Genomic DNA, 59,095 nt, shown 5'->3' with positions numbered 1-59,095 from the left:
GTGAGCCAGTGACACGGCCACGCGGAACGCAGACTGCGATTCCCGGCTTCCCAGGTAGCCGATCTTGGCCTCGCGGCTAAGTCTAGACAGCAGACGTGTGGTGACCTTCGCATCCTCCCGGAAGCCTTCTGAGAGAGGGGCACCTTCGCCCCTGTCCTTGGTGATGGTGGAGCCAGCAACTGGGGCAGAGGCCATGCACGGTGGTGACACTGGCAGGAGGGCCAGCGAGCCTCGAGGCCCCACGTGGGCTCCAGCCACCACCTCTGGGCTTTTACGTCAAAGAGAAACAAACTCCCGTCTCATCTAAGCCACAGTCACACCCGGCTTTTTTTGCCAAATCCCAGCAGAGGGGTGGTCTACGAGATCCCTGCCCAGGCCTCCAAACTGTCAAGGTCAGCAAAAGCCAGGAGCATTTGGGAAACTGTCACAGCCCAGAGAGCCTGAGAAGCCTTGACGACCGACTGTCGTGCTCTTCCCAGATGGGGTCCTGGGACAGGAAAGGATATTTGGGGGAAACTGAGGAAATGGGATAAAGCATGGGCTTCAGTTAATCACGTGTCAACACTGGTTCATTAACCGTGACAAATGTTCCACGCTAATGTGACAGGCTAACAACAGGGCAGCCGGGTGGGGGGTGTATGGGAACCTTCACAACTCTTCTGTAAATCTAAAACTAGTCTAAAATTTCCAGTTTATGTAAAGAAATCTTATCGTTCGAACACTTTGCACACGTGCAGGACACGGCAAGTCAGTGACCCCCAGGAAAACGGACCGCGTTGTGGTGCCGCGGTGGGAAGATCTGTCGACGGGTCCGGCTTCTGCTCAGACTTTTTCTTCCTGAATCCACTTTGCTGGGCTTGCTGGGAAATTCCCCATCTCTTCGTGGCGGTTTCCTCTCGTTATCCTTCGGATATCTGTAGACTTCTTTTTCATTCCTGCCGTGTTGATTTGTGCCTTGTCTCTGTGTCTCGATTAATCATCCCGGGTTTCTACCTCTGTTTTTAGTCTTTCCCGAACCTCGACGTTTCCTGATATTCTATTATTTTACTAATTCTTGGTCTGCTGATAGGACGGCCCTTCAGAGCATCCAGGCTGCCCCCTCCCCGAGGCCCACGACTCCGGGTAGCAGCCTCCTCTCTGCCCCGCCCCCACTTGAGCCCCCGAGCCCCAGGGGCTGAAATCAGCCACCCCTCGGGGTTGTCTACAAGCCCCTGTGTGCTCTCCGGAGAACCGGGACCGATAGGATATGTGTATAGATGCCTGTGAGGGAAATCTATTCTAGGAACGGGCTCACACGGTTATAAGGCTGTGAAGCCCCACGGTCCGCCGTCTGCAGGCTGGGGCCCCAGGAGACCGGGGGGTGCGATTCAGTCCAAGTCCGAAGACCTGAGGAGGTGTAGACCCTGGTCTGGGTCCAAAAGCGCAGGAGCCAGGAGCGCCGATGTCCGCAGGCAGGGGAAGAGGGTCACGGCTCAGCTCCAGCGGAGTGACTTTGCCCCCCACCTCTTTCTTCTATTTGGGCCTCCCAGGGGCTGGATGGGGCCCCCAGCCCCGCTTTCCTCTGGCCCCCAAATCACAGGCTAATCTCTCCCAGAGACACGCTCCCAGACACACCAGGAATGAGGTTCTACCAGCTCTCCGGGTGCCCTTAGCTCAGGCGACTGGCCTGCCTGGGGCACGGCCGAGCCCCTCAGCCACTAGCCGGGGGGCTGCAGCTCCGCACACAGCCAGGCTTCCCAGGGACCCATCTCCCGAGAGGATCCCAGGTGCCCGGAGAGCAGGCCTGGGAGTGGGTGTCGTGTAAGCAAAGACCCAGGATCCGTGAGAAGCTCTGCTTCTGCCAATGCAGGCTGAGCTCCGGGTGGGGGCCGGGGCACCCTTTGGACTGCTCAGCCCCGAGAGAGGAGAATACCCTCCCAAGGCCTTAGGGGGTCCAGAAGCCCCCCAGGCCCAGAGGGAGGTGCCCAGACCCTCCAGCCTGCACCCTCCCCACCTGCCTGCCACCTCTGTGGGCAGGTCCCATGCTGAGAGCCAGTTCTGCACATCACGGGCCGGGGCTCTGTGGGAGAGTGTGCTCCGCCCCCGCCCAGGGTCCAGGCACCAAGCCCTGAGCCCAGAAACTCCTGTATCCCCCCAGGCCCCCAAGAATTGCCCTGCCAAGGGTCAGTGGCCAGGCCGAGTTCTCTCTGGGGCACCCCCTGGCCGGGTCCACCTCACCCAGGGGCACCCGTTCAGGACTCGGGGAGTGGAAGGGTGGGGGCCACCGTGGCCAGGCGGCAGCCACCATGGGGCAGTGGACCTTGCCGTGTCCAGGAAAGAGGAGGTTTGCCTGCTCCCCTGGGTCTGGGGCTGCCGAACACGGCGGTGGCCTCAGGCGGCCCTGGCCCAGACTGGACCTGGGCGCAGAGCGGGGTCAGTGGCTGGCCAGCCTGGCACTGACACTCTCTGTCCCCCCCCGCCCCCCCTCTCCACCGCCCAGCCACCTGCCCGGGGACCAGAGCACAACTCAGCCATCTCCCAGACCGGGCAGGCGGGGACGGGTTCCACACTGTGGGCCCTCAGCTCAGGTGCCTGTGTGACCCCCCGGGCCTGGCTGGGCGCTCCCAGCAGGCGTCCTGGCCCAGGAGACCCTGATGTCCAGTGTGGGGTGGCGACTGCTCGGACAGTAGGCACAGGGGGCCGGGGGCACGTGAGTGTAAGGAGGCCAGGCTGGGGCACGTCCCCGTGGGCTGGCAGTCTCAGCAGGTGCCCCTGTCCCACCCACTTCTAGGGCCAGGGCCCAGAACGGGGCCAGATGGGTAAAAGGACCCACTGTCTGATCTTCGCTGGGCCACGTCCAAGGGGGGCCTCACAGCCTCCCCACCGCAAGCCCTCCTTGGACGCTCTCACTCTCACACCTCTCCCCCTGGCCCAGTTGCACCCAGGAGACAAAGGGGCAAAACCTCACCCTTCCTGGATTTGGAGGAAGGTGAGCTTGCCCTGGGGTGGCGGCTAGCAGGTGAACCCGTTAACAGGGGCTCCCAGGCCAGCCCCTCCGCCACGCCTCCACCATCTGCCAGGCCAGCGGCCGCCCAGGCCTCCCGCCTCCTCGCTCAGAATGGAGCCCCTGGGACCCTGCGGGTGGCCTCATCCTGCTGGGAGCGTGGCAGACCCAGGCCCAGGGCCCCGAACATCTCCGGGGGCTTCAGTCACCCCGGGGCCCGAACTGGCCTTGCCACAAGGTCTATCCCTGGCACAGTCTGGAGAAGGTGGGCCGAGCGGGCATCTGGGGCGGAAGGGCCGGGACTCACCTGGACAGGAGGAAAGAGGGCGAGTGCAGCCGGGCCCAGACCGACTCCAGCCCTGCCTTAGGCCACAGCCCTCAGGGCACCGGTGAGGCGGGAACATCTCGGTGCCTCTGCACAGACGGAGAACTGAGGCTCGGGAAGGTCAGGGTCATCCTGTCCCTGCCACGCCCAAGGGAGCCTCTGGTCCCTGCTCGTGCCTCGGGGCAGGTCCAGCGCGGGGACCTCTGCCCGGTGAGAGGGCCCCTGGCTCCTGGATGCCCGGGCGGTGTGGGACGGGCCTCCCGGGGCCTGTTCAGCCCCAGCTCGGCACAGTTTCTGGGGGCAGCGTTCCCTCGTGGCCCAGCAGGCAGCACCTTCGGGGAGGACCAGTCCCAATTCAGGACGGCCTCGGCGATCTTCAAGCTCAAGGACGACCATCGCTTTGCCATCACCTCTCTCTCCTCAGGATGAGGCTGGACACCCAGAGCCCCTGCCTGGAGGCGGGCAGGCCAACAGCCCGAGGGAGGGCGGCCAGCACGGGCCGCAATGGGGAGAGGAGCCAGGTAGGTGCAGCCAGAGCTCGGCTGGAAGGAGGAAGGTACCCAGGTCCAGGCTGGTGGCACAGAGACGGGCCCAGGGGACCTGGTGACCTCATCTAGGACACCCGACTTCTGCATCCGCCAGCCTTCCCGCCAGGCTGCCCTGAGGGATGGGCCGCCACGGGAGACGTGTGGCAACAGGACTGTTCCGGAAGGACCCAAGCCTCCCCGAGCCGGTTCACCCACCTGCCCCGCCCCCCGTTCCCAAAGCCCCTCCAACCGGGGGCCTCCTCCCTCCTCCCTCCACCCAAGCACTCCCCGCGGGGCCCCAGCCCGCGCACACGGGGTCCACAGCCCTGTCCCCAGGGGCGGCCAGACCAGGACCCCTCGGAGGCCTGGAAAGGGGCTCTCCCACCCAGGAAGGGCCCAGAGCTGCTCCTTAGGTCACAGGGCGACCGGGGGGGCCTGGGGGGCACCCAGAGGGAGACCGTGCTCAGCAGCCCCCCACCAGCAGGAGGAGACGCGCGGGGTGGAGATAGCTGTCAGCACTTCTCCCTGGCGCTCCACGCGGAGGTCGAGGGCCACGAGGACAGAAGGGTGCAGTCTGGAGGGAGGCTCCTCCCAGGACTCACCCCTTTCTCGGTCACGGGGCCGAGGAAGGAGCTGAATTCTGAGCTGAGGGAGAAACTTGTCGCGTTTGTCCAGACGCTGGGCATCTCCCGTGACCACACTGCCTTTTGCCCCAAAGCAGCGCTGGGAGGTCTGCGGCAGCTGGGGCGGGGCACCGGGGGCCGACACTGGGGAAGGGGCCCGGGAGCCTGAGGGGCTGAGGTGCAGGGGCCGGGCGGCAGTGTCCACTGAGGAGGGGCTGTGTGCCCAGCTGGGGTGGGCACCAGACCTCAGACACGCCTGTCCTGGCCCAGGCCCACCTGGTAAGCAGGTCATCAGGACCCAGGTAGCAAGGCTGGGGGCCGGGGCTCGGGAAGGGGGTCCCAGGCAGGACCCGTCGAGCAGCAGAAGGTCCCAAGGGCAGCGGCCACGCAAAGGCACAGCGAGGGCGGCCCTGGACGAGGGACACGGAGGAGGGGACTGAGGGGGGACAGCTTGTCAGATGGGGAGGCCAGGGCAGGGGAGGGTCACCCTGAGGGCAGAGAGGACGCACAGGGGCCCGTCTGTGTGACCAAGGGAAGGAGGGGACAGGCCCGTGGGACTTGTGCTGGGGGGCTGGGGAGGGGGCAGTCCTGAGATGAAAGGTTAACGCTGCAAGGACACAAGTAGGTTCAGGGCCTCAGAAGAGACCCAGCGGGTGAGAGAGGCCCCGACCCGGCCTTCCTTAACCACGTCAGGAGCACGGAGCGGAGGCAGCAGGCCGCCACCAGGACCCCGGCCCCAGGCACCTCTTTTGCCTCTGCCCAGACCTCCAGGTGCCCCTGCTCCGACCACCTTCCCCCCTCCACACGGTCCCCCCACCCCGGGCCACCCCCTCCCCACCTAGGTCCCCCCACCCCGGGCCACCCCCTCCCCACCTAGGCCCCCTGCCCTGGGCCACCCTGTCCCCTCGCTTCGGGAGCGTTTCCCAGCGTCCCTGGTGTTTCCCGTCTCTGGCCCTTTACACGTGACAACCTCACACACGCAGAGCTCACGTATGAGTGTACACCACTTACACACCCACACACGCACACGTGCGCACAGGGAGGATGCCCTCGGGTGCACGGACGCTCACAGGCACGTGCACGCCCTCTGTGCCCGGCGGCCCATTCTGCAGTGAGCCTGGGGCCCGCGGGCGTTGCCTGAGGAGCCTGGGCTGGGGGCAGGGGTTGTGCAAACAGGCCCTGCCCCTCCGACCAGCACTCAGGCCCCACAGAGCGAGTGTCCCCCGAGGCCTGAGGGGGCTGTGAGGAAGGCTGGGGCACTGGGGGCCTCCTGGGGCCCAGGCAGCGCCTACCGAGGTGAGGCAGCCAGAGGCCCTGCCCCTTTCCCTCCCTGCGCCCCAGGCCTCCCGCTCTCCAGCACCCGCCCCGTTTCTGCCTGGCCTCCCCGCTCTCAGATGGCCCAGGCCGGGCCCTCATGAAATGCTGGACCCACCCCCTCTGGAGCCCAGCCTGGCCCTTGGCTGACCCCATCCTCACAGCCAGTCAAGGCCTTGCCTGTGCCTCGTCTCCCGAGGCCACATCTGTCCCCCTCACCCCTCCCGCACCAGGAATAAACATTTGGTGCCCGGATGGGCCGGCAGGACTGCGCAACGACAGTGGCGTCCTGGGGCTGAGGGGCGGCACCCAGAGCCCCGGGTCGCAGGCCCAGGCCGGGCAGCCTGAGTGTCCTTTCTGACGTTTGTCCCCACTTAACTCCCCGGCAACCGCCCCCAAGGGCTGGGCACGCTCCTGGCCAAGGTGAGCCCTGCCCAGCACCACCCCTGCTAGGTGCCCCCCTGCTGAAGGCGTTGATCAGAGCCGTGGCTCCCACCCACCAGGGGTCACCTTGGGCCCTGAATGAAAGGCAGGAGCGCCCACTGCAGGAGAATACTTAGGCCCAGGTCCAAGGACCTCAGGCCCAGGCCCCAGGGGTGGCCTTGCTTCCCCTGGCGGGACCAGGAGATCCTGCAGCGCCTTGGGCCAGCCTGGCATGGTCAGTTCACAGGGGCGAGAAGACTTCCAGAATCAGGAGACTTCACTGAGGCCCTGGATGAGGAAGACCCCACAAGAAACAGTCCTGGCTTTGGGGTCCTTTCGGGGGGAGGGGGGCCCAGCCTGGCCGCAGTGGCTCAGGAGGGCCCATCCGTCAATGCTCCCAGGAGACCGGTGCCCGCAGGCCCCTCCTACCCAGAGACCGTGCACCCAGCCTTCCACAGGTGAGGGGACATGCTTTAGCTCCAACCACCCCCCACCGGGCTGGATGCTTCTGGAAGCCACCTGCTCTGGTCACCCAATCCAGAGTGTCACACCCGTGGGAGGCTGGGGGCTGCGGGCCGTGGTGGGGGCAGGCCGCTCTCCCCACAGCCCTGCCAGGCGCCTCTCTAAGGCAGAATGCTGCAGCCCCTCTACCTCCAGAGGCAGCCAGCCGGCCCTGGGCTCCTGCTGGCCAGGAGGAGCCTCGGGTTGGCTGTGACCATCCTTGGGCCCCTTGGGGTCTGGCAGCAATGCTTCATCCCACCCCCCTGGCCCTCCCCCCGCTTTGGCTCCTGGGGCAGCGCAACCTCCTGTGCTGGGAAAGAAGACGCCAGGTGGAGACATGGTCATCACCAGGTGTCGACAGTGGCCAACCCAAAGCAGAGAGGGGACGAGGAGACAGAGGCCGGGCCAGCACAGGGGGAAGAGTGGGCCCCCTGTGGTCTGGGTAGAAACTCAGAGAGGGCCTCATTCGGGGACACTCCGAGTCTGGGGTGCCTCCTTAAACTTCAGAGCAGCTATCCTCTGGGGAGCCCAGGCGGGGGCGTGGAGGGCTTCTTGCCCCCGGAGAAGCCCTGAGCTGGCTGTCCCGTCGGTACCCAGCCCTGGTGGTCTCACGCTGCAGCCCCAGTGCCCCACCCCCACTTCCAGCCCCAGTGCCCCACCAGGCAGCATGGCCACTCTCCGCTTTGGCCATCTCTCCACCGGGCTGCCTCGGGTCTTTCCCAGGGCAGCCCTGGAGGCTGGACCCGTCCAGGAGCTGGGAAAGGGGGCAGGGAAAGGGGACGAGGCCTTCGGTGATTTTCTGGAGTCTTCTGTCTAGAAGCTTCTAGGTGACCCCGGGCGCTGCCCCTCTTCTACTTAAAAATCTACTGGCTGGGGATCCCCCCATGGGAGGAGCATGCTGGATGGGGTGATCTCCGGGGCTGTGAGCCACCTCTGGAGGGCGGGAGACAGGCCTGAAGGGTGAGCTGGGGTCCAGTGGGGCCTCCCCTGCCCACCAGCTCAGTGCTCCCTCAGAGCCCCTTCCCGCAGGCTGGGGGCACTGATGGCCAAGCAGCAAGTAGGTGGGGTCCGTGAGGTCCCTGTGAATCCCCAATCCAAGACCAGCGGACACTCCATTAGCCACCGGTCAGCGAGAGGCCACCAGGTGTTGGGAGAGCCTCAGCTCTGAAGGGCCAACCATCTCTGGGGGATACTGCCTGGGGACTGGGACCCGTCACTGCCCCCCAAGGAGATCAAGCCTAGGCCTGGGCCCGGGCTTGCCTCTGACCTGCTGGGCCAGAAGCAGGGGGCTGGCAGCAGTGACCTCTCAAGGTCCAGGCCAACTCCCGGCATCCTTGTAGCCCAGCAGCTCCCCTCCCGGGCAGATGCCCATCCCCCCGCACGCCTGGGCCTCGGGCTCCAGGGATACTGCAGCCTCAGCTCCACTGATCGCTGAGCAGCCAGGTCTGCGGCTCACGTGCCCCCAGGCCCACGGAAGGCCTGAGCCCAGCCGCACCCAGAGCTGCCAGCTTCTGCGATGGGCCCAGAGACGGGGAGGAACCCAAGGCGGGGACCCCAGGCCAGCCTCCCGGGGGTCTCTCCTGGTGCCAGGGCTGGGAGTGGGCTCCTGAGAGGCCAGGGTCTGGCTCCCGCGCTCAGGGCAGGCACCCTGCCCTCTCAGACACCCCACCTGCCTGTCCCCCTGAGACCCAGGGAGCAGCCCCTGGTCTGCCAGGACCGGGCAACTTGGCGCTCAGTGGGTACCAGGAGGAGCCTCACCACCCCCGTGTCCAGCACGTACCCACCACCTGGAGGGCGGAGATGGCCCAGCCGGCGCTGCTGACCACACGCAGGGCCAAGCTCAGAGCAGAACGGAGGGGTGCAGAGGGCACAGAGGGGGTCCTGGTGCCTGTGGGATCCCCCTCTCGCTCCCACGCCCAGCCTCCGTCCTGCACAGCCCCAGGGGAAGGGAAGAAAGGGGCAGAAATCTTGCAGGAGTTGCTGGCAATGGCCCAACCCTACCTGGACCTGGCAGAAGGTGAATCATCGGCCCTTGGGGGGCCGATGCCAGGTGTCCCCATCAATAGGGCTCTCAGGGGGACCCCTCCTCCACCTGCCAGGCCCAGCAGTGCCCAGGAACCCCCTTCCTGGGCCCCGAAATCGTGCCCTGGGTCCTCTGCAGCTGGGCCAGGCCCAAGCCCCCAGTCAACCCCAGTTTGCTCAGGGTCCCCTGGAGCCCGAGTTCCAGGAGGACTGGGTAAGGGGCTGGAGGGGCACCTGAGGGAGAGCCCGGGGTGGGGGAGGAGTCCAGGGCCCCAGCCTCAGCCCAGCCCTGCCCACGAAAGGCCCCAGTGCTGCAAAGGGGTTCCCAGGGTAGCCCAGGGGCAGTGCAAGGTCCGGGCACCCATCCCCACTCCTGCCTGCTCTGACGGGCTGTCCCCACACGGCCTAGAGCATGAACAGTGCCTGAGGGGCGGGAGCTGATGGGAGGCCAGGCCAGAGGGGTGGGGGTCTCAGGCCTGCCTCTGCCCCCTCCCCTGCACCGTTGCCCTCCTTACCTCCACCCCCATCCCCCATCACACTCCCCCCCCACCGCAGGTGCCTCCTATCTCTCTCTGCCCACCACCCCCCGCTTCATGTTGGCCTCCGCCTCGTACACCAAAGGCTCCCACAGCCCCAGGACCCGTGAGAAAGTAGGAGACCCTCTGCACGGCACTGCCCACCCAGCGGCTCCCCCAGGCAGCCCCGCTGAGGGAGCTCCCTGGTGCCCCGCGCAGGAAACCCAGTCTGCGCTCCCAGACCCCTGGGCCACTGGGGAGGGGCGACAAAGGGCGGTACACGCCGGCCTCACAGCCCCAGCGAGGGGTCCAGCCAGGGCCAAGCTGCAGGCACCCTGACCTCACCAGGACCCCCGTGGGCCTGATGCCCACCCTCCTGCCCCCACTGGGTGGGTGGCAGGGCCCATGCTGGTCCCATTCAGGCAGTTGCCCTGACCCACACCTCCCCCTCGATCATTTCCGGCCGCCTTGGGGCCATTCCAAAGCCCGAGGCCAGGGCTGCCAAGAATCCAGCTCCCGGGCGGAGGGTGCCAGGCACTGGGACGGGAGCCCGCACCCTGCCGGGAGCCGGGCCTGCATCTAGGGTGACCAGCCCCTGTCCCCTCACCGGCCACAGCTGCGTCCCCTCTGTGTCTGCACCACACACGGGACCTCCTTCCCCAGCTTCATCCCTCCCAGCCCGTACCCCAGATACTCGCGCCCACCCCACTCACCCCACTCACCGTTGCTCAGAGCCGTTGAGCCCACTCAGTCCTGTGCTGAGGCCCTGGCTGGCCTGGGGTGGCCTTGGACAGGACCAGGGGGACAGGTGACGCTTGCCAGATGTGAACAGGGCCCGGGACCCCATCAACCCAGAGAGGCCTCTGCAGGGAGGCGGCCCTCTCTGTAATCCACTGCCACTGGGGGAGGTACCAGCCTCAGCACCCCAGGTAACAGGACAGGCTGAGCTCCACAGGGTGGGCGGGACTGGTGCAGGCGGGGATGCGTGGTGCGGGGGATGGGCCTACGCCCAAGGCCAGAGGGGCCCCGGGCTGAAAGAGGTGCCCAGGGGGCCCCAGCCAGAGCCCCGACAGCTGGCCGTCGGGGGAGGCTGTGCCCAGCACATCCGGCCCTCGGCCTCTGCTTCGGGGGCAGATTTGGCTTCTTTACCGTGGCCCAAGTTTCCCGTCACCCCGGGGCCTGCTGGGCCTTTCAGGATCAAACTCATACAGTGCAAACGGGGCCTCGCTTCCCCTCCCAGGGTCGCCAGGCTTGGAGACGGAACAGTGGTAGGGCTTGGGCTGGGGGCGGGGCGTTCCCAGTCCCCGGTGGGAAGTGACCAGAGGCCCCAGAGGCAGGGCAGCACCGAGGCTCTTGCCCCCCGCCCCATCCAGGCTGCTGCGGCGGGTCTTTCTGGGACTGGAGAAAGGACCAGCCGCGCAGGGGCCTCTGGCCGCCCGCCCCCGCTCACCCTGCTGTGGAAGCGCCCAGGCCTGTCCTAGTCAGTGCCTCTTACATAAGCAGCCCTGTGGGGGGCTCAGCAGCCGCTGGGCTCAGCTGCCCTGTCCTGCCCCCAGCATCACGAGCCTCCAGTGGGCTGTCCTTGTGCCCTGGGTGGAGGCCAAGCCAGGCCCATAAATAGGGGTCTCCCCGGTGGCCTCCGCGCCTCCTGCCTGCCTCTCTGCCTGCGCTGCCTGCTCGGCTCTGGGACAATGGCCGCTCTGAACATTCTGTGGACAGGGCTGGCCCTGCTGGGGATCCTGGGGGTCCTGCAGATTCCAACCCAGGCCCAGGCCGCCCTGCAGCCCAACTTCCAAGAGGACAAGGTGAGGGGCTCCTTGCCGGGTCCCCAAGGCGGGACAGGGCCGTGTAGGGAGCAGGGTGCTCCCTGGGGCCCAATTTTCTCCCTGGGAAGGGGGTGCTGAAGGGAAGGAGGGCTGGACCGGCAGGAGGAGGCTGACCACGAGAGGCCTTCCCGGGCAATTCGCCAACCAAGATCTGGGTACATTACCCCCGACTGGCAGGGAAGAACCTGTGTCCACGAGCGCCCACACGGCACATGCAGACACGCGGATCACCTGCGTGCCCGTCAGCCCTGACCCAACACGGTTAGCCCAACGAGCTCACGATGCCCAGGGAAAACAGGCACACCTTCCACACCTGGGTCCTAGGACACACCTCCGTGGGCGAGCGCGAAGATGGGGATGCTGCACAGGGCGGCGCCAGGGGATGGCCACAGCAACCGAGTGCGCGCGCGTTCGCGACCCTCCCCCACGCCCCGCGCGCCCGCGCGCGCGCGCGCACACACACACATACACACACACACACGCACACACACACACACAGCTGGCGGCGCGCTCCCCCTCGGGAGCTGTGGGAACAGTCGGAGTGGGTCTCGCAGCCCCGCGCCCTGCTCCGACCCCTCCAGGGACGGCCTCGGCGCCCTCTGGCGCCAGCTCCACGGCCAGGCAAGGCCGGACCCAGTGGAGGGGGAGGGGCCGGGCTGGAGAGGAGGGGGAGGGGGAGGGGAGGGAAGGGTGGGGGAGGGGCGGGGAGGGAGGGGAGGGGAGGGGGAGGAGCGGGGCGGCCACCATGGCGCGTCCGGGAGGGTCCCGGCTGACCAGGGTGGGGGCCATTCGCCGCAGTTCCTGGGGCTCTGGTTCACCTCGGGCCTCGCCTCCAACTCGAGCTGGTTCCTGGAGAAGAAGAAGGTGCTGTCCATGTGCAAGTCGGTGGTGGCCCCCGCGGCAGACGGTGGCCTCAATCTCACGTCTACCTTCCTCAGGTGGGCGGCGGGGCGGGCTTCTGGGGCCGAGAGCTCCCTGCCCATGGTCGCGGTCTAGGGACAGCCCCCACCCCTGCCTGACCCCTGACCCGAGGGTGACCTGCCCACAGGAAAGACCAGTGTGAGACCCGGACTCTGCTGCTGCGTCCTGCAGGCCCCCCAGGCTGCTACAGCTATACCAGCCCCCGTGAGTGGGGCCCCTCGCCAGACCCCAGGGTCAACTCAGGAGTGACACCTGCTGGTCGGGGACTCTGGGTGACACCCTGCCCTGCAGTACATGGAGGGGGGCGGTGATGGCTGCTCTGCCAGGGTCGGCCTGGATCTGCCCCGGGATGGAATCTCCCCAGCTGTCTGCTGCCCCGTTCCGCTGCCCCCAATGCTTCCCCCACACCTTCCGCAGTTCTCCGCCCCAGGACCTCGGGCCTCCTCGCTCCCTGCCCGGGAACGACCTCCCCACTGCGAATCTCTCCTCCTCCCAAGAGGAGTTTGGCTGCAGAGTTTGTGGCTGTCCCATGAACTCCCGATTTTCTGAGCCTGTGTGTTTGCTGGGCCCCCAGGACTTCTGGTTTGGGGCCGCTGGGCTGTGCTGGCAGGAAGCAGCGGGCTGGGGAGGAGCAGGGAAGGCAGCTGGACAGAGCGTGGGGCATCAGGGCCCCTCCCATGCCAGCCCACAGAGGCGCCCTCCCCAGGGTCCCCGACCCACCGCGGTTGTCTCCTGGGCCCCCAGACTGGAGCGGCAACCACGAGGTGTCGGTGGTGGAGACGGACTACGAGGCCTATGCCCTGCTCTACACCGAGAGCTTCCGAGGCCCCGGCCAGGACTTCCGCATGGCCACGCTCTACAGTACGTGCCCCACGCCAGCTCCCGCCGCCCGGCCTGAGGCCCGGCCCACGGGGCAGCCTGGGGACTCCCCAAGCCTGGGGGTGGGGGCCGAGCGAGGTCTCCCGGATGGAGGCCAGCGGCTTCTCCTTCTGCCCCAGGCCGCACCCAGGCCCCCAAAGCTGAGATCAAGGAGAAATTCGCCACCTTCGCCAAGGCCCAGGGCTTCACAGAGGATAGCATTGTCTTCCTGCCACAGACTGGTGAGGGGCCGCTAATCTGACGGGAGGGATTAAGGTCAGGTTACAGGCAGACACACGGTCTCCTGATTCGGGGGTGGCTGAGGCCTGGGGTTCATCCGGCCGACCGCCCGCTGACCAGTACACGGCCTCCAGAGTGTGGGCGGCCTGTCCTCCACACCGTGACCTTGGCCTGAAACACCCCCTCCCGGGATTCACCACGCACCCACTGTGTGCCAGGCCCCGGGTCGGCCCCCAGGATACCTAGGTCCCCAGCCCGGTGGGGGGCAAGCCGTAGGGGTGGGTGTGCCCGTGGGGACACAGGGACAAGCGCCCTGGGCTCAGCGGCTCCCCGAAGTCTCAGCGCCCGCGGCCTCCCTGGGGCAGGCAGCCTGCTCTGGGCCCCCGGAGGGACGGGACCCCTCCTTGTTTGGAGGAGCAGGGCCAGGGAGCGGGGTGGTGTGATGCAGTCAGCAGTTTGAGGGTCAACGGAGACGCTCTCCAGGGCCGCGGGGGTTAGCGACAGGTGGGGCGGGGCAGGTGGCCCGGCCTGGGGCGCTGACCGCTGTCCCGGGCTTCTCTTGGCAGACAAGTGCATGGAGGAGAACACGTAGGTGAGTGGGGTGCTGGGGGCTGCCTTCACCCAGCGGTGCCCACCCATGCGTTCCTTCACTCACTTGGTCACTCGGTGCGCGCGCTCCCCACAGCCCCACCCACCACGCAAGGCTGGTCCAGGCCCCTGGGGCTGCTCCGAGGAGGAGGGGGCTCCACCGGGTTCCGCGAGGTCGCTGGGGTAGGAGGGACTGGCGGCTGGAACAGGAACCGGGAGGGGAGGGGAGGGCAGGGCGGGGAAGCCCCCATCAGGGGGTGGGGCCCTGGGACGGCCATTCCCCCGTGGCCTGCAGCCAGCAGGGGCCTGGGGCCCGGGGCCCGGACTGCGGTGCTGCCCGCCACACCGACAGGTCCTGCTCTCTTGGCCAGGTGACCCCAGCCCTCAGGACCTGGCCATGCTGCCCTGCTCGGCCTTTTCCTTCAACACCCCCAAGACCCCAGCCCCGGCTCCTGCGCCACCGGCCCTGCCCCCTCGGGCTTTATCCCAGCTCTGAGAATAAACTCCGGAAGCAAGTCAGCAGCCTGGTCTCTGTCTGTCTGTCTGTCCTGCAGTCGTTGCCCCCCTGGGCCTGGCTTTGGCAGGCCCCCGGGACCTGACCGCCGCCCTCTTGGGTCTCCCTACCCCCTCTGTAAAATCTTGGAGGCTGGCTCTGCATGACACCCCCAAGGGGTGAGCAAGGGCCCGCTAGCCAGGCGCCTGGTGGAGTGGAAGACACGGCTGGGTCAGAAGCCAGGACAGCTTAGGGGAAGCGCCGACGGTCCCCCACCCACTCCACTCGGGGCCCTGATCTCACCACAGCCCCTCAAGGCCCAGCGGCAGCTGAGCCGGTTCTGGTCAGGTGCCCACAGCCTGCCCCCTGCCCCCCGTCCGGGAAAGGCCCGAGACCCAGGGCAGTTTTTGAAGGCGTGGGATTAGTGCACTCAGGCTGGGCAGAGATACGGGTTTGCGGGAACCAAGACGAAGGTGGCCGGAGTGTCCGTGCCCCCCTGGACTGGGACAGACTGACTGAGTGGGCTGGAGACAGGCCACCCTCCCATCTCCCATGGCTACCTGAAAGTCTCCAGTCCCCTGGCCTCTGGCCTGGGCCTCAAGGGCACGGCCCTGCCCGTTCGCCAGGCCTCTGGCACCAAAGCTGAGCCAGAGACCCGAAGCACGGTCTCCCCTCCCCGCAGTCCCTCGCCTGCTAGCCCCCGGACTCCTGGCCGGCGTGGCCATTCTCAGGCCCCTGTCCTGGGCCCTCCTGGCTCACATGTGCAGCCTGCCCACCAGACCCCACCCAGGCAGACGTCAGCCAGGCCCTGCCCAGGCACCGAGGGTGTGAGGCTCAGAGGTGAGGGTGGACTTCTGGGACGCTTCCTGGAGGAGGGGGCCTGAGGCTGGGCCTCGGCCAAGGGCTGGGGGCCACGTCCCAGAGCGCCTGCCGGGCCTTCGCCTCCCCTTGCTTCGGGCATACGGCCCCTCCCCAGGAGGAAACACCTGGGCTGGCCGGGGGTGGCTGGGGGCCACTGGGCCAAGGTGCTCCAGGGTGCACCTCGATCGTGAGCCCATCACAGTGGGCTCTGTCCCAGCATACCAGCGCCCCAGGGTGTCTTGAGGGCCTAAAGGCGCAGTGGGAGGGGCCACCTCAACTCTCCTACCCCGCCCCTGAGCCCGTGCAGTCGACGAGAGACACCCTCCACCACGCTGCAGGTGCTGCTCGTTGGCTGGACCCTCGCGCTGCTCGCGGCATCTGCAGGCCGGGCCCAGGTCCCCACCCAGGCCAACTCTGACACCAGCCAGGTGTGTCCAGACTTCCCTAGGCCAGACCTGCTCCTCACAGACAGCCTCCTTCTGGCTGCGTTCTACCCAGAGAGGCCGGAGGGCTGGGGTAGCCCAGCCCAGCCCCGCCCATACCCTCTCTGGCCCAAGCTTAGCTCATGTCTGGGGACAGGGGACAGAGCTCGCGTCCGTCTGCTCGTCCAGCTTGGGGTGGGTGTGCTGCGGAGGATGGCAGGCCCCTCAGCCCCGCCTCTGGGCTGTGCTCACTGCCACTCCCCAGGCCTCGGACCGGATGAGTGGCAGCTGCCCCGCCCCCCGATTCCAGGTCAGGGAGGCTGTGGCACAGGGGCTGCCCCCCAGCTCTCCCTGTCCCCTCCCTGCAGTTCCAGGGCATCTGGTGCACGGCTGGGGCGGTGTCAGATGACCAGGGCTTCCTGGACTCCAAGGACAGCATGAAGATGCCCGTGGTCTTGGTGACCCCCTTGGCCAACGGCGACCTGGGCCTCAAGTTTGGGTACCCCGCATAAGGGATCCCAGGAGCCCCACCTCGGACTGGCCGTAGGCCTGGCCGGCGTGAGGTCAGACGTGAGCCAGCAGGAGCCAGAGGTGTCCCTGACCCGTCAGGGAGCCAGAGCCAGGCCCGACCCTGACCCTGCGCCAGGCTGCGGGGGCCGTTAAAGCAGCAGCTGCAGCTCGCCTGCTCCCCGAGGGGCTCCCCTGAGGCCTGGGCGTGGAGGAGCAGCGTCCTTGTGCGTGCGTGCGCGTGTGCGTGCGTGCGCGTGGGTGTGTGCTGTGTGCGTGCGCGTGTGTGGGTGTGTGAGTGTGTGCGTGCGAGCGTGCGAGTGTGTGCTGTGTGTGCGTGTGGGGGTGTGCGTGTGGGTGTGCGCGTGCGTGCACTGCGTGTGTGCGCACGTGCACGCACGTGTGTGGGTGTGCGCGTGCGTGTGTGTCTGGAGGGGAAACCGGAAGGCCCCACAGACCCCGCGACCCCAGGCTGTGTCCCCCTGCCCCCCACGGTGTCTCCTGACCTGTAAGTGAATTATAAAGCACCTGTGTGATTAAGCATCGATGTGACGGCGGGGACAGGTGGGCCCTGGGACAGGCTGGACACCATCGCCCACGCGCGGCCGGCGGCAGCACCTAAGTGGCAGCCGTTTGTGTCATGGTCGGGCAGCGTCCTCAGGGGCTGGGGGCTGGCCCGGACCCTCCCCGCTCAGGGGGCCCAGTGGGGCCGCAGCGGCCTGGCCGGGGCTGCTGTGCAGGCTGCTGGGGTCCTCCTTCCCAGGCCCGATGGCGGGTGCCAGAGGACGGGCGCGACCCTCACCAAGGATGCCGTGGACGGGCGGCTCAGCAGCGCGGGTGAGGTGGGCAGTGCCGGGAGAGAGACAGAGGGTGGGCAGCAGCAGGGCTGGCCCGGCCAGGGCCGTGCGGAGGGGACGGGGCGTCGTGAGCCGGCGCCCAGCTCAGCAGGCCCTCGCTTCCCCAGCCATGGCCCAGACCAACATCCGGGTGGCTTTCACCGACTACAAGCACTTCACCGTGTTGCACTCCTAGACGCAGAAGGGGGACGTTAGGAACGTCTGGCTGCGGCTCTACAGTGGGTGATGGGTGGTGGGTGACCCAGCTAGAGGGGCAGCACTCCTGACGCGTCCCTCAGCCCATCACGGCCTTCTCTGGGGGCCACATGCAAGGTTTGGTCTGTCGTGCCCACGTGCCCTTCGCAGCAAGCTCTGACTCGGTGGCAGGTGGAACCACCATCTCCCAGTGTCTCCTTGGGGTCCCTCCCCACCCCCTGCTCCCCACTTCCCCCTCCCCCTCCCAGCCCTGCCTCTCTGCTCACCGGCCCTCCCTGCTCTCAGCCCGGGCCCCAGAGCCATTTCCTGAAGATGCCCAGAAGATGCAGCAGCTGGTACCCCAAGTGGGCTTGAACCCCAGCCAGGGCGCCCTGCTGCCCAAGTCAGGTGAGCGCTGTCCCCGTGCCGGCTCAGGGCTGCAGGAGCTGAAAGACCCTAGACCCTGATGGTGGGGGGGTGTCGGGGGGAGCCAGGGCCCAAGCCTCACTCCACTGGCCCCGGACCCAGAACAGGAGGACCCGGGGATGGTGGGCGGTGCCCTGGCCGGTGCCCCTCAGGAGGGGGTCACAGGCCAGGAGGCTTGGCTGCTCCGGGGAGGGTGCAGCGCCTCCAGCCCGGGGAGGGGGCACTGGGTGTTTCCTCGGGCCCTGCTCTCTTCCACAGACCAGTGTGCTGGTGCCCTCGCCTAGGTGAGTGCATGGGGCTGGCCCGGACCCAGTGCCCTGCTGACCCAGGGAGGCCCCTCCTGGCCAGAGGGCTGCACTCTGGGGGTCCTCCGTCCTGGGGCAGCGGCGGGGAGGGACAGAGTGGGGCCCCGGGGCGGGCCCAGGGAGGGCAGGAGGAGGTGAGAGGCTGCCGCCCCTCCCCATAGCTGCTGCCCGGTTGGTTTGCAGTCAGGGACCCAGCCCAGGGGTTGGAGCAGAGGCCCGTGATGCTGGGCTCAGGGTACCCAGCCCTCCTCAAAGAGCGGCGGCCTCCCTCCACCCCCAGGCCCCAGCACCATAAACTGTCTCGAAAAGCCAGCGCTGTGCTTTTCTTGGGTGGGGGCAGGAATAGGGCGTTGGGGCAGAGGAACCGTGTGGACCGGGGCAGGGGCACTCTGGGTCCCCCTGAGGCCTGGGACCCGCCCGGAGAGGGACAGTGTGGGGCTCAGCTCCAACCCTGCAGGGAGGCCCCTCCATGGCCAGTTCTGGGGACCCAGGGGGACTGGAGCGGGACCCCTCACCACCCAGGCAGGCGTTAGGCCTGGGAGGGGCCGAGGCTTGGCCCCACGGGTGGTAGGATCCTCCGTCGGTCAGACAGGGCATCACAGTGGCTTCCCTGGGTCCCCCGCTGACCCTGGGCGCCAGGCCAGGGGTGCTGCCCTCGCTCCGTGGTGCAGACCTGCGTGCAGTTGCCTGACAGAGCCATGCCCGACCCCCGCCCCCAGTGCGTGCCTGGGCTCCACAGGCCCTGGGGTCCTCCCAAACCGCAGCCCGAGGGGGTCTGCGCCGCTTCTCCCCCAGGCGGCCTTCCAGCACCCCTTCTCCCTCGACCCCCGCCCTCAAGGCAGAGCTCTGTCCTGCCGTGTGTTTCTGAGGGAAACAGCGTGGTCCTTCAAGGACTGGTCCTGAAGGATTTGAGGGTAAAATGGCACAGTACCTGTCACGTAACCAGTTCAGAAGAAAATCATACCAGCTGTAAATATGTCAAAATGTTGATGGTGGTTGCATCTGGGTGACGGTTTGTTATACTATCATTTCTGCTCTTCAGTCGGTTAGACAGTTTTCCTTAGAAACACAGCCCTGTCCTACCAGACGGCGAGGTCACTGGGATAAAGAGCCCCGCATCCCAGGGACCGCAGACAGCTGCACCCAACACCTGGAGGCCCCGCCGCCGCCCCTGCCGCCTGGCCGACCTGCCGGCCTCTGGCCCTCTGCAGGCACTACAAGGGCAGGGTCTCCCCCTTCCCCCCAGCCTCACACCAGTCCCACTATGTGGGAGCAGGTGGGAAGGCCCAGAGATCCAGCACCTCGCACCCAAGATGCCACCTGCCAACCAGCAGAGGTGCCCGCAGAGACACTGGTGATGAACTCGCAGTCAACTTGCTTTTCTTTTCTGCCCCTGGCAGCGCCGTGTGGCTGTGGGATCTCTCTTCCCCAACCAGGGATCAAAGCCGGGGCCCCCGGCAGAGCAAGTGCCGAGTCCTAAGCACTGGACCGCCAGGGAATTCCCAGCTGATCTATTGATCAACTGATCTATCCGTTGTCATTCAGCTTCCACGTGGAACAAGAGAAGACGTGGTGGAAATCGCCCAGGAGCAGGGATTTAAGGCGGGGCGGGGTGGGGGGAAGAGTCTCCAGCAGGCTCTCGGTCCCTTCCTTCCCCACTAACTCATCCCTCCCATGTCCCCTGGGAAGGATCTGGAGTGAGGAGATGCAGTTTTCCCTTCACGGCCCATTGGGGGGCAGCCCCCCAGGGCCCCTCTGGACCCAGGAAGGGTCATGCCCCTGGCAGCCGCGGATCAGCCCAGTCCTGCATTCCCAGCTCTGGCCACACGGGGGCAGACTTCAGCCAGTTCTCCACCCGGAAGCCCAGGGCTGCGTGTGTCAGATCTGTCGGCTGGCACCCTCCTCTGCTCGCAACTACTCCAGTGGGTCCCATCTCACTAAGAGTAAAGGCCAAAGTCCTTAGGTGGCCAACAAAGGCCCCCCGATCGGCCTTCTTCTGACCCCACCACTATGACTGCAAAGAGCCGGGTCACTGGAAAAAAGATGGTCCCAAACCTCGGTGCTTCGGGTGCCTTCAGCCCTCGGACCAGCCTTTCCAACGCCCTCCTGACCTCCAGAGACGGGGTCCGAGGAACCACGCGAGCTCTTCCCAAACCTCCCTCTTTTTTTTTTTTTCCTTAAACTGTGTCTTTTCTTTCTTTCCAACCCTCCCTCTCAATCAGCTGAGGTTGGTTACTGATTATTTACATGGATGGACAAGAGGAAGAGACAAGTTTTGTTTGAGCTAAACTGAGGACTGCAGAGCAGAGACCCAGATTCAAGAAGCACTTGACTTGTGTTCCCCAGGCTACACAATGGGGGAGGCCTATACAAGCAAAAACTGCAAAGTTATGTAAATTGTCAAGAATTAGAACAGGAGCTGGCAATAAGGAAGGTGCTTATAGAGCAAGAATTCGCTGGGCTCCAAAATGCATAGTTACCAGGAGAGATCTTGAGATTAGAAGGTTGCTGGTGGCAGCAACTAGCAGATGCTATTTTGAGAACAGTTGGTCATGACCTTGAGTCTGACACAGTTCAGAAAATTCAAGTCCCCAGTGATGCAGGAACTGTCTGAAACCACATCCGCGATGGCCACCTGGCTCCAATTCGGATGCCTGAACCACAGTTTAATATCTTGTCAGAACAACAAACATCAAACGTGACAAGGGTACATTTCTTCAAGTTTTCAAAACAGATTAGCAGGTACACAGCAAGTCAGCATGACCTTGGCATCTGGGAAGGGAATCTCATCTTCGAAGGAATACTGGCATTGGTGTTGCTGGGGAGGGGGCAGCACGCAGCATTTATCCCTGTATTCAAAGTGGACATTCTAAACAATCAGGTAATGCATTTTTCTCCTCCTCCTCCTTATTTTTTAATGGTTAAAGCAGATATACAGTTTACGTTTGACGGGCCATAAGACAGACTGTTCTAATTAGCATAAAGTTCAAGCCAAAGTATGTCTAATCCAGAATAACGTCCCCATACCTTAATATGTGCAAATTTCTTTCATCAGCTGTGTCTTCCCGAAGTGCTTGTTTAATTCTTTCTGTGTTGAGTGTGCTCTTGCTCTTTTCGCTGTTCTAAGACACAAACTTTAGATGGGAAATTCCTGAGAGATCTCCTTCCTACCCCTCCTTGTTACGTGAATGTGACCGCAGTAGGCTTCTCATATGTGCACTCTCCCTTCCACATGGGACAGGACACCCAGGACAGGTCCTCTCTGGCATCAAGGGACGAAAGTTGCTGAATCTGTAAAAAACCTGACCGTTGACCAGCAATGCTTTTAAAGAAAGCATGTAAAGATGAATAAACAGAAACCTTATTTAAAATAGTCAGGAGGCCACAAGGGGGAGACCTCACCCCATACTGTGCAGCCTCAATTGCCGACCAACAGGAAGGTTACTAGTTACTACCTAGCAGGAGGAAGGAAGATTTTTCTTCCCACCCAGCAACGGCCCGGCCAGTGAGAGACCAGCACAGTTCAGCCAATGAAAAGCCACCACACTTCCAACTCCCAGTTTCCTCCAATGGACTCTTCTGTTTAGAACACCCCACCCCATTCCCCCTTCTCCTCTATAAAAGAGTTTCTTGTCTTTTGTTCTTCAGATTTGCCTGTGGTTTCCCCTAGATTGCATGCACTCAGTTGTGATTCTTTGCTATTCCCAAATACACCCACTCTGCTGGCAAAATAACTGCTGTCTTATCGTTTTAGGTCAACACATACAAGATAACACAAGTCCAGGGATTAGGGACCTGATACCTTTAGAGGTCATTATTCAGCCTACCACGTTCTACCTAGAGACAACTTCCTAGAGCCTGAGCACTGTGCCTGGAGGGACTAATATTTAAGGCTGTCCCGGGGGCTGGTGACTCCACACTCACATCTCTGGGCCTGATCCTCTGGAGTCTTGTGTACACAGCAGCTTTCATTCATCTCCATCAGACATACAGCCATATCAAGAGCTCATAAGACGAAGGAGAGGCGCCCACGCCCTCTCCAGTCCTGCCTTAGCCCAGTCATCTTGGAAAGAACACTTGTTTTTTTTTTTTTTGGCCGCATCAGGTCTTAGTCGCAGCACGCGGATCTCTCTTTGCAGCGCATGGGCTTCTCTCTAGCTGTGGCGTGCAGGCTTTCTCTCTCTAGTTGTGGCGCATGGGCTTAGCTGACCCTCAGCATGTGGGATCTTAGTTCCCCAACCAGGGATCGAACCCGCGTCCCCTGCATTGGAAGGCGGATTCTTTACCACTGGACCACTGGGGAAGTGCTGGGAAGGGCATTTCTACTCTTCCTAAATGCAGGGGTCACCATGATCTCTCCCGTCCTCCCCTGCACCTCTCTCCAACTCCACTCAGCCCCTGGCCCAGCTCTGTCCTGAGGAACTCAGCAGCCCTCTAGCCTCCCTGGCCCCCTCACCTCCACTCCCACAGCCCTTCATCCCCTCACCTCATGGCATTCAACATGGGCTTTATACACATAAATCAGAAGTGCCACTCCCCAGCCCACCCCCGCTTAAACCCTCCAAAGACGCCCCACTCTGCATTCACTCACTTACATATTTATTGAATATCTCTATGTACCAGCCACTGTTTAGACACTGAGGATACAGTGGCAAACAAAACAGAATGTCCTGCCCTTGTGGACCTCATGGGGAAAATTGGCAATAAACAGGATAAATAGCTATATTAGTCACCTACTGCTGAAGACCAGATTACCCCGAAACCCAGTGGCTTTAGACAACAGCGTGTATTGTCTCCCAGTTTCTGAGGGTCAAGAATCCGGTCCTGGGTGCTCTGGACCCTCGGCGCAAAATCTCTCGTGAGGCTGCAGTCGAGCCACTGGCTGGGGCTGTGTTCTCATCAGAAGGCTCAGCTGGGAAGGGGTCTGTGTCTCAGCTCCCTCACTGGTTGTTGGCCAGGCCTTGGTCCTTTGCCACGGGACTCCTCATGTCATGGTGAGCAATTCCAGAGAAAGAAAGAAGTGACAGCCCATCACTTCTGCCACATTCTATTGGCTAGAAGCCAGTTACTCAATCCAGCCCACACTCGGGAGGGCTACACAAAGGTGCAAGCACAGGAGGCACGTGGTTGGGGGCCATCGTAGAGGCTGCTGTCACAACACGTTAATCAGAATGTACTCTATGTAGTGACAAGCTGGAAAACAGATGAAAGAGGAGAGAGGACATGAGATGTTGGGCCGGGTGCTGAAACTGGATATAAAACAATAGGGAAGGCCTCACCGAGAAGGTGACTTTTGAGTAAAGACCTGAAGGGAGTGAGTAACTCTGGGGAAAGGGGGTGCCGGGCAGAGACAACCGCCAATGCAGAGGTCCTGAGGCAGGAGCCTCATGGGAAGGGGCTTGTCGCGTGAGGGTTGTCGAATAGGAGGAAGTAGGCGACGAGGCAGGCCTGGCGGCAGCCATACTTGAAGGGCATCAGCACAGCCTACAAACCCACCTGCCGCCCTCGTACGCCTCGCTGCGGGCACCCTGGCCTCTAGCAAAGCCCTGAGCACAGCTGCTCTGTGTCCACTATGGGGCTTCCGCAGAGGCTGCCCCCTCTGCCTGGTACCCTCTTTCCTGGCACGCTCCATCCACCTCTCTCTTCTTCCAGGTCACAGGCACTTTGGCACGACCTGAGGATTGCATGTTTCGTTTGTTTATTTGTCCATCCCATGAGCTCTCACAAGCTCCAGGAGATCAGAGACCTTGTCTCTTGATCAAGGTGTGCCCAAGGCCCGGGACAACACGAGGCAAAGAACAGGTGCTGGGTAAACATTGTGGAATGCATGAACGAGTGGCGGAAGCCTGTTGCACCGGTTACCGTACTTTATTCACTTTCGTATTTTTACTTGTTTCAGTTGACAATAGGAAGCTGGGTGCGAGGGGGAGGCCGCAGCGATCAGCGAGGGGGTCAAAGCAGTCTGAGGCCAGAGCAGTGGCCGGCGCGGCCTGCGCCCAGTCAGGGTTTCCGCGAAGGGGGGAACCCCGCACTCAGCGGGGACAGAGCAGGGGGTAAGGCTCAAAGAGACCCCGAAGTGTGCGCGGGGTCCCGAGTCCCGGAGCGCGCTGCACAGCCCTTGTCCCGTAAAACAGCTCTCAGGACACGCCAGCCCAGCCCGGGAGCCCCGCCCTGCGCACGAAGCTCCGCCCCCACCGGTGCAAGCACCGTCCCGCGACTAAGCCCCGCCCAGCTAGCCCCGCCCCGCGCAGGCCCCTTGGGCACCGCTCGGCACTGCCCCCCCCACCCCCAGCCCCCCCCACTGGCACGGGCCCCGTCCCCGCTCCGGAAGCCTTTCGCCCGCGCAGGCGCCCTAGGTCCCGAGGCGGCCCTAGGTCCCGAGGCGGCCCTGGATCCGCCCGGTCCCTCCGCCTGCCGAGGTGCCATGGTTCCGCCGCCGCTGTCGCCGCCGCTCTGCACGCTGCCGCCCGGCCCCGGACCCCCGCGCTTCGTGTGTTACTGCGAGGGGGAGGGCAGTGGGACGTGGGAACGCGGCGGCTTCAACCTCTAGTGAGTAGCGGGGTCCGCAGGGCTGCGGGCAGCTCTGCGGGCGGTCCTGCCTGACAGCCCCTCCCCTGCAGTGTGACGGACGCCGCGGAGCTTTGGAGCACCTGCTTCACGCCGGACAGCCTGGCGGCCCTCGTGGGTAACAGGGCTCCTGGGCGGCCGGCAGCCTCCAGCACCCCACGCCCGCAGCGCGGACCACGTGTGGGATCGAAGGGGGCGGCCTGGGATTCCCCGGAAGGGTCAAGACACCCTTCCCACGGCTCTGTAGCTGTGGTCCTAAGATTGGTCCCGGGCGCCTCTGGGTCGGGCAGTTTTGGGGTGTCCCCAGTATTCCTAGGGTGTCAGGCACCTGGTGACCAGTCCCTGTGCCCTGTAGAAAGCCCGTTTTGGCCTGAGTGCGGCTGAAGACATCACCCCCCGCTTCAGGTGAGCCCCTGAGCGGGGGGGGGGTGGGGTGGGGGGGCAGGTGGGATGGGGAGCGAGCGGCGAGTGGGTCTGGTCACAGCGCTCAGCCCGCCTCCTTTCCCAGGGCAGCCTGCGAGCAGCAAGCTGTGACTCTCACCCTGCAGGAGGACAGAGCATCTCTGACCCTTTCAGGGGGGCCCTCTGCGCTGGAATTTGAGCTCTCCAAGGTGCCGGGCCCAGAGGCAGCCTCCAGGTTGCAGGCACTGACACTGGGCCTGGCAGAGCGCGTGTGCAGCTTGGAGCGGCGGCTGGCAGGTAGGGTGGGGGGTAGGCATCTCACACTCTCACTGGGGTCCCCCTGCTGGGGCCTCCATTCCTGCTTTCTCCCCAGCTGCTGCAGAGGAGACGGCCAGCAGCCCCAGGAAGAGCTCCCGGCAGGTGGGCCCTCCGCTCTTCTTACCAGGTAAGGCCTGTCACTGTGACTTGGGTTGGGTGACTCAGTTTCCCCAGAGAGAGGATCTGTCTGTGTGGAGAAGGGGTTGTGGCCCTGGCATCCTGCTAGATTCAAGAGCCCCCCTCCCTCATTCTCTTTTCCCCAGACCCGGATCCTCAGAGAGCTGGCCCTGGACCTGGGGTCAAGAGGCGGTGTCCGGGAGAGTCTCTCATCAACCCTGGCTTCAAGAGGTGCCCACCCACTCCCCCTCCCTCTTGTGCCCAGGGTCCATCCCTGGACCCTGCCCGCCCGTCCACACCCCCATGGTGTCATTCCCTCTTCTCTCCCAGCAAGAAACCAGCTGGTGGTGTAGACTTCGACGACCCCTGAAGGTGCAGCAAAAAGTGTGACCGTCGGGAGGCTGCTTGCCAGGGGAGGGGCAGCCCCTGGGACCCTCCCACTGGCACCTGCCCATCCCGCTGCCAGGCAGGAACAGGCCTGCTCCTCCAGCCCCTTCCCCATCAAATAAACATCTTCATCTGGCGGAGGTCACAGAGGTCAGGGCCAGGCTCTGGTTCCTGGGGGCTGGCTCCAGGAGAGGGTTCGGGGATTGCCAGGCCTGCGGTCTGGGCGTGGGGCCGCGTCAGGCTCTGCGCTCCATGGTGGAGCTGCCCGGCTCTCCCCACCTGCCCAGCTGTCCCTGCCTGGCCAGCCCAGGAGCCAAGAAGGTTGTGTGAGGTGGGGCTGGGGCTCTGAGAGGCTAGAACTCTGCTCTTGTCCCTCCGGGCACACGCCTCCCTGATGCAAACCCCACGTGATGACCAGGGAGATGGGGGTGGCCTGCCTGCCACCTGGGGCAGAGCTGAGGAATATGGGCCCGCCCTCCGGCCTGGAGACCCAAGTTGCCCAGACGGGGCTCTGTTCCCCACCCTCCCCAGCCATCCTGCCGCCCCACCCTGGCCTGACTGGTTTGGGAGCCCAATCCAGTCCCGCCATCCCTGAGGAGTGGGGGTATGGACCGCACGCCGCCCACTGGGTTCTTTGCCGGTCCTTCCTGGCTGTCATCTGGAGCTGAGCGTCTCACGGTGGGAGTTTGGGGGTGGCAGAAATTGCGGGGCTTCTGGTCCTCGTATGTCCGTACCCGCTCACTGAGGCAGAGGTGCCTTTCTGGGGCTGCAGAGGAGCGGGCGGGTGGCGGGGAAGGCGGGCGCGCTAGCGGGGGCGCACGGCGGGCCGGTAGGCCGCCAGGATCTCGGCGCTGTGTGGACACGTGTAGTTGAACTCTTTCTCCTGCAGGGCGTTGTCCGCGTAGCGGCGGACGCCGCGCAACTCAGAGGGGATGGGCGCCTGGCGGAAGTGCGCGCACACCGTCTGCGGGCGAGGGGCGCGGTCGGGGTCTCCTCGAGGGTCCGCCCCGCCCCGCTTTGCCCCCCCGGCCCGGCGCTCCCGTTCACGGTGTGCAGCTTGGGCAGCAGCCCGCAATCGACCAGCGTGAGCGGGTCGCCGTCCACAAACCGGTGGCGTGACTCGCGCAGCTGCGGCTCCCGCGCCAGCTCGTGCTCCAGGGGCGCGCGCAGGTAGCTGTCCAGCTTGGCGAGGGCGCACAGCAGATGCTGGTACAGGGCTGGGGGCGGGGAGCGCGGTGAGGAGCCGGCCGGGGGCGCCACTCCCCCCAGCCTCGCCGTGTCTCCGGACCCTCCTCATCATTGTCCAGCGCGGGCACCGGGTTCTTGATGAAGGCGGAGAATTTGTGAAAGACGTCATTGCCCGCCGCGGTGGACTCCCTGTATCTGGGCGCTAGGCTGGGGAATCTGAGGGTGGAGGGGTTTTGGGTCAGACCCTTGCTGCCCCTTGCGGGGCCCCGGGCTCTGTCCTGGGGGTGTCCTGCCTGAGGGCCCCATCTTGCCCCTCCCACCGCACCGGGCCCTCATTCTGGGGGGCCCAGCGTCTCCTCCAGAAACTCCTCAATCTGCAGCGTGTCCGTTTTGGCGTCGCCGTCATACGGCAGGACGGGCAGCTGCGAACCCGGGGCAAGGTCTTTCAGCACATCTGGGGACCTGTGGGCGCAAGGCAGGGCGCCAGCGGCTGGCCCAAGGAGGGCCAGAGCCAGCGAGGGGCTCCCAGGGCAGGGGCTCACCTGCGGGGTCCACGGTGGCGGGTGTGGAGGACACGCCTTGAGAAGCAGGGTCGTGGGGCCTCTGACAAGAAGGGCGGTGACCCACGCTCTCGCTGTCCTCACTCGCCTGGACGGGAAGTGTAGAGGGGCGTCGGAGCAGGGAGCACACCCAGGAGCCCCGCGGCCTCCCACTGCCAAGAGGTTGGAGCAAGGCTAGGGCTCCAACTCAGTTGGGCATGGCCTGGACAAGCGGCCGCGAGGGCCCTTCACTGGGTCCCTGGGAGGCGGGGAGGGCTGCAGCGCTGCTGAGAGCCTGGAGGCTGGGCCAGGGCACCAGGGTGAGGAGTGCAGAGGCGGGAGCCTGGCTCTGGAGCTTGGTCCCTCGGCCCTTATCTTCAGAGCCTGGGCTGAGGCCAGGCCCCTGGGCACCAGGGCCTGCAGGCTGGTCGCAAGGGTGGGGTGGGACAAGTGAGCTGTTTCCGGAGTGATTCACTTTGCTGCACCGGGTACCTCGCTGCCCCGGGCTTCAAGGGTGGGAGGAGGCCAGGCCCTGGCAGCCCCTCACTGGGGTCGGCAGATCTAGGCACGGAGGCTGCCTGGCACAGCCCCTCTTCTGCTGCATTGACCCCAGCCTCCACCGGGCCTCGGCACTGCTCCCTGCCTGCTACGTGCCCGCCCCCCAGGGGCTTTTCCTTCAGGAGGGCTGGGCTGTGCCCGGGAGTCAAGGCTGGGAGTCAGGGTGAGGCCACCCCAAGCCCTTTGGGAATGGTTCACCGGCGCTACCCCCCTCGCCGCCCCCACCTACGCAGCCTCCAAGGACAGCCGGAGCCTAGCGCAGGGCAAGGGGTGCGGACCGTGCCGCAGAGACCCACCCTTCAGCCCTCCCCAGACCTTCCTGCAGCCCGGCCAGCCCGGCACCTTGACAAACAGCCGGGCTTGGCGGTCTCAGCCATGGTGGGGAGCTTCGAGCGGCGGCAGGGCCTGGGCGAGGACGTGCGGAGCTCCCTTTAAGGGTCCCCGAGCGCCCCGCCCTCCCCGGCCCGGGAGCCCGCCCTGTGGAGTCACCTAGGTGGCGCACAGGCAGCCAGGGCTCAGTGCCGGCGTGAGGGTGTGACCGTGGAGAACTGAGTGCTGGGAGCTGGACCGGGGGCGCCACGGCTTGGGGGGCGGAGTGGTGGAGGAGGCCAGTGCACTGGCAGTCGGGGTGCCGACCTGGGAGGGGGCAGCTCTGGAGCAGGGCCGCCCCCACCGTGAGCCCAACACCCCCGCCGCCTGTGAGGGTTCCCAGCCCAGAAAGCCGAGGAGCGGGAGGGAGATGAACAGCCCGGCCACAGCCTGTTTCCGCATCTGCCGACCAGGGCACTACAGGAGTGATAAATCCTTGGGAGGGACGCCCCCCTCCCACGTACTGATCTCCGTTAGATACAGCCCCCCCCACCCCCACCCAGGGCAGGGCCCACATTCCAAACGTGCCCGAGGGGGACGGGCCGGGCTCAGGTGTCTTTACCCGGCCGACCCCACACCCCTGCCCCTCCGTTGTGGGCTCAGGGCGGGTTTCTCCCTGCTCTTAACCTTTAAAAGAAAGAACGCTTGGGGTTAGAAGCCACAATCTTCTGAGCCATGGGGACCTCGCCCCCCCACCCCCGCTCCACCTCCCCACCCTGGACTGGAAGGAGGCCAGAGGAGGCTGGGGAAGTGGGCAGCCTCACAGGTGTGCGCCTGCCGGCCCGCCCCGATAAGGGCCACTCACCGGACTCCCCACACTGGGGCCCAGCGCCTGGGGGGGAGGGGGGCTTAGGGAGGAGCCATCGTGGGGCAGCGCCACCTGGTGGCAGCAGTGGGATATGCACGGCGCCTTCCACTCCAAGCCCAGGGCCTCGTTCCCCCGTCAAGGCTCCCAGCCCGACAGACCCTCTCCGGAAGCAACAGTGGTCAGCGCTCCTGGCAGAGGCCCCCTGAGCCTGGGGGTGACCTCGACATACTGTGGAGTTGGGGCCTGGGCCTCCGGACCACCTGCCACCACCATGGGGCTGCTCCTCAACAACTGGGGGTCTCCCGGCTCCCTTCCTGCTTTCCTGCCACCCTGGAGAAGGGCCGAGGCCCCTCCACACCTGCGCCTGTTCGCCAGACGTCCTGTGTGTAAAGGCAGCCTTACGCGTCCGTTAGAAAAATGGTGGCATGGACAAATGAACACGCGGTGCAGAAAAAAGGAAATAAAACACCAACAGAACACATGACTGGGTTCCGTTGTACACGTATTCCAAGAACAAATGAGACCAACATGCATAAGGTTTGTGGTTACAACGGGCAGAAATGTGGCAACCATATTCTTGGCAAGCGTGGGGGAAACACACTCTGGGGGCGTCCCTGGTAAACAGCACCTGCCACCGAGTCGTCCCCATAAGTACACGAGGGACAAACGGGTGTGCAGTCCCCCGGGGTGTGGCAGAGTCCCGGTGCGTCCACAGGGGCGGACGGAGGAGGTGGGTCTCACTAGCCTGAGATTTACTAGCGTTACAGGCTGAACTGTGTCCCCTCCAAATTCATATGAAGTCCTCCTCCCCAAGCCCCCACCCCTCAGAATGTGACCATATCTGGAGAGGGGGTCTTTACAGAAGTAATCAAGTTAAGATGAGGTCATTACGATGGGCCCTAACCCAACATGGCTGTGTCCTTATAAAAAGGGGGAGGGACTTCCCTGGTGGTCCAGTGGTTAAGAATCTGCCTTCCAAAGGAGGGGACCTGGGTTCGATCCCTGGTCGGGGAACTAAGATCCCACATGCTATGGGACAACTAAGCCTGCGCGCCACAACTACTAAGCATGCAGGCCACAACTAGAGAGAAGCCCACGCACCGCAACGAAGATCCCGAATACCGCAACTAAGGCTCGACACAGCCAAAAATACATGTTTTTAAAATATATACATACATATAAAAAAGGGGGAGATGTGGACACACACACAGGGAGAGAGCCCTGTGTGAAGGTGGAGGCAGAGATGGGGGTGACGCTTCCAAAGCCAAAGGCCCCAAAGAAAACCACCAGCACCTGGGAGGGCAGGGAGCAGACCGTCCCTCACAGCCTCCGGAGGCTCCAACCTGCCGACACCTCGATCTTGGGCTTCTGGCCCCCAGACGGTGAGAGTAAACATCCGGTGTTTAAGGCGCCGCGGTTATGGTACTTTGTTATGGCAGCCCTAGCAAACCAGGCCAAGTGGGAGAGAGAAACCCAGCAAACTGAAAAACTACCCATTAGTGTATGTCACTCTGAGCCTATGCTTGTGTGTATCCTGCAGGCTGACCTCTGACGAGTACAAACACAGACATTCAATTTGTGTTTTCTATCCACTTGCATTGTATGAAATTTCTACCATGTTTCCAAGTTTTTAAAGAAGTGAGAACAAACCTGTGGTCACCAACATTAACCAGACCACAACCTACCCCAGCCACTTGCACTGTCCCTAAGCAACCCTCCCCGCCGTCCCTGCCACCCACAGAGCAGCCCCCCGAGGGCCCTTGGGGGCTGCCCGCCCTCCTCCTTTCACAGTCCCTGCGGGGCAGGCTCGGCCTGGCCCGAGGTCCCAGGGCTGCTGTCCTCGACCTCATCCCTGTGTCGGAAACTCCTCTCCTGAGCCCCGGCCTGCAGGGGGAGGAGCCCACCCCTCCTCCAGGCTGACCCAGTCACCCTCCCCCACCCTGAGCCTGGCCTACGGGGCAGGGGCTGTACCTTGGCATCCAGCGCGCCCACCTTCACCCCACACCCCACCCTACACACGCAAGCTGGCGTGAACTTTTTTATTTATTTAAAACAAACATCTGTGCGCTCCGTACGGGTCTGGCTCCCGGGTGGGCGGGCAGGGGGCCAAGCTGGGTGGGAGAGCAATGGCAGCTGGAGGGGGTGGGGAGGGGGTCCGGCCCCTCACCGGGCCGGTGGGGCCAGCTTCCCCATTTCTGCTACCCGGCCCACTGCCCCGTGGCAGCCCCCTCGCCGGCCCACGACAACGGCTCCCTGTGGGAAACCGGGGTGACGAGGCTCGTCCTGAAGCAAAATGAACAGGCGCCTTGGGTGGGACCTAGCCCCGCCCCCCAGTCCCAGGCTGGCAGCAGCCACCATCCAAACCGGGGGTAAGAGAACCGCCCGTTCAGGAGGGCAGGGGTCGCCAGGAGAAGTCGGGCGGTGCCTGGCAGCCCGGGTCACCCCGTGGCCCTGGGGGTGGTAGGCAGAGCTGGGCAGGGGCGAGGGGCTGGCCAGACCCCAAGGCTTTAAGGCAGAGCAGGGTGAGGGTGTGCGCAGCCCGGGGCCGGGCCAGCCTTTGGCACAATGAGGGGAGGGCGGCGCGATGGCCGAGGAGGGCGGGGCTGGAGGGGCCTGAAGCCCTCGGTCCTGGACCTCCCACTCCAGGGCCTTGGCGGGCGGGCACTGGGGACACAGGGTGGGACCTCAGCCACTGCCCGACTTCCGTTCCCACAGCGTGACCTTGACCCAGCTCCGGCGGTCAGCAGAGCGTGTCCGTGTTGAAGGAGAGCTGGGCCTGGGGGACAGGGACAGGCCTGGTCGGGCGTCTGGCCCCACGCCTGCCCCAGGCTGGCCCGCACGCAGGCTCTGCCACCTCTGTCCGCCCTGAGCTTCCTCTCAGGGGTCAGCTCCCCGCGTGGCCTGCCTCTGCCAGGCCGGTGGCTGCTGTCCCCAGGCTCTGCTCCCCCCACCTCCGCTCTGCCTGTCTCTGACATGCCCTCCGTTTCCAAGCGGTGCTGGGGTCTGTGTGGGTCTGTCTCCTCTGCCTGTGCCCAGGCCTCCTGTGTCCACTATAGCCCTGACCATCAGGCGGGTCCCTCTGTTCCCGTGAGCTCAGGACAGCAGGGGTCCGGGGCCACCCCCCGGCCCCACCCCCATCCCGAGCCTGGGCTCTCTGGCCGGCTTGGCTGCCCTGACTCTAGGACCCTGCTCACCCTCTCCTCCTCGAAGCTGATGAGGCCCTCGTCCTCCGTGTCCAGGTCCTCGGGCTCGTCGGCCACGAGCGCCCGCAGCTCAGTGGTGGGGGGCCGAGGCCGGAAAAGGCTGAGCAGGCGGCCCAGCGGGGACTGCAGCGCCGAGGGGGGCTCTGCCTCCTGCGGCTCCAGGTTGTCGCTCTGCTTCTTGGCGAAGTTCACAAACACCTGGTGGGCAGGGACAAGGGGGTGGGTGGGGGCCCGCCCAGGGGGGCCCGGCGGCCCCGGCCCAGGGCACTCACGTTGTCCAGGGTGGTCTGGCTGACTGAGTAGTCCTCGAGGCCCAGCACGCCCACCACCTGCTCCATCTTGCTGAACACCTGCGCCAGCGAGATGTGCTCCGACTTGAGCTGGTACTGCACCTTTGTGTGGTGCCGCTCCTGGCGGGGCACAGTGGTCAGAGGCCGCTCGGGCAGTGCCGCCCCGCCCCGCCCCTCGCCCTGGGGCCCCGCCCCTCGCCCCGGGGCCCCGCCCACCTTGAGCACGGCCTCCGGGAAGTTCCTGCTGAAGAACCGCACCACGTCCTTCACGTTCTGGCTGCCCTTGGTCCTCACCGTGATCATGTAGCCGTCCCCGAACCTGCGGGACAGGCCCTTGGCCCCAGCCCGGCCGCCAGGGGAGCCCAGCCTCCACCTGCCGCGGCCCACAGCCCACCGTCCCTGCCGCCCCCGCTGCTCGCCCCCGCTGCTCACCGGTTCTTCAGATGCTGGATGCTGCCCAGACAGCGCAGGCGCCCGTTCACCATGATGGCCAGCCGCGTGCACAGCGCCTCGCACTCCTCCATGCTGAGGGCGAGACGCACAGGCTGGCACGGGAGGTGGGGAGGGCCCGATGTGCGGGGGCGGGGGGGGCGGGGGCGAGCGGACCTGTGCGAAGTGAGCACCACCGAGCGCCCTGTCTTGATGAGGTCCAAAATGAGGTTCCAGAGGAAGCGCCGAGCCTTAGGGTCCATGCCTGTGGTGGGCTCGTCCTGGGGGTGGTGCCAGGCTCAGCTGCTGGACCCGTTCACCCCAGCTAGCCCCACCAGCTGCTTCCTGCCCGGCCCCCCAGGAAGACAAAGGCGGGGCACCCGACCCCCGTCCCACCCCCGGGCCCCCCACAAAGACAAAGCCGGGGCACCGGACCCCCATCCCACCCCCGGGCCCCCCACAAAGACAAAGCCGGGGCACTGGACCCCTATCCCACCCCCGGGCTCACCAGGAAGATGAATGCAGGGCACCCGACCCCCATCCCACCCCCGGGCCCCCCAGAAAGACAAAGCCGGGGCACTGGACCCCCATCCCACCCCCGGGCTCACCAGGAAGATGAATGCAGGGTACCCGATGAGGGCAATGGCTGTCGACAGCTTCCGCTTGTTGCCTCCGCTGTAGGTACCGGCAGGCTTGTCCGCGTACTTAGTCAGCTCCAGCTTCTCCAGGGCCCACTTCACCACCTGGGAGGGAGAATGACGTCAGGGGCCCACGCTACACACCAGCCCCCTCCCCCGCCGGGCGACCCTCACCCGGGCCTCATCCTTCCAGGGGATGCCGCGGAGCCGCGTGTACAGCTGCAGGTGCTCCCGGGCCGTGAGCTCATCGAACAGGGCGTCGAACTGTGGGCAGTAGCCCAGGCTCTGCTGCACCTGGAGCAGCTCCTTGAGCACGCTGAGGACACAGCGCCGTCAGCACGGGTCACTGCCGTCGCCCCGCCCACCCAGACACCGCCCGCCCACACCCGTGCCCCGCACCTGTGCCCGTTGACAAAGGCCTCGCCCCCCGTCGTGCTCTCGTCGCCCGTCAGCATCTTGAAGGTGCTGGTCTTGCCCGCGCCGTTGACGCCCAGGAGGCCAAAGCACTCGCCAGGACGCACGCCCAGGCACAGGCGGTCCACAGCCAGGATGCGCCCCAGCTTCCGCGACTTGTACACCTGTCAGAGGTGAGCGGGCGGCCCACTCAGCGGTGCAGGCGGGCCACCACCCGGCGGACTCCACCTGGGCCCCACCCTACCCCGAGCCCCGCCCCCACCCGCCCAGGGCCCACCTTGGTCAGGTTCTCGATTTTGACCATGTCGTTGTCAGCGTCGCCCCGCAGCACTCGCTGCCGCTCGCTGGCCACGTCCACGTCGTCCTCCACGGGCTTTGTCGACACGGGCATGCGCCTGGGAGGACACGAGGGCATGGCCGGGGCCCCCGCCGTCGCCCAGCGCTTGCCCCGCCGCGGCCACGGCGGGAAGGAAGGCGGCGCCCAGCCTGGCCCCCCGCCCCGTGGCGCCCCCACTCACTGCGGCTGCCGCAGGCAGTTGTACTGGCATGTGACGGTGAGAAGGAAGCCCACGAAGCCCTCGACCGCCATGGCCACCAGGCCCCTGGTGACAATGTCCCACTCAAACGGGGACTTCATCTTGTCAACCTGGCCTGTGGGGCAGCTGGTTCAGGGCTGGGCCTGGGGCCTCAGGAGCCCCCACTCGCCCCCAGGCCCGGAAGCCCCTCAGCCTCCCCGCCCCGGGGCGCACGCTGTCACCGCCTGCCGGCCTCACCGATCTTGGCGTAGTACTCGTTGATGTACTCGTTGTAGGCCATCTCCATGAGTCCGTGGCCCAGGTTGTAGTTGGGGAAGATGAGGAAGCAGCTTTTCAGGTAACTGTTGACAACCTTCAGGTCCTGGAGGGTCACGGGGGTCAGGGCACAGCCTCAGCCCCGCCGTGCCGCCACCCCATCACCCCAGCGCCCCGCCATCCCATCATCCTGCCGCCCCGCCCCACCTTGTCATGCTCAAAGAGCTGCAATAGGAAGGTGGCCACGGTGGCCGTGATGCCGATGAAAAGGTTGATAACGATAAGAAACACGTAGGCCGAGCTGGGGACCTCGAACCAGAAGGAGGCCGGGTACATGATGGGGGTGATGGACCACCTGCGGGTGGCAGGCGGGCGGAGGTCACTGGGCGGCCCGAGCCTGCCCTGCGCCCACTCCCCCCGCCCGCCCACTCCCCCTTACCCGTAGAGCAGGAAGAGGGAGAGCACGGCGGGGAAGTTGGTGGGTGACGTGTAGGCCGGCAAGTCAAACACAAATAGGATGATGACACAGCAGGTGGCCGGGACCAGGTAGTTGAGCTACCAGAGCAGGGGTGGCAGGTGAGGGGCCAGGGAGGGGGTGAGGCCCGGGGGCGGGGGTGGGGGGCCCGGGGGCAGAACCGGGGGCCCAGCAGGGGACGGGGGGGGACGGGACAGCCAGGGGTCTGGGGGCACACCATGTCCCACACGTAGTTAGCCAGCCAGTAGATGACAGGGTTACAGCCGCTGACAAACTGCAGGTGCTTGGCCTTGGTGGCCTTCTCAGCCACCAGAAAGACCACGAAGCTGGCCGGCACGAAGGACATGGCCACGATGATGAAGATGGCGATGACCACATCCGTGCCCTGCAGCCTGGGGGCGAGGCGGCCCTCAGCCCTGCGCGGCACGCAGTCCCACAGCGGCGCCCTCCGCCCCCGCCCGCCCCCGCACCTACAGGTAATCCAGGGAGAGGCTAGCGCTCGTCTTGTTCATGGGGTGGTTGGTGACGGTGATGCCTGCGGCACAGGGAGGGCAGCCTCAGGGGCCTGCTCTGCGCCCGGCCTGGCCCACCCCCCGCCCCAGCTCACCCACCATAGGCCGCAGGGCTGCCCTTGCTCTTGGGCAAGTTGGCACGCAGGATGGCATTGTTGAGGCTGTTGAGGTAGGTGGGCATGCTGTGGTAGCCCTTGTTGTTGTAGAAAACCTGCGGGGAGTACACAGAGACCCCGAGAGCCACGTCGGTCCCTGCAGACCTCGGGCGAGGGCCAGAAGGGCCGGGGCCCGGGGCCAAGCGGCGCTCACCTGGGCTGCCCGCCGCACCGCGATCCTCCGCACCATGGCCGGGGCCCGGGCGCCAAACGAGGCTGGGATGGACTTCTGGACGTTGCCGAAGGTGATGGCCCCGTACCTGGGCAGCAAGCCGAGGACTGGTGAGCCAGGCGGGAGATGGGCGTCCGCTCCTCGCCCACGGCCAGCGCGCCCCTCCCGCCTGGCTCACCGGTGCAGCCGGAAGCGGTCAGAGGTAAAGAGCAGGTACTCAGAGACATTGTGGCCGGTGATGTCGGTCAGGATGTCACCCGTGACCACCCGCATCTGGGGCGGGTGCCCGCCCACACTGCCGGGACAGGAGAAGCCGGTGCCCTGCCCAGAGCAGGTGCAGCGGACGGGCTCCCGCACCAGGCGTGGCAGGGAGGGTGCCGATGTCCAGTTCTCTGTGGGCACAGCGGGCAGAGTCAGCCCAGCCCGTGCTGCCCCGAGCCCCAGGCATCCCCACCAGCCGGTACCTGGCGAGGAGGTGGGCAGCAGGGAGGTGTTCCAGGCCTGCGGCGGGTCCTCATCCAGGGACACGGGGGAGTCAGACGGGGCAGGCGAGGGTGGGGGCGGCACAAAGTTAGACAGCGGCAGCCCCTGCGTGAAGGACTCGAGGCACATGCTGTCGAAGAACCGCGTGGCCAGCAGGCGCGACTCACCACTGCTCAGGTTCAGCGTGGGCCCCAGCGAGCCGTTAGCCGGAGACTTGAGCACACACGTGGCACCCACGCCTGACGGCAGCCGGAAGGTGCTCACCAGCTGCTGGGGTCCGGCGTCGGGGGACAGCCGCAATCTGAGAGAGCACAGAGCCAGTCTGGGTTCGGGGACAGGACCCCCCCTCCCAGCTCTCGCACCGGCCCCCACCCCGCAGGGCAGCCTGTCCCACGGCCTCACCGGTACTCCCGGCGCTCCTCGTTGGCATAGGGGATGAAGTTGCCGCGGGGCTGGGTGTAGTTGTGGTACTGGGAGGGAGACAGGACCAGCGGGGGCAGGTCGCCTGGTGGGGTGCATGGGGAAGCCTGAGCAGGTTTCTATGGCCTGCCAGCATCCCCTAGACCCAGGTCCCCTCTTCCCAATACCCACAGGGCCCAAGCTTGGGGTCTGGACCCCAAGGAGGCAGGAATCCCAGATGAGCCTAGGAGCATGCCCACCAGCCTCAGGCGCAGCGCCCAGGCCCAGAGCAAGTGCGGGTTCCCCACACGGCTCCGAGCAGGGCAGACGTCCTGATGCCTGGCCGGGCAGCCATACCGATCTCTGGGACGGAGAGTGCCACCGTCATAGCCACGCAGACAAAGAAGGCAGGTAGCAGGATCTGAGAGGACAGCGCCTTGGAGTTGCGTCGAGCACAGTGGAAGCGCTTCACCAGGAGCCCGTGGAACTGGCGCACCTTCAGCCACCAGCCCTCCAGCTTGCGGCTGCCCTGGCCGACCCGCAAGAGGGTCTCCGCCTCGGCCTCTGCACGGGAGGGGCTGCTGAGCAGGGGGCCCTAACCACCCTCCAGGGACCCTGCGGCCCCACCCAGACGCCGCCCACCTCGCAAGCTGACGTTGTCGGGGTCCTGCAAGTTGTCACAGAGGGGGCGGTAGTCGCCACAGACATCGGTGTCGCCGGCCCCCTCGTCACCACGGGCAGAGCCCACCGAGGACGCAGACTGCAGCGACACCTGTGACCGTGCCAGCCCTGCGCACCGGGCCAGGTTGCCAGCGTGACCCTCCCTCGGCAATGAGCCCACGGCCCCAGGCAGCACGTCTTTCCTGGACTCCTTCACGTCTGCAGCGGCAGAGAAGCCACGGAAGGGGATATGGGGCTCAAGGCTGCCTGCCACCTGCAGGCCCGTCCAGGACCCCAGCCTCCACACTCACCTACCCACGGAGGGGCCCAGACCCAGCCTGACCCTGGGGAGATCTGGATCCTTATTCCCACCTAAGACCCTCGGCCCCCACAGACAGAGGAAGAGTGAGGCCCAAGTCCGGACCTGGTGGAGTAGGGGGTGGGGGCAGGGGCAGAGCTGGTCAGCCGCCCTGGAGCCTCTCACCTGCCTCGCTGTTCTCCAGCGACTGGTCCTCCTCCGATACCTTAAGGAACACCTCCTCCAGTGTCGTGTCCATCAGCCCAAAGCTGCTCAGGTGCAGGGCATCCAGACTGCGCTCCAGGTGCTGTGAAAGAGCTAGGTGAGGCCCACCTCAGGGTGGGAGGGGGGACCGCACAGGGAGGGTTGGGCCCACCTCCCCTCCAGCCCCGCCTCCTCCACTGGCCCCGCCCCTGAGCCCAGCCCCGCCTCCTCCAACAGTCCCACCTCCCCTTCAGCCCCGCCTCCTCCACTGGCCACGCCCCTGAGCCCAGCCCCGCCTCCTCCAACAGTCCCACCTCCCCTTCAGCCCCGCCTCCTCCACTGGCCCCACCCCTGATCCCAGCCCCACCTCCTCCAGCAGTCCCACCTCACCCTGCAGCCCCACCTCTGCTGGCCCTGCCCCCGAGCCCTACCCCAGCTCCACCTCCTCTACCAGCCCCACCTCCTCTGCTGAACACACCTCCTGGGCAGCTCCACCTCCTACACTGACCTCTCCCCTGAGCCCCAACCCCTCCACCAGCCCAGCCCCACCCCCACACCTGAAAGAGGCGCTCAAAGGCTCCCTTCTTGGCGGCCTCGCTGGGCAGGATGTAAGAGAGCTCGGTGCTGGTGTCCGAGACCAGCAGGCAGGAGGCCACATGTTTGCGGATGAACTGGGAAACCTGGGGCTCGGAGCAGCTGCTCAGCTGGGCCCGACCTGGGGGGCTGGCTGTCAGCCCTGGCTCTGCGAGGGTAGGGAAGGCTTCACTCAGGGGCTGGCGGAGAGTGTGAGCCAGGCCCAACCAGCACCCTGGGCCCACTGGGGCAATGGTGAGGGCCCAGCCCCTCCACCTCACTGGTCTTGGGAAGGGGTCCGGGGTAGGCAGCCTCAGCACAGACCTTGGGGGTCCCCGGGCTCGGCAGGCCGCTTGACCAGCGTGAGGCGGTAGCCATCCCCGTAAGCACCCTTGAGAAACAGCGGGGAGCCACAGCACTTGAGCTTCCCGTGGGAGATGATGGCAATGCGATCCCCAAGCAGGTCGGCCTCGTCCATGTGGTGGGTGGACAGGAGGATGGTGCGGCCTGCGGGAGGTCAGGATTGGGGTCGGGGCGGGCGGCCGGGCAGGGCTGGGCAGGGGGCTGCTCACACCCACCCCGCGCCCCGCCCACCTGGCTTGTACTTCAGGATGAGGTCCCAGATGGCGCGGCGTGCGTAGGGGTCCACGCCGGCCGTGGGCTCATCCAGGATGATGGCACGGGAGCCGCCCACAAAGGCGATGGCCACGGAGAGCTTGCGTTTCATGCCGCCGGACAGCGTCTGCACCAGCGAGTGCCGCTTGTTGGAGAGCTCCAGGTCCTCGATCATCCTGAGAGCAGGACAGGAGGGTCGGACCAGCCCTCGGGAGCCGGTGCCTCTGCCCGCAGCCTCGCCTCCCACCCGAGCCCCACCCACTTGTCCATCTCCTTGCGGATCTCCCCCTGGGCCATGCTCTTGAGCCTCGAGTAGAACCAGAGGTGCTCCTCCACCGTGAGCCGGTCGAAGAGCACGTTGTGCTGGGGACACATGCCCAGGTTCTTGCGGATCTCGTCCATCTCCGTGCGAATGTCGTGCCCGTAGATGGTGGCCGAACCCGATGTCGGTGGGAACAGGCCGGTGAGGATAGACCTGGGCGGGGAGGCGGGGTCATGGCCCCCACCTCCTGCAGGGAGCCCTCCCTGCCGCCCGCTCCGTCAGGAACTCCGGGCCGACCCCCACACACTCACATGGTAGTGGTCTTGCCAGCCCCGTTGTGGCCCAGGAAGGACACCACCTGGTTCTCGTAGAGGTTTAGGCTCAGCCTGTTCAAGGCCAGCTTCTTGTCGTTCTTGTAGACCTTGGTGAGCTTGTCCACGCAGACCACCAGCGGCAGGTGGGTGGGCTCCTCCTCCATGCCCCGCGTCTCCTCTGCACCAGGGCCGAGGGTCAGCGCCAGGGCTGCCTCCAGCCGCTGAAGCTCAGCCACTGCCCGTCCCCGCCCTGGTGCCCGCTCACCCAAGCGCCGGCTCTCCATGGCACAGGCCTGGTCCTCCTCCATGACGCTGAGGCGCGGCGCGCGAGCCCACGGCCAGCTCCACTCCCACGCTTCCGTCCGCCCGCTGCCCAGCCAGTAGGACTTCTGCAGTGGGAAGTACCAGGGCCGGGGCAGCCCGTACATGCCTATGGGGTAGAGGGGAGGCTGACCCAGGGTCTGGGGTCACTGTCTACCCCAGGCCATGGGTCCCCCTAGAGACAGCCTCCTCCTCCCCTCCCCCACCCCTCCCAAGGGCTGGCACCTGGGTGCACGGCCTCGATGTACCACGTGAGCACACCGTAGACGACTGCGTCTGCCATCAGCATGGTGACAGCCAAGAGCAGGTTGAAGTCGTCCCCTTCCACGGGCGACTGGCTGAACGTGTGCCACTGGATGCCTACGCCCGCCACCTCGTACAGGGCGAAGTACTTGGAGCCCAGGCCGAAGGCTGTCGTGGACATCAGGGACTGAGGAGACGGCGGTGTCAGTGGGGGAGAGGAGGCTGGACACCCCCACCCCGGCCCACCCCCCACGACCCTCACCGCGATGCACTTCTCGAAGGCGGTGATCTTGTCGTGGGCCACCTCCTCGCGGATCGCCACGTACATGTAGGGCACGTAGCTCAGGAAGTAGATGATGCCGCCGCAGGCCGAGGCCAGCTTGGCCTTGGAGTACAGCACGGACACCAGGAAACTGGGGGCACGCAGGGCCACGGCTGTCAGCCACACCTGAATGCTCGGAGCCACCCTTGAGGCCCACCCTGCAGCCCGCTGCCAGCCACAAGCGCTCACCAGAACATGATGGTGGCCACGGCGTAGACGGCCAGGAAGAGCCAGATGATGACCACGTGGCTGTGCATGAGGACCTGGCCGTACTTGAGGATGGCGGTCAGCGCCGTCACCGAGATGGAGAGCTGCACAAAGCCCGTGATGAACCAGGCCACCCAGTGCACGGCATTGTTCAGGCCCATGGTCTTCATCACCTGTGGGCAGGCGGGCGGGCATGAGACCTTGGGACGGGGGCACCAGGAAGGAACACCCTGCCCCTGCCTTGCCAGCCCAGGTCCGGGGAGGGAGGGCTGCCCACAGCTACCCCCCTCACCTGTAGTCCTCCCCCTTCTCTAACTTCTATCTTTTTTTTTTTTTTTTTCTGCGGTACGCGGGCCTCTCACTGTTGTGGCCTCTCCCATTGCGGAGCACAGGCTCCGGACACGCAGGCCCAGCGGCCATGGCTCACGGGCCCAGCCGCTCCACGGCATGTGGGATCTTCCCGGACCAGGGCACGAACCCGCGTCCCCTGCATCGGCAGGCAGACTCTCAACCACTGCACCACCAGGGAAGCCCTAATCTCTATCTTTACCGCCCCCATTCCCCACCTCCATCACTCCCCTCTTCTCCCCTCCCCCATCTCCCCCTCCATCCCTCTCCTCTTCTCCCCTCCCCCATCTCCCCCCTCCATCCCTCCCCTCTTCTCCCTCTCCTTCATCTCTTCTGCTCCAACCCCGCACCTCCTTCAGCCGATGCTCCTTCTCCGCCACAATGTGCTGGATGGTCATGGCCACAGAGTAGACCCAGGAAATCACCATGCAGAGCGGCATCATGTGCTCGATGACAAACAGAAAGCTGGGGAGGGGGAGGGGAGGGGCGTGAAGGTGGGGCTCCACGCCAGCCCCAGGCACCCAGCACTCGGTCCACACTCACTCGTCCCGTGTGTAGCAGGGGTAGGGGAACATCTGCACGTAGTTGCCTGGCTCCACCACGTCGTGGCCCACGAAGGTGTCAATGATGGCGCGCTCCATCATGTCTGCGGTGGGGGGCAGCGGTCAGCGGAGGCCGCGCCCCGCCCCCCGCGGCCCCAGGGCCGGCCCTCACCCTGGATCCAGACGAAGCCATACAGGAAGTAGAAGCGGCCGCCGGTGTTGGGCCCCGGCCGCCAGTAGGCCCTGCGGATCTCGTTGGTTTTCTCAGTGAAGCTGGAGTTCTGGCGGATCTTGTAGTGCACGTGGGGTGGCAGGGAGCCGTCCTTGCGGGTCTGGAAGATCACGCCTGGGACGGGACGAGGGGCGGGGCCGAGGAAGGGGATGGGTGAGGGGCAGGGCCGAGGACCGGGTGTCAAGGGGTGTGGGGCGGGGAGGGACTAGGGGAGGGGGGAGGCAGAGAAGCAGGGGCCGGGACCTGCCCAGGGGACTGGCTCACTGGCAAACACGGTGACGTTGTCCTGGTAAGCCTGGTTGAGGGTGTAGTTGACGATGCTCTCCTCGTCGGGAAAACCCTTGAAAATGTCCACACTCACCTGCGGGGAGGGAAGGGGCATCCTCAGAGCCGACCCCAGGCACCAGCAGACCGCAGGGCTCGCCCACTCACCTTGGACATGAACTGGATCCAGCCGCAGGCCGCATTGTCGATGGTGTCCAGCTGCTGCAGGAGGACCGAGCCATTGGGCAGGGAGAAGTTGTCCTGGCGCAGGGCAGGCGGCAGCTCCTCTGGCGACAGGCTCAGTGCCTCCGGGTGCAGCCGCAGCTCTGCCACATACTGGGGGGTGAGGGAGGCCAGCTCAGAGGGTGGCCTGAGGACAGAGTGGGCTCCGTGCCACCCCCACCCCAGCCCAGCACCCCCAGCACCTGCTGCAGCCAGCGCAGGTGTTGCTGCAGCCGGCCCTGCTCCAGGTAGCTGCGGATCTCAGCTGAGATGTTGAGCCAGACCTGGGCGTAGTGAGTCACGTTGCCTACGAGGGCGAAGGTCTCGTTGGCCTGCAGAGGGTGAGGGCAGAGCATGAGCTCATTCAAGGACCCCGGCCAGCAAGGGGATTCTCACTCCTTGCCTCCCCCCATGGCTGGGGGCCAGCCACTGGCCAGTCCCCACCAAGCACTAATCTTGGTCTGGCCAGATTCTACCTGGAAGCTCCAAGCCCTCCCCCTCCAGGCCTCTCTTCAGCGCCTCCGCTGAAAGCCCCTCTGCCCAGCTACCAGAGAAGCACGGCCTCCGGTCCCCGCCCCACAAATACCTTCCCTGCTCCTTTGGGGGACCGCTCCACGCATCTCTTGGGCAGCCCTGACACTTGGTCCTCGTCCTCCCCCGTGGTCATCCTAGGGACCCCCTCCACAGCCTCTCCCTTTCCTGGGCCATTTCCAGCCCTGGTTTCTACTATTTCCAGACAGGAGCTCTACCCCGGGATGGCCACAGACACCGTGCCCTCAGCTGGCCCCAAACCACCCAGCTGCCCCGCCCAAATCTCACCCACTGGATGCTGCTCTGGACGGTTTCTGCATGCGGCCCCTCCTCTATCCTCACCAGCACTGCCCGGCCCTGGCCATGTCCAGCCAGGCCAGGACCCTGCACCACACCAGCCATCCAGTGCCTCCCCAAGGCAGCCTCCAAAACGTCCTGCCTACAGGTCCCCTCACCCACAGAGCCGAGCCAGAGCTGGAGAGCCAGGGCCGCACCCCTCCCGTGCCCATTCTACGAACCACACCACCTGCCCCCTTCTGCTCAGGGGACCCCAGCCTGCAGAACCCTCTGCTCAGCTCCTCCAGTTCCTGTCCCAGACGACACACGCAGGCCAAGTGCATCACACGGCGGGCGCGCGCACCTTGAGGATGACGCGGTCTGCCTCGGAGCCCGCTGGCGCGTACAGGACCTTGGGGTTGCTGGTCATGAGGTGCACGAGGAGGCCCAGGTTGCGCTGCTCCTTGCTCGTGAAGCCCAGGGAGCTCATGTTGCCCCTCCGCAGCGCCTCGGGCTCGATGGTGCTGGGGCGGGTGGCGGGTGAGACCTCAGGGGGGAGTGGGGCGTTGGCAGGGAGGGGCGTGGGGCGGGGCTTCAGGGGGGAGTGGGGCGTTGGCAGGGAGGGGCGAGGGGCGGGGCTTCAGAGCAGGTCCAAGTGTCAATTGACGGAGGTGGAGTGGGGGCAGTGGACCGAGCCCAGGGAGGGGGCGTCAGAAGCAGGCCTGGGGTTGGGCCCGCCCCCACCTGTCTTCCCCCCACCCTCACCTTCTCCTGCCACCCACCTACCGGTTGTTGCCACACAGGATGGGCTGCAGGCCCGCCCAGAGCTGCACAAAGGCTGAGCACTGGCCCTGCAGCACGTCCGAGGAGGAGGCCGGGGCTGCAGCGGACGGGGCGCCCTCCTCGGACGTGGTGTTGGAGCCCACGCCTGCCCCAGCCCCGGTGCCGTTGGCCGCCCCGCCAGGGCCGTTGGCTGGGGGCCCAGGAGGCCGGCCCATGCAGGCACCCTGAGGCAGCAGCAGGGCCAGGGCCGAGAGGACATCCACATCCTGCAGAACCTTTTGGGCGTCCAACAGGTCTTGCAGCAGCGCCCGCAGCCGCCGGGGAGGGGCTGGCTGCGGCTGCGGGGCGGAGCCGTTGGGGGCATCCAGGCCCAGCTGAGGGGAAACGGGGCAAGTGGGGAAACACAGGCCCAGGGAAGGGAACAGCGTCTGGGGGCTGGTCTGCAGATGGGTGATGAGGTCAGGGTAGAATGAGGAGGACACCCTCCGGGGACACGAGATGGGAGGAGGGGAGCAGGCTGGGGGGCAGGGGGCACAAGGCACAGCATTTACAGGGCCACAGGCACACCCGTGCACAGCCTCAGGCCCAGGAGTGCCGTGACGCCGTGGAGCCCTGGCAGCAGACCTGTGGGCCAGCTGGCAGGCAGGGCCTCACCTGCTGGGCAATCTTGGCCACATCCAGTTGGTTCCGGAGCTCAGCGGCCAGCCCAGAAAAGCGCTGGGCACGCACTGCAGCCTGACCCCTGCAGATGGCGTCCCGGTAGCCCTGCAGCGCTGTCTCCTGACCCTGGGGCACCGTGAGGATCCGGCCCAACTCCCCGGAGCCTGGAGTGCAGGTGAGCTGCTCCAGGAGGGCAGGGGTCAACAGCAGCTCCTGGGGCAGGGTGCGGGGGAACAGCTGAGAAGGAGCCCCCACCAAGAGGAAACCAAGGGCCTGGCCCAAGATGGGGACCCTGCCCCACCCACTGTGCCAGGTCTGAGACCACCCAGGTTCTGCAACAATAGGTTGGGGGGGGGCGGGCGGGTAGGGACGGAGACACATCACCATCCCCTCCCCGTGCCAACCACAAACTCCTGGGGACTCTCCCTCACCCCTAAGGGGGCCCCTATCTTACCCACCCAAGCAGAGACACCCACCCAGAAGCAGGCAACATGTCTCCCATCCCACTAAAAGTCCCCCTCACCTCCATCCGGAATAGGGGATTGCTGCCCCGGCGGCTCCAGGGCTCCGGATCCCTGGGGATGCCTGACCCCGCATCCAGGGCAGGTGAAGAACCAAAAAGCAGGCGATACACCTAGAGCGCGCGGGGGTCACGGCTCAGGCTGGGGGCGCAGGCTGGCGGCCCTGCATTTCCCACCCGAAACCAGGGGAGGGCAGAGCGGAGAGGCCAGGGCCGGGAGCGTCCCCGGAAGCAGACACCTCACCTCAGGCAGGTCCACCTGGGCGGCCAGGAGAGCCTGGGCCGTACCATCAGGCAGCGACAGGTTCTGCGTCAGGAAACGCCAGAGCTCCCGTGGGTCCCTGACCGCCGAGTCCAGAGAGAAGGAGGACACTGGACAGGTAGAAGGATGGGGCTGAAGGCCAGCCCTGCCTGGGGCCGACGTGCCCCGGACAGCCTCAGAGCTGAGCTCCCGGCATCACAGCTCGGTCACAGTGGCGGGTGGCGCGCCAGGCCCCAAGCACGTGCACCCTGAGAACTCAGAGCCAGCGTGTAGGTAGCAGGGCCCAAGGCACACGCAGGCCCAGGGCAGGAAGCGAACGAGCTGGGCCTCAAACCCAGCTGACACTAGAGCTCGGGGCTTGGCCGCCTGCAGCAGACGCACTGCCCCACCCACCCAGGGCGCACCTGCAGGTCGGTCACGGTGGCTCTCCCAGGTGTCCAGGCCAGATCTGAGGGCCTCCAGGTGCTGGCGCAGCGCCTCGAGCTCCGAGCCCAGGCTGGGCCTCGCGGGGTCAAACAGGTTGCCCTCCTCCACCACGCGGTTGAGACGCTCCAACAGCTGCGTGACCCTGCACCACCACCACTGGATGTCATCCGCAGGTCGCCTAGGCCTGGGATGGGGGGCAGCCGAGGTCCGAGGGGGCACTCACGTGGAGTTGGCGTACTGAAGGAAGCCAAACTCGTCCCGCTGGCCATCCGGGCACAGCGACTGCATGACGGGCAGGATGCCGGCAGAGGTGAGGGGGGCTGCCGTGTAGAAGGCTGGGGGGCGGGCAGGTGAGAGGGCCCAGGGCGGGGCCGGGGGGAGAGAGGGAGGAATCAAGAAGGGGGAGGGAGACAGGCCGAGAAAAGAGATTTAGAGAAAGTCAGGAAGGAAAAGCAGCTTCAGGCAGCAGACAAGAAACAGAGGACCAAGAGTTCTAGTGCAAATGACCCAGCAGGTCAGAGGTCAAAGGGCATCTCACCATCCCTTCCCGACAACTCCCGGAGCGCCCCCCTTCCCTCGGCCAGTCAAGGCCAAAATGCTCTGACACCTTTCCCGAGGATTCCGATGCGGCACTGCCCACAGGGCCCAGGGGAGCACGGGGGCCCCTCCTGGGCAGCGACCTCTGACCTCTCTGGCCAGCTGGTTAGCAGAGTGAATGCAGGAGCCCACAAGGGTCTGAGTGGAGAGTGGCCAGGCACCCCAGCCCAGCAAGGCGGGGCCAGGCAACCCCACAGACAGAGGGTTGACCCCGAGGAGCTTGACCTGGGAGCCACTGTGGTCCAGGGGCCTCCACCCTTGACCTCCCCCCACCCCCACCCACCGAGAGCCAGCCGCTCCTGACAGCGGGCAGGGGGCCCTGCAGGACCCAGCTGGCCAGGAGGGGCTGTTAATGCAAGCGAGCGGGCGGGGGAGGGCTCAAGCCGCACCAGGAGGCCCCGCAGGGCTCCCGTGGCTGCCGCCCGGGCCAGCCAGGAGGCGGCGGCCGCGCACTTACAGACTGCATGCAGGCCCGGGAGGAGGACAGAGACCGTGCGGGGGAGGGGCAGAACAGAACAGAGGAGAACAGTGAGAAACGGGCGCCTCGGTCACCTCGCAGCCGCGTGGCCAGCCACGTCCTCCGGCCCAGCCAGCAGGCATGGCCAGGGCCCGCGCCGGGGGACGGGCACTCAGACTGCACCGGGACGTGCGTGTGTGCTGCAGTGAGGGCCTGCCCTCCCCGCCCACCCGGCTGTGCCCGGGCCCCTCCCCTCCCCCCAGGCCCCTCACCTTCCTTCACAGAGATGGTCGGCTTCTTCTGCCGAAGCCCCAGCAGGATGAAGAAGAGGACGAGAGGGATGAAAATCTCGAAGGCCAGGACCCACTGGGAAGGGCAGGCTGAGTGAGCCACTGTGCGGGGCGGCCCGGCCCCCCACGCCACCTGCCCAGCGCTGGGCAGGACAAAGCCAAACCCTCCTCTCCCTACCAGACACACGCCACCCTCCCCGCAGGGCCAGCCCAGCCCAGCCCGGACCCTCCATGCTCCCCCAGGGCCACAGAAGGTCACGCCAGGCCCCCCCAGGGCCACAGAGATCACGGCCCCTTCTTTCCAGGACCTCTTTGAAGAGTGAGAGGGTCAGCGTCATCCGGCTCAAGCAAATCAGGTCTCCCACCCCCAGCCCAGATTCTGCTTGTCACACTGAAGGCCAGCAGAGACAAATCAGCCAGCTTGTGGTCCACTCTGACCCTTGTGTCTGCCCAGCTCATCTTCTCTCCCATCCGCAGGGGCGCCTGGGCAAGATCTCGGAGGCAGTCTCTGGACTGGCCTGCAGCTCCCGCACGCCCCCAGGGTCAGCCCTCCTTCCCGCCACTGTGGCGCCATCACACCCCCACACAAGGGCCTAGGCGGGGAGGCCTGGCTGTAGCCCAGGGCCCTGAGCCTCCCGGAGGACCTGCTCAGGGGTCTGACAGCCCCCAGTCCCTGAGGCACAGGTCCCTCCTTCTGCCCCGGCCCCACTCCGTCACCCCAGGTGACTCAGGCGGGCGCGGTGGCCCTGCCTGCCTGGGGCATCAGCTCAGGGCTCCCAGGGCAGCTCCTGCCACTCCAGGCTGGGTACCAAGGTGAGCCCTGCTGGGACCTGCTCGGAGTGGCAAAGAAGTACCAGGGGCCTAGGAGCCCAGACTTCTCTCTGTCTCACCTGGAAAACGGAAGGACTTTGCCATTCTTACCTCCACCTCTCCTGGCTCGGGCAGGGAGGAATGCAAGGGGGAGGAGGACCTCGGGCCGGCTGCTCTTTGGGGGACCACCCCCAACCCTTCCCAGAGGCACCAGGGTTGCTTCACCCTCACCCCCCACCCCAAACAGACTTCAGAGCCCCCAGTGAGTGGCGCTCCCTCTGGCCCAGGGCCCGAGCCCGGTGCCCCGGGGCGGGGGCAGCTGCTGCCCTGTTTACTGGGCTTTGACAATAGAGCTCTGTGGTCTGGAACACCCCGCCGTGTGTCTGCGCCCCACGCCCGCGCCAGCCCGCGCCAGCCTCCACCCCCACCCGGAGCCAGGATCCAGCCCAGGGCCAGCCAAGGAGGCATCGTGGACTGGGAGAGGCGCCTGCCACACGCACACAGTGCGAGGGTGGCCGTGTGCAAGCGGCATGCGGGAGGCCAGGGTCATGGCCGCGGGGCCAGCCCCAGCCGCACCCGCCCTGCCACCAGGCACCTCCACCAGTAACTGCAGCAACAGGCCTCGCTGCCTCCTCATCGCTATAGCAACGGCCGCGCACGTGCTGCTGGGAGGAGGGAGGCCTGCTTGGCGGGCGGGCGGCCAGAAGGGCATCTGGTTACGGCAGGCAGTACAGGTTCAGCCCCACCTGGGCGCCCCACCCAGCGGCCTGCAAGGTGGTCAAACCCCTGTTCCTGGAGACCAGCCTGCCACCCCATGCTGTCCCACTCCGGGCCCCCTCCTCCTGCGTCAAGGGGAGAATAGGTGAGGCCTGAGGATGGAGGTGCTGCCCCCCACTCCAGGGACTTGGTGACAGTGACCTGGTCCCCCCACCAGGAGTAGCCTATGGCCCCAGGGTAGAACGATGTCCAGCTAAGAGGGCACAGGCCACACTGACAGATGGAGAAACCGAGGCACAGAGCTTGGGAAGAGGGAGCAAGCAGGGCACAGAGATCCTTGGTTTCTACTCCCCAGACCAAGCTTTCCACAGGACACACGCCCCCCTCAGCAAGGCACACAGCACGCAGGGTACAACCTCTGCCAGCCAAGCCCAGGGGTCCAAGTGTGAAGCCCAAGACCCTCCCAGAAAAGTGGGGGACTGTGCCCGACATCTAGCCAGCCCCAGCCCATGGCGTGGGCCCAGCAAGGCCTCAGCCACCCCGGAGGAGGAATCTCTGGTTTGCTGTGGCCACACACCGAGAACCCCCAGATGCCTAACCGCGCCCTGGAGCGCCGCGGGGCAGGGGCAAGGAAGGCTCCGGGGGAGGCCCAACCTGGCACGCGGGAGCCACTCCTGGGTGTAGGTCAGTGGGCACCTCCCACCTGCTTGTCAGGTACCCAACAAGCCACTGCTCCCTTCCCCGAGCCTCGGGGTCCCCCGTGGATGCTGGGGCCGTCACTGGAGCCTCTGCTCCCAGCCCCTGGGGGGTCCCTCCTGCCAAGAACTCTGGGGCTGATACTACTGCATGCCCATGTCCCAGTCTCCCTTCATCCCCGATCCCTGCCCTGCTGTCACCAGTGACCCAAAACTTGAGGTGGAGGAAGGTGCGCCAGAGGCTGCCCGAGGCTGCAGGCCTGATCCGGGAGCCCAGTGCCAGCCAGCCCCGGGCGCCCCGGGCAGGGAGTGTACACAGCCCTGGCTCCCTGCCAGGGCCAGGTGCCCAAGGGAATCCTGCCAGGCCCCGGCGACGATGGCCACCCTGCCCAGCTGCAGGCCTGGGTTTCCCACTGTGCACTTCAAAACCCCTCTCAAGGAGGGACCCAGGCAGGAGCTGGTCAGCCCAAGGGGTCCCGGGGCCAGGGGGAACAGGAGCCTCCCAGACCCCAGACGGGCAAGAGGATGCCTCCGCCTCAGGCTCCATCTCCAGACCCTGACCTGCTCTGGGCCCCATCCTGGAAAATCCCCAGGGCCCAGTCAGGAACCCGAGCTGCCCAGGCCTCTCTGGTGTGTGTGGCTGCCGCCGGTTGGGCAGGCCAGCAGGAGATGCCCCTGTCCTTCCCAGGGCCGGAGCAGTGACGGTCGGCATGATGACATCCGTCCCACCCCGGCACCGCCCCTCACCGGGGCTTCTGCCCCTGGCAGCTGCTGTGCCCTGCAACCTCAGGCACAGGGCAGAGAGCTGGGGTGGTCACAGCTCCAAACAGCACGACCCAGTCCCCAGAGGAGGTTGGGTGGGGGAGATCAGAGAGTGGATCAGCTTCAGGGAGGATGGCCCCAAAGGACAAAAGGGTGCAGGGACTCAGGCTGGCTGAGGCTGGCACAGCAAGGACACTGCCGGCGGTGAGAAAGCAGGAGCAAGGGCCAGTGGGTGTGGGCGGGGGAGGGGGAGGAGCGGTGCCGCCCAAGGACAGAGGGCTGCTGCACGGAGGGGAGGGGCAGGGTCCCTGCAGGGGCGCCAGGGGGCTGGGCCCAGAGACCACAGAGCCTCTGAGCTGGACCCATACACCCAGCCAGCCCTCTGCCCGGGAAGCAGAGCCTCTCAAGACCCCAGGGTCCCAGGGCCACCTCCCACCCTCGAAGCTGGCCCCGGAGAGCGCGTTGTGGAGGACGCCCGCTCCGTGACTCATCCGAGCACCACGAATGTCAGCGGACGCGGGCGGCGGGCCGGGCACTGGCGAGCCCCTCCCCGGAGGCCGGAGCGCGGGCAGGGGCGGGGGCGGGTGAGGGGTCTCCGGCCCTCCGCCCCGCCTGCCCGGGGTCCGCGCGTGCCCGGCCGGGCCGCCGCACGTGCTCGCGGGGAGCGCGCCGCTGGCCCCGGTGCGCGCAGCCTCCCGCTCCCGCAGGCCCGCGGTGCGCGGGGTCGCTCACCGGGCTCCGGCGCTTCAGCGTCACGTTCTTCCAGAGCAGCAGCTGCAGCTGGTGCAGGAAGCCCATGGCGGGGCCGCGCTCCGGCCGCCTCCGCGCCGCGGCCCGCTCCTCTGCGCGCCCCGCCGCCCGCCGCCCGCCGCGCCGCTCGGCATCGCCCGCGCGGGGCGGCGTCTCGGGCGTCCGGGACCGGTTCGGCGCTGGCTCCGCCCCGGCGGCCGCGGCGACAGCCGCTCGCTCCCGCCCCCTGCCTGCACCGCCCCCGCTTAAAGGGGCCGCCCGGTGCCCGCCGCTCGGGGCCCCCGCCCGCCCCCGTCCGGGCCGTTCCTGGAGCTCTGACCCGCCAAGAATGGCTTTCTGGTCGCCCCCCACCTCGCTAGGCGTTGAAGTGACGCGCCCAAGAGCCCACATCTAAACCAAGACCCCCGACTCACTCCCTTCCAGGGCGCTCTTCTCTCAGGGGCGCCAGGCCTGTGCGCAGCGCCCCACCTCCTTGAAACCCTCCTCCCACAGAGGCACCCCAAGGTCGTCACTGGCCCTGGCCGAGGGCGCCCTGAGGGGATGCTGGGAGCGGTCGTCCCCCACCAGGTCCCCACCTCCGCCTTGCCCTCCCCGCAGAAGGGCTGATGGCAGGAATTTCATCTGGACCTAAGAGACAGGTCCCAGTGCCCAGGGCACTTGGGGCCTGGAGGGAGGCAGCCGCCCACACCTGGGGAGGGGAGCTCCGCCTTGCATGCAGATCCCACCTGTGCACAGGGCGGGCCCTGCTCTCACCTGCTTCAAGGCTCAGCTTTCCTGCCCCACTGGGTGCAGCCCCGACCTGTACCCCTTACGAGGGGGTGGGGCTGGTGAGAGGGGCTGCAGGTGGGCTGCCCTACCCCTGTAAAAGTTTCCTGCGTTCCTTGTGAATGAGCCGCTTGGTGACCAAGTAGCAGGACTGGCCTGGCTGGGCTCGGCCGGGGCTGCAGCTCCCTGGGCCCAGCGAGGAAGGGAAGGGACCCAGAGAGAGAACTGCTCCCTGCAGGCGGGGTAGGCCGGAGTTCGGGGAGACTGAGGCTGCTCCCTCTGTGAGTGGCTCATTTTTCTCCCTATATGCGAGGGTGAGTCTCGCCTCTGCACAGGGAGTCTGGGGTCCAGTGAATTCCGCAGAGGTGGTTTGGTGCCTGCCGGAGCCAAGCGGCGGGACAGCCGGAGGCCGGGTCTGAGCCGGGTGGGGCGGTCCATTCCCAGGGAGGCCAGCAGAGGTCAGGCCGGCCCCTGCGGGGAACAGAGGCCTGGCGGTGGGTTCTGATGGCTCCTCCCAGCCTCAGTTTCCCAACCTGTGAACGGGACGGGCAAACCGAGTGGTGTCCAGCGTCTGGGCTGCACAAAGAAGACGCATCCTAAACTGAGTGGCAGATCTGGGGGCCGCACCTCCCCACCCCGTCCCAGCTCCTTCCTCACCGGGCGAGGAGAAGCAGTCCCGGGAAGAGGGGCAGAGCACAATCCCCAACCGCTCCACCCAGCAGCCTGAGGACACTTCCTTCTCCTCGGCCAGTACCGGGGCTGGGGCAGGGCCGGAAGTCACCGGTGGGCCTTTCCCACAAGCCACGCCAAGGGGGCGGGCGGCTTCCTGCCTCCACCTGCTGCCCACCCCACCTGGGGCCGGGGCGAACGCGCTCCTGGGGCCCTGTCAGTACCACCCGGAGGCTCACCATCGGCCTCCCCTCCCCCCGCACAGCCTGCCACGAGGGCTCCCTCGGCTGCAGCAGTAACCCTGGTGCCTCCTCGATGCCCGTGCTGCCGCCAGCCACCAGTCAGAGGGAACCCCCCGTCAAAAACCAGACCTCGTCACACCTCGGACACCCTGCAGCCCGAGAATGAAATCCCAAGGCCTTCGAGATGGGGCACCTTCCCCCGCCCCAGCCGCATTTCTGTCCTTGGCCTCTGCTCTCCGCCCCCAGGCCTTTGGGGAGTCAGGGAAGGCTCTCTGCTGCGGTGCCTTTCAGTGCGGCTGAAGCAAGCTGGGAGGACAGAGGTCTGGGGTGGAGAGGGCGGGATCCGGCCGGGACAAAGGCCCGTGTGGCCAGGGTGGCGGCGGGAAGCAGACTCGACGCGCGCCATGCCATCCGTGTCCTTTGTTTCTTTATTGATTGGTGTCCCCTCCCCCGAGGGGACTGACTGCAGGCTGCCAAAAGCCCAAGAAGCTGGTTGGCGGTCTCGGGTCCGGGCCACACAGGTCTGTACGCGGGGCTCCAGCCTGCACGTCCCGGACGAGGGGACCGTGGCTACAGGGTTTGCCCCCACAGACCTCAGGAGGACAGCCTTGACCGGCCCAAGGTATGATCAAGGTGGGGAGGGAGGGCCTCCGTAGCCTCTCATCTCTGATGGGCCCCAGCGACGTGCACCCCCATTGCTCCCTCCCTGCTCACACCTCTGCCCCCAAATAGTGGCTCCGGTGCCCACCCGCCTCCACCTCCGGGCAGCCTGCCAAGGCTACTCCTGCTTCCTGGCCTCCATCCCCAGACCCCAAGTCAGCCTGTGGGTTGCCCATGGGGGTTGGTCGGATGCCGGGGGGGTGGATTTCAACACCCAGGCCTCCGCCCACACCTCCAGCTCCCAGCCACCTTCCCCTGCCTCCTCCAGCCGGCAGAGTTCAGGCCTGGAACCAGCCCTCGAGGTCCTGGTAGGCCTGGCCACGGGGCAGGTGGGGGTAGCGGGCGCAGATGGCGCAGAAGCGTTCCCGCCAGTCGCTGAACAGCCGCACTCGGAGCCGGTCTCGCCAGGCGAAGTAGCGCCGATAGCGGCTCTCGTTCATGCCAGCGAGGAAGGCGGCCAGCTCGTGGGCCGAGCCGAAGTCGTCCACGTGCACAAAGGCGTCAGGTGGGGCGAAGGCCTCGTAGGTGACCCTCGAGGGGCCCAGGACCACGGGCACCGTGCCGGCCAGCAGCGCGTTGCGCCAGAACTTCTCGGTGATGTAGTCTCGGTGCTGGGAGTTCTCGAAGGACAGGTAGAAGAGGTACCGGGCCACGGTGGGCAGCAGGCAGTCGGCGCACAGGGGCTGCTTGCTGGCATGGCCGAACACGTCCACCTGCAGGTGGGGCGCCAGCTGCCGGTACAGCTGCACGCGCCGCTGCCGCTCCTGGAAGTTGCTGACCACCCAGGCGGCCACCCTGCTCTTGGCCGGCAGCGGCGGCGCAGGCCCCTCACGGGGCTCCAGGCGGCCGTAGGGCACGAAGATGTCTGAGTCACGCCGGTAGCTCAGCACCCAGTTGAAGACCCCACGGAGGCGGCCGAGGCCGCGGGTGTGGCTGGGCGACTCCATGGAGGCCCACACCCAGGGCTGCCCTTGCGGCCGCTCGGCCAGGGGCAGGCGGGCCTGCCGGGTCTGCAGCTCTCGGTGGTGGAAGACCACGGCGTGGGCGCTGGCCAACAGGCTGCGGTTGGTGGTCAGGCGGCAGTGGGCCACACCGTAGCTGCTGCAGGTATTGCTGGGCAGCTCTGGGGGCTGGCTGGCGAAGGGCCAGTGCCAGATGAGGATGGTGATTGTGGGCTGGGGCGCCGGAGCTCCCCCAGGGGCCGAGCTGAGCAGCCACAGGAGCCAGAGGGCCGAGAGAAGAGCCGCTACCGCCAGGCCCCCCAAAGCCCGAGGCCTTGGAGCGGGGCTTACCTCTGCACAAGACACAGGAAGAGAGGCTGTCTCCTCGGGCTCACCCCAGGCCCCATCCTCCCAGCCCAAGCTTCCCCGAAGACCAGACACTCACCGGCATTACGCATTGGCAGCTCCCAGATTAATTACTCGAGAAGCCGGAGGTTCTCAAATCACAGCCGTGGCTGCACGGGGATGCCCCGAAATCACGGCTGCACCCCTGCACCCAGCCCCACCTGGAAACGCCGTCCTTTCATCTGCTCAGGAGGAGGGCAACCAGGGTACCTTCCCGCCCCCGCCCCGAGGTGACCTATGGCATCGCTGCCATCCTCACCCCGCCTCCCCCTCTAGCCCTCTGGCTGCTGAGGGGAGGCGGCTACAGGAAGGGCGCCCAGCCAGGGTCCAGGACCGTGTCCCCCACCCGGCTGGCCTCTGGAAAGGCCTGGAGGTGACGCACGGGGCAGGCACGGGAGGCAGGAGGAGGAGAGGGTCCGTGGGACCTCAGGGAAAGGGAGGCCATCCTGAGCGGAGGTGGCCCCCGCCCCAGAAGGGTGGCCCAGCCACTGAGCACCCAGCTATTGCCTGCTGCCCAGGCCTGGGGTGCCCGGGGACAGCAGGCACGCTTCCCTCGGAGGCCAGCCGAGCCCCGGCCAGCACCACCTCCCCCAGTGCTGTGTCATCACCCACTTCCCCTGCTCACCGCCCGTTCAGCTCCGCTGTGGGCTCCCAGACCCTCTTGCCGCAGATGTGCTGCACTCAGCTGTTTGCCAGGAGGCTGAGGTCTGTCCTATTCTTTGCTTCTAATTGGGCCACTCCACCCCACCCCACCCCTGCTGCCTCTAGGACACCTTTGTCCCAGAACCCAGGTTCCCAGAGAGGGGTTCCGTCCAGGGGTCCTAGGAGTGTCTGCCCACACAAGGCCCCAGCACGTGCCCATGGTGGGCAGGTGCCGGGCTGGGCCTGGCCCCGGCGTGGGCTGTGGGGCTGCCACACCTTCTTTCCCCTCCCAAGGAACCGTGTCTGTGGAAGCCCCGGCGGCGGGGCCCAGGTTCTGGCCGGGCCGGGAAGAGCTGCAGGAACCTGGGGTGGGAGGCCTGCCCTTGGGGTCTCCAGGTCTCTTCTTCCAGGTCCCACAGCCCAGGGTGGGAGTGGGGGCAGGGAGGGGGCTTTCCAGGCTGGAAAGGGAAGGAGTCGCTCTGTCCCTGACGTGGGCAGGGGGCTGGCACCCGCTCCAGGAAAAGGAAGGCTGAAGTCCAGAGTCCCTCTCCTCCCCCGCCGTCCGGCCAGCCCTGGAGACCCAGGCATGGAGGTCCTGTTCCTTCCCCTTTTGCTCTGGTTCCTCGGAGCTGGACGGCCCTGGCTCTGGCCTGCACCCCGCGCTCAGCCATCAGCTTCCTTCAACCTGGCTGGACGTGGCTAGGCAAGGCCCAGTCCTCATGCTAGTGTCCTAAAGGCCTCAGGCCAGTCCAGTTTTTGGAGGCTGCGGGCTGGGTGTCGTGGAAGGAACAGCAACCAGGAACCAGTGGTCGGATCTGCCGCCCATGCCATCCTGGGCGCCTCCCATCGCCCCGAAGTCCCTGTCCTGATCCACGCGGGCTCCCAGGGCTGCTGGCCTCCCCCAACTCCCGCCCTCCGGTGAGGACTGGCTGGTTCCCTCAGGGCAGGAACCGGGGAGCTGGTGGCAGACCCATGGAGGGGGACAGAGGCAAGTCCAGGAGAAGGGGGGCAATTTGGCCCCTCTGAGGCTCCCCACCCCCTGCATAACCTCTGAGCTGCGGTGAGGCCTTGTGCAACATCGTTCCGGGGGGCGGAGCGGGGCCTGCGGGATCGGTCGGAAACCATCTGGTGGCCCAAGGTGTGGATGCAGCCGCCAGGCCTGGCTCCCGCGGGCCAGCGTCAGGCCCTGACCGGAGCAGACAGCTGCTGCCACCCCTGCCCTTCCAGCACCCGTCATTTAGGGAGAGGACCACAGTGGCACTGGGCCTTTGGTCCCACCCAGGCGTCTCTTCCCTGGCACAGGGGCCCCGGAGGAGACCACCCCCTCTGCCTGTGGCAGGCGCCCCTCGGGCGGTGGGGGAGAGCAGGAAGGAGCTGATCCCGCCACAGCCTGCCAGTGACCTGGCTCCTGGCTGCCAGAGCCTCTGCCCTTCCTGTTTGCACTGCCAGGCTGGCTGGGGCCCTGCCACCGGCCTCACCCACACCCGCAGCCCACTCCCTTCCTGGGTGGACTTGAGGGAACCTCCCCCACCCTTACGTGAGGTCTGCTGCTCCTAGGGGCCCCTGGCATGCCTGCCAGTCACTGGGGCCCCCCCCGTTCGTGAGAACCTGCTGGCTGGGAAATGGGGCTCCAAGGTTGGCCCAGAGACGGGTCAGAACGAGAGGTTCTCAGAGGAAAATGAAAAAGGTGAGAGCGTCTGAGTCAAAGGGAAAGTGGCGCCTCCTCCTGCCAGCTCAGCCCTGGGCCTCGGAGTCACTGGGATGCCGGCGGGCACCCACCTCCAGCTTAGCAGCCCGTGAGCATCTGGGACCCAGGAACACAGGGTCACTCCCGCAGCTGAGCGCAGGGCTGCTCCAGGGCCAGCCTCCTGGCAGGCACCGATCAGACGGCCCCCAGCCTCTCCCCAGGGTCCCTGCTTCCCACTGCCCAGGGCCCAAGGGAAGAGGATCCCCCTTCCGGCGGCCTCCGCAACGAGTTAGGGGCCAGCAGACCGGGTCAGGGAAGGGAGGGCAGGGGCTTGGGGTCCCCCAGGGAGGAGGGCCTCCCTCAGCCCACTCACCGGGCGCAAGGCCCCGAGCAGTTCCACGTCTGCTCCCCATCTGGCTTTTTTGGCCTCCACTGGCCCCAGGCGAGCTCAGACAGAGCCGGCCCCTGCTTGGTCAAATCCTCAACCACCCTTCCTTTCACAGGCCCTGGGGTGCAGGGGGCTGCCCTGGGGCTGGAGCTGCTGCTCCCGTCCCCAGCCCAGGTGCCCTGCCCACGAGCACTTTTCCTGGCCACCGCACCAGGAGCCCTGAGCCCACCTGGGACTCTCACAGGCCCCATCTCTGGCAGCCCTCACCCCACCTCCACCCGGTTCTCACTAGAGGGCATGGGGGGGAGTGGGGCCGGTGATGCATGTGTGCCTCCGCTGCTTAGGAAGCTTCCCTGGCCTCTGTCCTCCCGAGTGCAGGTGCCAGAGGGTGACACTGCCACAGCCCAGCATAGACCCTGGGGCTAAGATGGCGCTTGGCACAGACCGCGGGGTGGGGTGGCCCCCTAGCCAAGAGCCTAGGCAGTGGGAGCCTCCCCAGCTGCAGACCCCAGGAGGAGATGTCCTCCTGCCAGCCTGGGTGGCTGAGATGCTCCGGGGTTCCGAGTCCCCACCCTGCACCCCCCCCCAGGGCCCTGGAGGAGCCCCCAGCAGGTCCTGGAGCTCCCCCTGGACAGGATGTGGCCACGCTCCACAGCCTGGGCAGGAAGGGAAGGAGGGCTGGCGGGGCTGGTGGCCTCCAGGTGGTCCACGGGGAGGCTGCTGCCTGCTGTGACTGCCCTCCGGCACTGCCCTCGTGCTGCTCCCTCAGCTGCACCCCCAACCTGGGGCGCCCTTGGCCACCTGCCAGCCTGGGCGCCCACCTTCCCAAAGGCACTCCCTGAGCCCCTGCCTCACCCTCTTCTCTGGGAGCAAAGGGTGTGCGGGCTCCCTCTGCCGCCTTCAGCCCGCTCCTGCAGGAGCCGGGGGCTGGGAGCATGGCCACCAGGGGGCCTCTGGGCACGTGTCTGGACTTGGCTCTGCTCAGGCCCAGCCCTGGGGCAGACAGCTGGGTAGCCAGGCTCTGGCCCTCTCTCCCTGAGGCGCCCCTCGGGCTGGGGCTGCGTGCTCCCCACTCCTGCTGCCTAGGTGCTGTCGTCTGGAAGGTGACAGTGGTCAGCACGTAGGGTGGCCGCTCTCTGCCCCGGTCAGGCCAGCACGAGGTGGGAAAGGCAAGTACCAGGAGCCCGGGGACTGACCCCAGGGCTCCAGGGGAGCTGCCGGCCCTGGGTCTGCAGGTCCCGCTGGCGAGACGGACTGGCCTGGCCGGATCAGCTGGGTGCCTTGCTCTTGAGTGGGAACTTAATCTCTCTGCCCCCCAGTTTTCCTCCTGGCTATTTCCCCTCACGATACAGATTAGATGACAGTGGACAGCGGTCCTCGTCGCCCTGCATCCCACCCTACCCTCATTCCCAGCTCCCTGTACCCGGCCCATTTCATCTCCCACACCAGTGCCTCAAAGGAAAACTGAGGCTTCCGGCTGAGGGCCAGCCCAAGGCCACGGCCCAGGAGTCAGGGGTGGGCTCTAGCCCCAGAAACATACCGCTTTAGGACAAGCCATTAGCTCTAAGCAGAGCCAACCCCATTTCCCCGGCCCAGCCCCACCTCAGG

At 66.2% G+C, this 59,095-nt stretch overlaps 5 protein-coding genes across 9 annotated transcripts; 2 read left to right on the top strand and 3 right to left on the bottom strand.

The window, feature by feature from the left end:
- The first annotated feature begins 10,859 nt into the window (after positions 1–10,859).
- On the top strand, positions 10,860–14,185 carry PTGDS (prostaglandin D2 synthase). The gene is made up of 7 exons (XM_060153256.1): positions 10,860–11,038; positions 11,858–11,997; positions 12,108–12,184; positions 12,725–12,841; positions 12,979–13,080; positions 13,645–13,670; positions 14,038–14,185. The coding sequence occupies exons 1-6, from the start codon at positions 10,925–10,927 to the stop codon at positions 13,668–13,670; spliced, it is 576 nt and encodes a 191-aa protein (XP_060009239.1). The 5' UTR covers positions 10,860–10,924; the 3' UTR covers positions 14,038–14,185.
- Positions 14,186–24,035: 9,850 nt separating this feature from the next.
- On the top strand, positions 24,036–25,651 carry PAXX (PAXX non-homologous end joining factor). 2 transcript variants are annotated; one of them, XM_060153712.1, is made up of 7 exons: positions 24,056–24,260; positions 24,332–24,392; positions 24,634–24,683; positions 24,787–24,977; positions 25,054–25,125; positions 25,262–25,346; positions 25,446–25,651. In XM_060153712.1, the coding sequence occupies exons 1-7, from the start codon at positions 24,136–24,138 to the stop codon at positions 25,483–25,485; spliced, it is 624 nt and encodes a 207-aa protein (XP_060009695.1). In that variant the 5' UTR covers positions 24,056–24,135; the 3' UTR covers positions 25,486–25,651. The 2 variants fall into 2 exon arrangements, with proteins under 2 accessions (XP_060009696.1, XP_060009695.1); XM_060153713.1 differs by lacking the exon at positions 24,634–24,683 and having other exon boundaries at positions 24,036–24,260; positions 24,827–24,977.
- A 446-nt stretch (positions 25,652–26,097) lies between these two features.
- CLIC3 (chloride intracellular channel 3) lies at positions 26,098–28,164 on the bottom strand. The gene is given in 7 exon segments (XM_060153660.1): positions 26,098–26,466; positions 26,538–26,719; positions 26,791–26,906; positions 27,021–27,180; positions 27,233–27,402; positions 27,722–27,919; positions 28,130–28,164. Coding segments are annotated over 7 exon segments (1,020 nt in total). The 3' UTR covers positions 26,098–26,307.
- A 3,106-nt stretch (positions 28,165–31,270) lies between these two features.
- Positions 31,271–51,197, bottom strand: ABCA2 (ATP binding cassette subfamily A member 2). 4 transcript variants are annotated; one of them, XM_060153795.1, is made up of 48 exons: positions 51,071–51,197; positions 47,337–47,430; positions 46,234–46,345; positions 45,989–46,152; positions 45,567–45,694; positions 45,326–45,436; positions 44,797–45,015; positions 44,146–44,516; positions 43,724–43,883; positions 42,756–42,884; positions 42,499–42,666; positions 42,331–42,427; positions 42,007–42,180; positions 41,836–41,938; positions 41,643–41,757; positions 40,927–41,117; positions 40,678–40,828; positions 40,398–40,602; positions 40,117–40,281; positions 39,849–40,029; positions 39,538–39,750; positions 39,255–39,451; positions 38,985–39,167; positions 38,645–38,829; positions 38,070–38,190; positions 37,568–37,804; positions 37,283–37,489; positions 36,929–37,031; positions 36,508–36,827; positions 36,222–36,435; positions 36,026–36,131; positions 35,816–35,927; positions 35,679–35,739; positions 35,422–35,596; positions 35,169–35,284; positions 34,937–35,084; positions 34,712–34,835; positions 34,457–34,589; positions 34,216–34,333; positions 33,924–34,102; positions 33,699–33,840; positions 33,495–33,629; positions 33,064–33,167; positions 32,890–32,982; positions 32,674–32,776; positions 32,440–32,577; positions 32,159–32,365; positions 31,271–31,740 (listed from the first exon to the last, which is right to left on the bottom strand). In XM_060153795.1, exons 1-48 carry the CDS (start codon positions 51,134–51,136, stop codon positions 31,705–31,707), a joined length of 7,314 nt encoding a protein of 2,437 aa, XP_060009778.1. In that variant the 5' UTR covers positions 51,137–51,197; the 3' UTR covers positions 31,271–31,704. The 4 variants fall into 4 exon arrangements, 3 of the variants coding, with proteins under 3 accessions (XP_060009778.1, XP_060009780.1, XP_060009781.1); XM_060153797.1 differs by having other exon boundaries at positions 33,699–33,818; positions 33,911–34,102; positions 51,071–51,151; XR_009541425.1 differs by lacking the exons at positions 31,271–31,740; positions 32,159–32,365; positions 32,440–32,577; ... (1 more) ...; positions 32,890–32,982; positions 33,699–33,840 and having other exon boundaries at positions 33,152–33,167; positions 51,071–51,151.
- Positions 51,198–53,443: 2,246 nt separating this feature from the next.
- Positions 53,444–54,896, bottom strand: FUT7 (fucosyltransferase 7). Its single transcript, XM_060153255.1, has 2 exons — positions 54,811–54,896; positions 53,444–54,718 (listed from the first exon to the last, which is right to left on the bottom strand). The coding sequence occupies exons 1-2, from the start codon at positions 54,821–54,823 to the stop codon at positions 53,703–53,705; spliced, it is 1,029 nt and encodes a 342-aa protein (XP_060009238.1). The 5' UTR covers positions 54,824–54,896; the 3' UTR covers positions 53,444–53,702.
- Positions 54,897–59,095: the final 4,199 nt, after the last annotated feature.

This window comes from Lagenorhynchus albirostris, chromosome 7 (assembly GCF_949774975.1).
Source record: "Lagenorhynchus albirostris chromosome 7, mLagAlb1.1, whole genome shotgun sequence".
Classification (NCBI taxonomy): domain Eukaryota; kingdom Metazoa; phylum Chordata; class Mammalia; order Artiodactyla; family Delphinidae; genus Lagenorhynchus; species Lagenorhynchus albirostris.
Note: the sequence above shows the minus strand (reverse complement) of the source record. Positions and strands in the feature narration are given on the sequence as shown.

Excerpts from the sequence above, each read along its gene's own strand:
- PTGDS (XM_060153256.1), top strand. The coding sequence starts at position 10,925 with ATGGCCGCTCTGAACATTCTGTGGACAGGGCTGGCCCTGCTGGGGATC. Across the intron at positions 11,039-11,857 it reads CCAACTTCCAAGAGGACAAG|TTCCTGGGGCTCTGGTTCAC; the intron begins GTGAGGGGCTCC and ends CATTCGCCGCAG. Across the intron at positions 13,081-13,644 it reads TGTCTTCCTGCCACAGACTG|ACAAGTGCATGGAGGAGAAC; the intron begins GTGAGGGGCCGC and ends TTCTCTTGGCAG.
- PAXX (XM_060153712.1), top strand. The coding sequence starts at position 24,136 with ATGGTTCCGCCGCCGCTGTCGCCGCCGCTCTGCACGCTGCCGCCCGGC. Across the intron at positions 24,393-24,633 it reads CGGACAGCCTGGCGGCCCTC|AAAGCCCGTTTTGGCCTGAG; the intron begins GTGGGTAACAGG and ends TGTGCCCTGTAG. Across the intron at positions 25,347-25,445 it reads ATCAACCCTGGCTTCAAGAG|CAAGAAACCAGCTGGTGGTG; the intron begins GTGCCCACCCAC and ends CTTCTCTCCCAG.
- ABCA2 (XM_060153795.1), bottom strand. The coding sequence starts at position 51,136 with ATGGGCTTCCTGCACCAGCTGCAGCTGCTGCTCTGGAAGAACGTGACG. Across the intron at positions 42,181-42,330 it reads CAACGTCACCGTGTTTGCCA|GCGTGATCTTCCAGACCCGC; the intron begins GTGAGCCAGTCC and ends GTCCCGTCCCAG. Across the intron at positions 39,168-39,254 it reads CATCCTGAAGTACAAGCCAG|GCCGCACCATCCTCCTGTCC; the intron begins GTGGGCGGGGCG and ends GACCTCCCGCAG.